Source organism: Acanthochromis polyacanthus, chromosome 5, assembly GCF_021347895.1.
Source record: "Acanthochromis polyacanthus isolate Apoly-LR-REF ecotype Palm Island chromosome 5, KAUST_Apoly_ChrSc, whole genome shotgun sequence".
In the NCBI taxonomy this organism is placed as follows: Eukaryota; Metazoa; Chordata; class Actinopteri; family Pomacentridae; genus Acanthochromis; species Acanthochromis polyacanthus.
In genome coordinates, this window is record NC_067117.1 from 16,646,854 (window position 1) to 16,717,934 (window position 71,081).

The 71,081-nt window shown below is 40.2% G+C and overlaps 5 protein-coding genes across 6 annotated transcripts in view; all 5 read left to right on the top strand.

Annotated features, from left to right (window-relative positions):
* The first annotated feature begins 2,023 nt into the window (after positions 1–2,023).
* Positions 2,024–15,075, top strand: LOC110953455 (E3 ubiquitin-protein ligase MARCHF9-like). Its single transcript, XM_022197456.2, has 4 exons — positions 2,024–3,709; positions 10,221–10,376; positions 12,782–12,974; positions 14,117–15,075. The coding sequence occupies exons 1-4, from the start codon at positions 3,335–3,337 to the stop codon at positions 14,434–14,436; spliced, it is 1,044 nt and encodes a 347-aa protein (XP_022053148.1). The 5' UTR covers positions 2,024–3,334; the 3' UTR covers positions 14,437–15,075.
* Positions 15,076–15,887: 812 nt separating this feature from the next.
* On the top strand, positions 15,888–27,138 carry mettl1 (methyltransferase 1, tRNA methylguanosine). 2 transcript variants are annotated; one of them, XM_022197455.2, is made up of 6 exons: positions 15,888–16,120; positions 16,452–16,579; positions 17,276–17,460; positions 24,052–24,165; positions 25,461–25,562; positions 26,660–27,138. In XM_022197455.2, exons 1-6 carry the CDS (start codon positions 16,041–16,043, stop codon positions 26,774–26,776), a joined length of 726 nt encoding a protein of 241 aa, XP_022053147.1. In that variant the 5' UTR covers positions 15,888–16,040; the 3' UTR covers positions 26,777–27,138. The 2 variants fall into 2 exon arrangements, with proteins under 2 accessions (XP_022053147.1, XP_051804735.1); XM_051948775.1 differs by lacking the exon at positions 25,461–25,562.
* Positions 27,139–42,772: 15,634 nt separating this feature from the next.
* On the top strand, positions 42,773–49,207 carry LOC110953453 (25-hydroxyvitamin D-1 alpha hydroxylase, mitochondrial). The gene is made up of 9 exons (XM_022197454.2): positions 42,773–43,559; positions 44,059–44,249; positions 44,612–44,802; positions 45,658–45,858; positions 46,617–46,780; positions 46,864–47,030; positions 47,116–47,197; positions 47,353–47,550; positions 48,028–49,207. The coding sequence occupies exons 1-9, from the start codon at positions 43,329–43,331 to the stop codon at positions 48,139–48,141; spliced, it is 1,539 nt and encodes a 512-aa protein (XP_022053146.2). The 5' UTR covers positions 42,773–43,328; the 3' UTR covers positions 48,142–49,207.
* A 1,007-nt stretch (positions 49,208–50,214) lies between these two features.
* Positions 50,215–58,350, top strand: mcrs1 (microspherule protein 1). The gene is made up of 14 exons (XM_022197453.2): positions 50,215–50,405; positions 52,242–52,399; positions 52,939–53,077; positions 53,161–53,325; positions 53,488–53,597; positions 53,707–53,815; positions 54,704–54,842; positions 55,112–55,187; positions 55,805–55,833; positions 56,747–56,839; positions 56,949–57,031; positions 57,168–57,255; positions 57,708–57,835; positions 57,944–58,350. Exons 2-14 carry the CDS (start codon positions 52,242–52,244, stop codon positions 58,028–58,030), a joined length of 1,404 nt encoding a protein of 467 aa, XP_022053145.1. The 5' UTR covers positions 50,215–50,405; the 3' UTR covers positions 58,031–58,350.
* Positions 58,351–66,197: 7,847 nt separating this feature from the next.
* suox (sulfite oxidase) overlaps positions 66,198–71,081 on the top strand; it is a 9,626-nt gene continuing 4,742 nt past the window's right edge. Inside the window, exons 1-3 of the mRNA XM_022197451.2 lie at positions 66,198–66,370; positions 70,351–70,421; positions 70,598–70,778. Of these exons, the coding sequence (XP_022053143.2) occupies positions 70,363–70,421; positions 70,598–70,778 (240 nt within the window). The 5' untranslated portion in view covers positions 66,198–66,370; positions 70,351–70,362. The remainder of the gene's footprint in view (positions 66,371–70,350; positions 70,422–70,597; positions 70,779–71,081) is intronic.

A 71,081-nucleotide genomic window follows, 5' to 3' on the forward strand; every position in this document is an offset into this window, starting at 1 on the left:
TAAATGTGCTACAAATAAAACTGAAGTACTTCAATGAAGGCTACATAAATGAGTGTGTTGTTTCAAGTGATACATTATATGTTGTTGATGTGTTTTTGTATGTGCAATATGAATGTAAAGCGTTTGAACTTAAATCAAAGTGCTGACTGGGGCTACCGACTTTCATGGTTGGAATAGCTGCAAGTGTGGCCATCACAGAACGTGACAACTTATCAGAAAAGCATGTCTAGATATTAATCACTGCCATTTCCACTGCATTACAACATGCTTCTGTCTCTAGCAAACCACAAGTAAATTGGACAGTCCTGGTGTTTCATTGTGCCTCATCGCACACCCATACTGTTGACTGTATCACCTGAGAGCCAGGCTGGTTTAAGATGATAAATCTGCAAATATTTTTGCAAAACTGCTACAAAAGCTGTTAATTTCCAAGAAATGATAGATAATCCGAGCATTTAAGAAACTACTTACTCAAAATCCACACTGATCCTCCTATTAGACTCAGATTCAGAATCCATTCTATTGCAGAGCAGGTTTTTACATATGAGGATTTGACTTTGTACTTTGGTGCATAACCGTAAACACTGAGATGTAGAAATATTTGAAGAAAGATAAGATTTTTAAAAAGGCAAGTGCTGCAAGTCATTCGAAAGCAAGTGTAGCAAATCAAAGCTATTCTAAAAATAAGCATGTTTAAATTGTTGTTAGGGAGACAGCTCCGTAGATTGTGCAAAATATTCACCTGGGAATATCACTCAAATGACTGTGCATATATTTATTAAGTTAGTTTTGACACATTGACAGTTCTGTTCTTATAGAAACTTTACTCGTGTAGCACATTTGATTAAAAAAAGTGAGAGCAAATCAAAGGGTTTTACAAATGACAAACAAGCTCAGTTCCAATATGTCAAAATAAAACAATCTTGCATGTGCTCTGGTGTATGACTATTTGCCGTTAATCAAGTTAATTTGTGCCCCACTGACTGCAGATTTGCATTTGGTGAGGCAAACACTGGCCTTTTACTATAAATCATTCACAAGAATCACACAGATCTCATAAATAAAACATCTCTCGTCAGCTAAATCACTGATATCCAAAGATATTTTTTCTCTGGTTCTTCAAAGTGCCTTCACCAACTGAAGAATCTATTTATTTAGGGGATGGTTCTTCATCTACTTCATGTTGTAGAAAAAAACTTTTAAAAAAATAACTTAAGCTTCTCAATTTTTATTGGAGTTGTTTAGTGCCAGCTAATAGTATACAAGTCGAGCTAATAGTTTACATTATCAAATGATCTGCAGCTTATTTTTTCTGTTAATGAATTCATCTTTTTGATATCTTGTGAAATGTTGCTCTCTCTGTCCAACAGTCCAAGAAACCAAAATGTTAAATATGTTTTAATGGCAAACCCAGAGGTGCTATTGATACTTAGACATTCTTAAATACACGTTGAAATAGAGACGGAACTTTTAAAACCTGAATCCCACATGAAGAATTTTATTAAGTTACCTTGACTTGAATTTAGTTTAAAATAAATGCAGAAAGCTTAGTTTACATGACAAACAATATCCAGCTGGTGTTAGCAACATTATTATATCAACCCAGCTTACTGAAATAATGTTTGCAACTTGAAAGGTTTATGTAAGTCAGTATAATTGAGTTTTTCATAGATTTACTTAAGATTAGATTGATAAGGGCTTTTGGGTTCCAGTTGGCACCTGTAATTTTCTGAGTGTAGAAACAAGCAGCACATGATATGCGTTCTAAAAAAGACTGTCTTTTGTATATCATACATCTATATTCATTATATCTGTCTATCTATATGAAACGGTCTCCTTCTCAACAATTATCTGACCGCTGTATTGTGCTGCTGGTGGCTCTATTGAGTCTGCACACTGTGTCTACATGTACCGAACCCTGGAGAGCTTTTGTTCTGTTTATTACAGTCTGATGACACACACACACTCCTGGCTGTATTACAATGGACTAATTGTTTCTTCTCTCGACCAGCAGATGAATATCAGCACGTGGCCGCCACGTCACTCGGATCTCAGCACCCTGGACAGCAGCCACAGTCCGTCAGCTCACCGCCCACCAGGATGGAGCTCATCTCTGCTCAGCTACACCCACCGATCAGGCTGCCTTCATGCAAAACTGTGGCTCACACATACACAGAAGTTTGTGTTTTGTAGCCGGAGAACCATTCTGGAAGGGGGTAAAAAAAAAACAACAACAAACATCCGGCATCCTGTAGGATTATGAGGAAGGAGATGAACCGATCCAGGCGCATCTCTCCAAGCTACCATGTGAAGTGGCACTTTATTGTCCCGGTGATTTCCGGAGGCCTTGATGTGATTCGGTGAGGAAGAGGATGAAGATGACGGCGTGCAGTTGTTTTTAGCAGCCTCCTGTCGGCTCTCGGTGTTTTTGGTGTATGTGTTCGCACGAATCCATATCTGGCATCCTCTCGCTCTTCCTGCTCTGTGGCGCAGAGATGGATGGAAAAAGAAGTGGCATTGCAAGTTGTCATGAGGTGGATTTTTATTGTGCGCCTGATCCGATGTTTTAGGATCTGACATAGCTGGACTGGAACTTTGTAAGGAGGTAAAGATGTGGGACGAAGCCTGCTCGATCTGTCAGAGGAATAAAGAACAAAACAAGCTCCGATGAAGATGAACTGATGGATGCCACTACGAGACAACAAAGGATACACGCTTGTCACCTCGGGTAATTTCACCTCCCTGTAGGTATAGGCTGAATGAGAAACTGGAATATAAATCGGATTTGACTTAGTTGTTAATAGGATTTGATACCAACCCCCCCATCAGATACCCTGGCTGTGTTTTTTATTTTTATTTTGTGCGCCTGGGAACATTTAGTGGCAAACACATTGGTCAATTAAAACCTCCAAACACTCTCCAAACTGAGGATGAAGGGTGATGGAGAGGATGCTGCTGCTGGACCACTCTGTGTTGGAGCCTTTAGAGTTCGTGGCTCTCAGCCTCCATTGAATCCTGAAAGAAAACGCCTCTATCCATGAAAAATAATCCTTCCCCATTGGCTGGATGGCGGTGCACATGCTATAACAACAGGATATGCAAAGAGCTATGGGCTGATCTAATAGCCTATCATGTTTTTCGTGTGCTTTCTCGAAGGAGATCAGTGTTTTATTCACTAGGAAGTGACCTGTCTGTTTGAATCACATGCCCACATAATAATAATAATAACAATAATAATAATAATAATAATGTGATGGACCTGCCACAGTCTCGCTGAAGGCTGCTTGCTTTCACAGAGCACTTGCTGCCTGTGTAGTAAAAGAGCTGCTCAAGAATGTTCAAGTATCGGATCCGCATGTTTTTCAATGAACTCAAAGTGTTGCTACTGATGCGCTCCGGATCCAGCAGGAGGACTGACACCGGCACCGACCCGGACACGCAGCCCCGGATGAGGGGACTCGCGATCGGAGGCTGCGGTTGGCCTCAGCTGAGCTGCTCTCACCGGGACGACGAGGAGGAATATTACGGCTCCGACCCGCGGCCCCGCAGCCTGGCGTTTGAGGAGAAAGAAGGAGCCAAACCGCAGGGAGGAGGAGGAGAAGAAGCGGGAGGAGCCGGAGGAGGCCTGGACGCTGCGTCCCTGCCGAGTCTCTCCGAGAGCGGGATGCGATCGCCGCAGTGCCGGATCTGCTTCCAGGGGCCGGAGAAGGTAAAGTTTGGAAATAAAGGTGCTGATGTGGTAAGTTAGGAAACATCACTCTAAAAAGTGATCAAAGGGACTTCTTCCTCGCAATAAATTAAATACATGGTTGCAAGATTTTAAAAAAAAAAAATCTAATTCATTCAAAGTAATATTGTGTGTAATATTTCTGCATTTGAAACTGAATTTGAGTTGAGGTAACTGATTCAAATCGGCTTGATGACTCCAGTTTTTTTCACATTAAGGTCAGGATTTCAAGTCCCCACTGGAGCAACTTAATTTTTGAAATTTACTCATTTGAAAACATGTTTCGAATAGTAAAATAAGTGCATGACACTTAAAAATACTGAAATACTACTAACTCTACATAGAAAATTAGACAAACTGCCCTACTTGAAGCAATGTCATTTTGTGAGTAAACTTTTGTTGATGCTACCAATCATAAGAGATTGGCAATACCAATATCTGATTGTAGGGTAAAGGCTAGTTCTCCTAACATATTGTGCTGGTGGAAGATATTTCCTTGGATGTTGTCCCAGCTCAAAAAGAGGGATGCAAACTGTTATATTTTTCACGTTGAACCAAAACTATTATTTTAAGAATGCAGTTACTTTGAACCCTAAATTGGTGCCTTGCACATGGGCACTTAAGCAGGACGCATGGTGCTCAGATGTCTTTCACAAAGTCATTCTGCCAAGCTCTCTGTTCCACTAATAAATGGCATCATCAGAATGAGAAACTTGAGATAAACAGCAGACAACTCACCCAGAACCCCACAAAACATCAGAACCAAATGTCGTGTAAGAAACTGACTCATTTAAGAATATTTTGTGCACCATTTTATCTGTAAATAAAGCCTGTGAGGCCAAATCTGCAGGGTTTACCACCAGCTGATCTGCTTCCAATTTCAGTTTAAATGTGGGCTCCAGCATTTCAGTTTGCACTTCAGTGAATTTGTGGGATTTTTTGAGAAAAACAGGTTAAAGAGCAGTGAAGTCTGAAGCAGCAGAGGCTGATACTGTTGGATAAAATCTCTTCAGATGGGCTAGTGAATCTTCAGATCCTCCACAATAGATTTTTTTTTTAGAAAAAGTTAGATGATTCAAGAATAAAGTAAGACAGCTGGGTGTAATTCTGAGGTTTTCTGTAAATTCAACACAGTACAACTAAGCACAGATGCAAAAACTGAATCAGAAAACCTCACTTTATATCCCCTTTTTTGAAAGTAATACCTCTTTCTGTTCATTTTAGGGAATTTTATACCATTAGATTCCAGTTTTTTAATACTCAATCATCACATGTATTTGCATCTTACACTTGCTAACAATCACCTATACATTAAACTGCAGCTCTCAGAGGCCACTCTTTTTGTCTTTCTTCCAGCCGCTCAGACTCTTCAGCCCCTCCAGTGGCAACATGCAATCTGCTAGTCTGCTATCTAAAAATACACCACAATATCCAGACTTTGACTTCCAGGAATGGGTCAAGCTCCAAAACGTTGCCCATTTCCTACAATGCAACTCACCTGCTGGTAGTTTGGGCTCAGATTTGAGCGTGTAACGTTGGCGAACGTCGCCCGGTGTTGCAGCGCCCTGAAGCAGAGCTGAGGAGTGGGCTGCAGGGAAGCCGAAGTCACATCACTTGACTCAACTTGAGTCACTCCAGTGACTTCACACGGCTCCCTCTGGGGCTGTGAGTCTTTTTAACAACTTTTTTACTCGCTGTGTCACAGTTCTCCTCAAGACCTGTAAACAGACTTTGATGTGTAAAATCAGTGAAGTTCCCTTTAAGCAAACACACGATGAAGATTTCAGTTACTTTAAATTAGCATCAAACTGATGCCAGTATCCGTGGAATGCAGCAAAGTAGAAATCCAGAGTGACGAAGGCTTTAAAAAAGAGAATTAATCCATCAGCAGTGATCTGAAAATAGCAGTGGGCAGACAAAGGGCATCAGTTAAGAATAGGCAGGAAGGAAGCAGGAGGAGCTTTAGATTTACTATGCGACCCAGTGAAGTCCTTGCAGTAAGAGATTCAGTGTCTGATGCACAAAATTAGACTGTTTTTAAAAAAGCGATGAAGAAAGCTTTCCAAGAATGATTCCTCGACATATAACTTCTAAGAGCTGCTTATTTATGCTCATTATTATTCAGAGGTATTTAAGTGAGGGACGCAGCATTCAATAAATTTGCTCAAGGACTCTTCAGTGAAATCCAATAATGGAGGGGTGAAGCAGAGGGGTTTTCTAGTCGCATGCAGGAGAACAAAAAAGTGAAGCAAAACATTTTTTAAAATGTCTGTGTCATCTTTGTCCAAGACATGAAGGTCTGAGGATGAAGTCAACCTTGAACAGATAGACTTTGCTGGAGGTCTTAGAAAGTTTTTGCTTCCCCTCCAGATATCCAACTAATTAAAGATCTAACACATAATCGAGAGTCAGACAGAAAATAAAGTGAGATGAGCGAGGGTGTTGTCAGTCCGACGGCCTCAGGGAGCCTCATACTGACAACAAAAACCTGCACCAGATGTCCCGCGATTTCTTTTGAGGCTACAGAAAACTGACATGAGAGGAGGAAACAGTCCTCCGATGAAGGTGTTAAGCAGCCAGATAGTCACATTAAGCAGGAATATCACATACTGTCACTTTATTATAAATGCATGCTTTGAGTGTCTGCAGCTGAGGATGTAAAGGCAGACGTGTCCTTTGATTGGTTATGCGGTCGAGAGGAGATAAGCACGGAAAAAAGATCAGCCAGTCATATTCTCCTTTCAAGTCAGCACACAGCTCTTCTCACATGTCGCTGGAAATATCTGGGTAATAATGAGGTGCACTCGCTTTATACACTAATTAGTCACAATTAAATAGGAATCAACTGCCAGAAAGATTTTCTCAGGAAGTCTGCAAGTGTGTCAAGTTGGGAGCTGATCATTGATTCAAAAATCTCATCCCAAAGATTCAGCTGGACCAAGGAGAGCCAGTGCCGTTCTGTTTCCACGCTTTTGGGACAATTTATATGGTTGAAAATGTCTTTATTGCTGCCCTGAGGCATCAGAGAAAATGTCTTTATTGCTGCCCTGAGGCATCAGAACAGACTAACTATGATGATTCTGACATTTAAATATGCTGCTGTAGGGAATGTCCCCAAAAAAGTGAATGGATTGCCCCCCAAAAAGTCAAAGCACATGGCTTTGTTATTGTAGAAATGTTATAATCCTTTGTTAGAGTGGCCGCAAGATTTAAAAAAAACAAACATAAAATTCTAAAACACGAGTGAGAACTTTAACACGTTTAGCTCTTATCTTATCGCACATTAACTTCAATACAATGTGATGTCACAAATACTATTTAGAAAAAATGTGTGTACAACAGTAGTTAAAAAGAAAATATATATGTAATAGATCACAGTCAAAAAAGCGAAGTATATACAACCAATACCAGTTTATAATATCGCATATAGGCAATGCCAGAAAGATACCACAACCCATCAACAACAAGCAAAAACAGAGGAGAAAACGCTAAAATATACATCTGAGTAAATAAGAGAAACAAAGACGCATCTCTATAATGGGCAACTATCACTTATCAAAATACAAAACAGGCCATGAAGGTGAAAGAATACTGGCTGTCCTTAGTGCTGGTCTGCAGTCTAAAGAGAAACTGTGGCAGTCTACTTTTAAATAGAAAAGTCTTTTATTAATACATGAAAAGCCGGCGCATTTCAACTTCAGAGTGTGCAGTGCAATGGGAGCAGGTGCTGCATTTAAAATTCATTAAACTGTCATGTGACACAAGTCAGCTGATATGTGAGAAAAACACATCCAGGACTCGAGAAAATTCAAGTGGAACATCTACAAAAGAAAACATGTTTCACTCCGGTGCATTCAAACCTGTACATTAGCAGCATTTTTTTTTCATCTTTAGTATAATATCTATTTATTCTACATATAGAATAATTTGTGTGATACCATTATAATCTGTGCAATTTCAGTATTTTAACATCACTATTTTTCTACTCATGTGAAGCACTTGGAATGGAATGGTGGGCTAAGGGCTAGGCTATGGAAAGGGTTCGGCTCTGGGAGCTGAGTGAAAATTAACGAACACAAGACTCAGAAATTAGATTACCGGTAATGTATTAAAAAATAATCAACAAAAAATACTTGAATACATCAAGCCAAAACAATGAGCAAAATAATTTAACAAAACAATAACAGAAAATCGGAGTGAGAATAAATCAAACATTCACCTGTAATTCAATAGCTTCACTTTTAACAATCAAAAGCAACAGTGCTATGTTCAGTTTGACAATTCAATGACAAATTCAGGTGAGCGTGGTTCCACTGTTGCCAGTGGTGTTAATCAAAATAATTAATTCATAAGACAAGTCCATAAACCAGACAAAACAAATCCAAACAGGGTGAATCTATCTATCTAAGCAAGTAAGCAAGTCCTACCACACCAGTGGGGAAGGGATGAACCTGTGAGGCTTGAGGCCTGCCAACAGTGGGGTGGGTGAAGAAGAATCTAGCCAGCTGTTTCCAGTTCATTCCAGGGTAGCTCGCCATCAAATCAAATCCTCCATAGAAGCCTAACCAACATTCAGCACTGTATGTGCTCAGGTGGGTGACATCCAGAAATCTAAAAGCATGGTTCCAGTGGTGAAGGCCTGTTGGCATTGGTATGAGCATTAGCATGATGCTAAAAAGCTTTTAACATGCTTAGCAAAAGTTTGAACTCACTTCCTCCTTAATGGTGTGATTTCCAGGTGTCCAGGCTTGTGAAAAGTGAACAGTTTTCCAGAGATGTGTGGGGTGATCCTGTTGTTCAAATTACTGCTGTGTGTGACTGAATGAAGCGGATATGCTTCAAACAAAGGAATTGAGTGGGTTCCAGGTGAGAGAGAGACTGCTGGTGATTGGTTCAGGTGTTGTGACTGACAGTGAGGAGGTCCAGTAATATGGAAGTGGCTGACTGACTGCTTGTGACTGATTGTGACTGGCAAGTGTCTTGTTCATGTTGGAATCTTGATGGCCAACAATGAACTATTACAGAGTGACGACAGACTATTGCGGAGTGAGTGCTACACATGGAAGAATCTGTCCATTTAAAGTAATCCTGTGCAATATCTGAATATTAAAATATAGAAGAATCTTTACAACATCAGCAGTACTTGCATGTATTTCTTGCCTACTTCAGATTTTTCATTCTTATGTCTCTACAGTTCTGCACTATCTGCATTCTGCTGCTGAACGCTGCACATTTGCCCGCTGTGGGATTAATAAAGGCTTTTCGTACCTCTTAATATCCTACTATAAAGACATTACCACCAAAATAACAAAACAACAAAACAAATCATAAAACAGCGAGCTAAAAATAACCAGTGAAATCAACACAGTCACACAACTGTGTTTATATTGGACGGAAATTCTAATGTTGGCATGTAAACACAGAAATAGTCATTTCAAGAAACATATTGTGATGAAGTTATAAAACAGAATTATACTGAGACGTGCTGAGAAGTGTAGATTTAATTGATTTGATTTCCTTATTTATTCAAAGCTTGCTCTTTTTCAGGAAATTAGATTATTTCACCTCTGAAATACAGTGACAAAGCTTCAGCAGTACAGCCCAGCGGCACAAAGTAACTGCTCAAAAAGCCAAATAAAGTTCAAAGTAGTATGAAGTGACAATGAAGCTGGTGAAGCAGTAAGTGCTAGAAAGAAGCTGTCAGATGAAGATGAGGAGTCAGCAGGACCAGGATGGCTCAGGACAGAGTTACAGGAGCCTCTTCACCGCTGATGGAGACGATTCAGCACTGTGGGAATAATACATATTTATGAAAGAGTGATTCATCATTGTTCAGAAGAGGTTCCTTATTAGTGCACAAAGCGGTTGTATGAGAGCGCCAGAGAGAGTTACTTACATACATAATTCTCACTTCACTGAACATCTCTGTCTCAGAAAACTGTCGCCACAGTTTCTCAAGTGAACCTGGGACAATAAATCTAAAAAGCGTGACCTATGAATTGTAAACATGATAGGAGTGAAAATGAATGTTATTATGTAATAAAACTACTGTAAAATGCTTTTTAATTTGTGATGTATCTAACAGTATTCCCAGTTTTGCATTCTGTTTTATATTTAGATATGATTTAATATCTATTTTTCTCTCTGAATATTACTAATCAACAACACAGACAGTATTACATATAAAGTCTGTCAATAATTCAAACATATATAATATCTGATATTATACATATTAGTGCTTGCTCCAAGCTGTTGTATTTCTTTATATCCATGATCACTAATAATAGCCTCAGACAATGACTTCAGTAGATAAAATGTGACGGTAGCATTGCTGAGATTTTAAAATTCATGATGAAGTTTTTCTATTTTGGCTGTCTCCATTCCATCCTTCCATACATTCTCTATACACCGCTTTATCCTCACTAGGGGGTCCAGTCCATTCCATTTCAGCACTGTAAACGTGCCTCATGCAGCTCTGTTTTGTGTTCTGCAGGGGGAGTTATTGAGCCCTTGTCGCTGTGATGGCTCCGTTCGCTGCACTCACCAGTCCTGCCTTATCCGCTGGATCAGTGAGAGAGGCTCCTGGAGCTGTGAGCTCTGCTACTTCAAGTACCAGGTTCTGGCCATTAGCACCAAAAACCCTCTGCAGGTACAGTCCGAGTGCTCTGTGTGACTCTGTCTTCAGTGTTCGCTGTGGAAAACTGCAGCTGTGCGGAAAATGTCCTCGACTTTAGACAGTCAGGCTCTGTGGTGGGAAGTCCAAACTTTACTTTGCCAGATTTAAGTGGCTGATTGACAGAAAAGCTTGGTAATCGCATTCAGGGTCATCGATCATAAACCATGATGTGGTACAGTAGAGGCCATGCAGAGTTTACATTAGCACCAGCAGCAGTACAAAGGAACTCAGTGAATTTACTCAAATGCTGCACTTCAGTACAGCTTCAAAGTACTTCATGTATTTTCATGTTGTGCTACTTTATGCTTCTATTTCACAACACTCCAGAGGGAAATATTGGACTTTCTGTTCCACCATATTTGTTTGACAGCTTTAAGTTATGCATAAAATGAGGATTTTACACAACAGGTTACATAACAAGCTTTTACAATACAACACATTGCAGAAGATTAAACCACTGCTGTGTAATCTGAATTGCGTTACAGATGTCCATGAGTTGTAAACAGCTCCACTAAACAGGGAAATTCTCCTCTAAACTCATATGGTTTCATTTCAATAAATGGGACAGAGGATCCAATATCAAAGACTAAAGAAAAAGTTTAACAACTGGAAAAAAAAAAAAGGTTTGTGTATCAGATGTTTGTTTTGTCTTCTTTTCTGTACCATTAATCATCTGATGAGTCCTCAGATTTATCTACTCTCTATACAAAACTGGGTATGAAGAAGTTTAAACATGCAGCAGCTTGATATCATATTTAAGAATGACTAAAACAAATATCTTTATGTTAATACTTTAACTTCATTCTGCTGGTAACACGTGTACTTTCACATAAGAAGGGTTTTGCTTTTTAAAGGAGAGCTTTTACATTTATGTATTGGAAGGATCTGAATAAATTTTCCACAACACTGACCACCAGCACAGACGCATTTCAGACTGACTTCGTCCAACATTCACCGATTCCCAGCAGAAAGCTCAGAAGCTCCACTTTGCTGTCCAGAGATATTTATGCAGTTTTTATGAACAAACGCAGAAGAATAAAGCCATGAGGGCTTACTGGAAGATGCCAGGAACACATTTATGAGACAGTGCACATTTCAAAGACTTGGCAGCAGTGTGTGGCAGCGACAGGGACGGTAGACGAACAGACGGTATCACCAAATGATTCCACTCAGAGTGCTGGAAAACAGATCTTATCAGACACAAAGCACCTTCAGATGCCCTTCTGTCTGACTGATGCTGCAGCCGTAACCTGCAGAATCAGTCAGCAGACATCTACATGAAGAATAAAATGTCACATAACACTTTTCAAAAGCAGCAATTATTAAAAGAAAGACTGTCTGACTGTTTGTGAAAAATAAAAATACTTTTTGGAATCTTTAATTCAAAATATTCAAAAAAGTATCTACAATTTAGAGTTTATAGTCATTTTAGTGCACTATACTGACCAGCAGAGGCTCAATGAGGCTCATTCAGAATGGAGAACAGAGACGTTTCAAGTCCTGACATGTTTAAGTCAAACTGAAATCTACACACTGTACAAAAAAAAATCTCTAATTTTACAGAACTTTTCCATTTTATTGTACAGGTATCTTCAACAATTTTGAAATACATGAAAATATAAAATTACAAAAGTGATTTGAATTTACAATTATAGTGTAAAACAACAAATACCATCTGTGACATATATAAATATAAAGGTTTTAAGTAATATACATAAAATAATCACACATGCACACGTGTGTGTGTGTATTATAGCAATATTTGACCATATTTATTGCTGTTTTCATTGTTTTCACACACATAAATATCCTCCATTAAAAATTAAAAAGCAAAAAAATACACTTTTAACAAAGCCTAGAAACTGCGTTTTAAGTACGGAAAATTAATGAGTTATTTTTCATTACTTTGCAGTATTTTTGGTGCCTTGGCTGCAGGAAAATTATCACTTTTTTTTAAACAGCGTAGAATTCTGTCAAACACAGCAGAAGTCTTTAATTATCCGAAAAGTAAGATTCTGAGACAGTTCGTGATAAACGGATGAAGGATATATGGAGATTATATGAATCTGCACTGTATCCAGCGACAGAAAAGCAAGAAAAAGAGAAGAGTGTTTGTGAAATTAGGCCTGTCCTCTACTTCACTGCAACCAGATACTGTTTTTTAACCGTCAGCTGAACTGAAGATTCTCCGAACACATCTGGGAAATAAATGCCAACTTGAAACATGCTGCTCTTCAGACATACAACAGTTTGATTTACAAAGACTTTGTCAGGGATTGAGACCAATCCTGTACTCTTGTCTCACATCATCAAGAGGCAGTTTGCAATTTCTACCCGAGAGACCATTTCAGTCTATTTTTGTCTCTGTCTGTGTTCAGTGGCAGGCCATCTCTCTGACTGTGATTGAGAAGGTGCAGATTGCAGCCATTATCCTGGGCTCTTTGTTCCTCATTGCAAGTATTTCCTGGTTGGTGTGGTCGTCTCTCAGCCCCTCAGCCAAATGGCAGCGACAGGACCTTCTCTTCCAGATCTGCTACGGCATGTACGGCTTCATGGACATAGTTTGTATAGGTAAGACACAGATGTCCTACTGTTACCCTGAGTTATCTCACATTTTGGTTTGAATATATCGACCAATTGACTGTCAGCTTCGCTTTTACCTTTTATTTTACAGACCTGTAATTTTTTAATAATTTCTCAGAAATCTGAAGTATGAAATGTGTAATGTGGTGGTTCTAACAGGGAATTTAATAGTAAAACCTAATTACTGCAAATATACACACACACACTTCTAAAGGAGAAGTCTTCTGTCTCTTCATTTATTCCCAGACAGACTGCATGATGCAGAGCGCTTCTTTCTGACATTCAGATCATCACTTTCGTTTCCTTGTCATTTTTATGGCTGAAGACATTTCTTTAGGATTCTGCTGCAAATTTTTGGTTGTTTTCCTGCTGCAGAATGAATTTGTCACCCATTGATATCTCTGTGATGGTTCTGATGGGTTATCTATCTTAAGTGGCTAGAACTTTTACCCAGTTTTTGCGTGTGAAGAATCATTTAGTTACCATAATAAATTACTGAAACTAGTTTGGTTTAGGGTTTGGGGAGGTAAAAATAATGCTCCCTGTAATTAAAAGTAATTTGCTGAGCATTTATCAAGAACCTTTGAAGTAAACAATTAAAAAATTCCAGACCAGTAAAATAAAGGATTACTATTTGGTTTTGAAACGAACACACCCTTAACCACCCTGAGTTTTTTTTTTTTTTGCTGTCATTTAATTTGATCTCCTAGTTTTATATGAACTCATTTTTGAAGGCCACACCTCTTAAATACTGAGACAGTTTCTCTTTACATCTTCAAAGTATCTTTACAGCAACTTCTCTTAAAAATACATTAAAGTGCATATTTATATACTGTATATGCACAGACATAAAATTAGTTCATGCTGCATGTTTACTGCTTACTGTCTTTTCTTGTGTTTTATTTTGTAAAGAGATTTTCATGAACACGTTTCTCACTAAACCTAATTCCAAAACAGCCACCAACAGGCATGGTACATTTAATCGTTTTATTTTTGAGAACATATAGTTTCTACTAACTCTGCACCGTCTGTACCTTTCAGTTCTTTCTGATTCTTTTAGAACTGTGTGTCTATATGTAAACCCTGTTTCCTGCCTCCACCTCCCCGACCCCTATGTCCTTTACACCCAGGCCTTATAATCCATGAAGGGTCATCTGTTTACCGGATCTTTAAGCGCTGGCAGGCCGTCAACCAGCAGTGGAAAGTATTGAATTATGAGAAAGCGAAGGACTTGGGTGACCCCATCAGTTCCAACAGTAAAGGTGTTGGTCGTGTTGAGAGGAACTCTTCTCACAGCGGCACAGACGGCAGCCGGAGGGCGAGTCGCCACGTCAGGACTATTCTCCACCACCACTGTGGCTATACTATTTTGCACATCCTCAGCCAGCTGAGACCCAACAACCTGCACAGCAACAACCATGAGGTGGTCATGAGAGTGACGACCGTATGAGGCCGACTAAAGCAGACAAAAGTGCTGCAATGTTTGAAGAAAAGTGTTGACTGAAGTTTAGTACAAAAAGAATTGTAATCTGCCATATAAACACTGCCGTGAACTTGTAGTCTTGTATTTTGCTCTCAGATTCTCCCTGAGCTAAGAACAATTATGTATTTCTAAGATTTGGGAAAAAGAGAACATTACAGTTTTATCTTCAAATAAAAAGACTGTGAAACATTAAGAAAAAAATACATTTTGAAAAAGACAAAGCTTTGATTCTTAAAGCTAATTGCCTTTTTTTTTTTTGAACCACCGTGACCAATGTTTTGAAATGTAACTGAAAAGACTTTTGTTTTACTTTCTGAAGAAAAAAAAATTATCGTTGTTTGATCTGGATTTGACTTTATGAGAGACAGTTTGATGGTGATAATGACTGTGCTCCTGTGTGACCATCATAACAAAGGTCCCCCCAATTTTCCCACGTATTCCTGAGGGTTCGTCATGATCTGATTCATCTGAGCTGTTGTCACTTGAAGCAGCACTGTTGGGTCAGATATTAAAAAGTCCTATTTAAAGTTTGAGATGTGACACAATTGCTGAAAATGTATATCATTCATGTTTTGTAATAAAGATTTGGTTGATCTGAGTAGAAAATTTTGTGTTTTGTTTTGTCTCATTTTAGGCCACAAGATGAATTGAACGTGACTTTAAAACAAATGTGAAACTCTTGATATTTACAGATTGAGGTTTAGAATCTTAAAATGTAAGTCAAAGAAATGATTGTGTCCAAGCAGTTTTAAAATATCTGCTATAAAATAAAATAAAATACATCCCTTTATATCACCTGATCAAACGGAGAACAGCAAAAAACATCATTGCTACTCAAAGCCCAAGAGGATGTCTTCAAATGGTCTGTTTTGTCCATAAATGAATGATATTCAGTTTACTGTCATATGGGAAGATATTAAGCAACAAATATTAAAACTGAAGAAGCTGGAGTATGAGGGTATAGAGTTTTTTTCTTGAAAAATTACCCAAACCAATTGATCAATTATCAAAATGGTTTCAGATCAGTTCAATAGTTGACAACTAATTGATTCTTCAGTTGTTGCTGCATCTCATCTACAGTAAATAAGTAAGCTTGCATGCCTTGCCTTACAGTTCTACACAACGTTAATGAGCTCGAAATGCTATACTTTTTCATTTTAAAGACAAACTGTGTACTTTTTTCCACACAAATTTACAATATTTGTTTAAATTTCTATTTAGATTTCAGTCTTATGACAATAAATGAACGCACAGCAAAATAAGAAAAGTATCCTCTACCATCTTTATTAAAGGCGAAATTTATAGCTTTTGTATGACGTTACTGAACTAAATGTGAGCATATTTTCCTGAATTAAACCATCTTACGTTTAATGTTTCAAACGGTTTCAACAAATCTGGCAACCCTGAGAAGTCGCGTGATGATGACGTAAGAACACCGCGACGCTCAAGCCGTGGTAAACTAACTAGAAACAAACGTGACTCTGGGAAAGTCGCCGTTCAGAAGTGGACAACTGTCTTTATCTGATTATTATCTGGCAGAGTGAACGTCGGTTTTATTTTTTCAGTCCAAAATGAGTTCGTCAATGCCGCAGAAGCGCTACTACAGACAGAGAGCCCATTCAAACCCGATGGCTCACCACACGTTTGATTAGTGAGTGATGTCCATGTGTCTCACTTTAACACACCTCACAATGTTTTCTCTACTCTTGACAGTCATATCCGGAGTCTTGCATGTGCATTTATACATATACAAGTTTACACAAAAGCAAGTTCTGACAGGGAAACCTATAAGCTCACTTCCTCTGGCTGGTAAAGTTAAAAGTTTCAATTTTCGAAACCTCCGATCATAGATAGTTCTGTAAGATTTTTTTCTTCAGTTTTATACAGCCAGTAAGCTGTAGCAATAAAAAAAAAAGCATTTTTAGACTTCCTTCAATTGAAAAATCTCAATTTATTACCTTCACCTTCTCCTTCCCCCTCAGTCCTGTGTGTCCGGAGGAGATGGACTGGTCCACGCTGTATCCAGACTTTTTCAGTGGAAGCCAGCCTGAGGAGCAGACCCACAGAGTGGAGTTTGCAGACATCGGATGTGGATACGGAGGACTTTTAGGTAGTTATATCACAGATCTATCCACCTGTAGCAGAGCTCCACGGTTTATCATTTCAGCAGCGAAACTGTGGTGTTTGAAATAGTCGAATCCTAAGACGTTAAGTAAATTAACTCATCATGCTACAGTTTTGTTACTGCTTGATACAAAAAGAAAACTGTCAGGGTCCTCACTTTCTGTGTTTAAGCTACAAGAGAAGTTTTTTCTGGTAAAATATAATTTACTCAGATTTACTCAGTCGCTCAGTGGTTAGCACTGTCACCTTGCAGCTAGAAGATTCCTGCTTCACATCCCAGCCTGGACCTCAGATGGAGTTTGCATGTTCTCCTTGTGTATGTGGGTTTTCTCCTGCTTCCTCCCACAGTCCAATAACATGCTAAGGTTAAATGATAATTCTAAATTGTCTGTAGGTGTGAATGTGAGTGTGATTGTTTGTCTTATATGTAGCCCTGTGACAGACTGGCGACCTGTCCAGGGTGTCCCCTGTCTTCGCCCGAGTCAGCTGGGATAGACTCCAGCACCCCCCACGACCCTAGTGAGGATAAAGCGGTGTATAGAGAATGGATGGATGGACAATTCATATTGCAGAAAAACAGTACATTTTCCCAGTATCATGCAGCTCCAGCTACAGTTTTGACAGGCCATAATTTTGCTCTCATATTTGTGTCTTTCTGCTTATTTATTTGTCTCCATTCCAGTGGAGTTATCTCCACTTTTCCCAGATAAGCTCATGCTGGGTTTGGAGATCCGGGTGAAGGTGTCAGATTATGTTCAGGATCGCATCAAGTCGCTGCGTGCTTCTGAACCAGGCAACTACCAGAACATCGCCTGCCTTCGCAGCAATGCGATGAAGTATCTGCCCAACTTCTTCTCCAAAGGACAGGTAGGCCCACGTGTGTGTGTTTGCTGCTGGTTAATGAAATAACGAATCAGGGATGTTTCTTGGACTCGATGAGCAAATCCCTCAAAGAATGTTTGGTCTCCAGATCTTACAAAAGGTTTCATTAACAGAAGTACTTGTCCTCTTCTCACATAACATGATTCTGTCTTTAAAGGCTGTTATGAGTGTAGAGGTCCACCAGTTCATTTTTTTAAATCAAGTAGATCTAAAGCAGGCTGCACAGTGGGCTACTGGTTAGCACTTTCGCCTTGCAGCAAGAAGATCGCTGGTTCAAATCCCGGGGTGGACCTGGGATCTTTCTGCATGGAGTCTGCATGTTCTCCCTGTGCATGCGTGGGTTTTGTCCGGGTACTCCGACTTCCTCCCACAGTCCAAAAATATGCTGAGGTTAATTGATTACTCTAAATTGTCCGTAGGTGTGACTGTGAGTGTGATTGTTTGTCTGTATATGTAGCCCTGTGACAGACTGGCGACCTGTCCAGGGTGTCCCCTGCCTTTGCCCGAGTCAGCTGGGATAGGCTCCAGCACCCCGCGTGACCCTAGTGAGGATAAAACAGTGTATAGAGAATGGATGGATGGAAGTAGATCTAAAGCTGATATTTGGAACTGATATACAATTGCAGTAAAAATGAAAATCTTGGTGACAAAATTTAGAATTCAACAAACATCAAAAGAAATCTTTGCTAAAATATTCTGATGTATTTATGTTCTCCTTATGTCTAATTGAAGATAAAAGTTTCAGCATTTATCCTGAAGTGTTGCTTGACTATTATTTGTGAGGTGTAACCAATCAGATAGTGTTGTGGGCAGGACGTTGCCCTGGTGGAAACTGTAGACGGAGAGTCAAATAAGCACAATTTTAAATTAGCTTGTTTTTATTAGGAATCAGTTTTAAAAAAATAATGTGAAAGTGCTGAATATTGGATTTGAGGTAAGAAACTAAATAAGTAACATCAATGTAGTTATTTTTTCAGATTTTTGTTTGCATTCAAATTATATCTGTGAAATATTTGCATCAAAGGCTGTTTTATCATGATTTCTTTCAAAAAATGGGTCGGGCGCCGGGGTCGTGGGGGTTGGTGGCGTTGTGCGGGGTGACTGCTTCCGTGGGGGGGCGTGGTGGGCGGTTCGGCTGGGTCGGGCGCTCGGTTTGGGCGGTCGCCGGGTCGCCATTTGCGACTAAAAACGTCGCGGGTGGCGGCCTGGCGGCCGTCTGGGTCGGGCGCCCGGTCGGGCTGGGCCGCATGTCTTGCTTTCTCTGTGGGGGCGGCCGCTTTGTGTGGTGTCGTCGGCCTCCCGTGGTTCCCGGCGCTCGCGGCGGCCTGGCGGCCGTCTGGATCGGGCGCTGCCCCCCGGGTCTCTGCTGAGTCGCGTATGCGTCTCGGCCGTCTCCCGGTGCCCGCGGGGGTGTTGCCCGGGGGGCTCGGGGCGGCACTGTTCGGGCATGGCCTGTTGCTCTTCGGCTAACGGTTGCGGTTCCGGTCTGGTGGGCCTCTGGGTGCCCCGTGGTACCCTCTCCTCTCCCCCTCCTCCTCCTCGCCTTCTTCCCCCTCCCCGCCTCCCCCCTCCCGTCTTCCTCCGCCTCCCTGTCCCCTCTCCCTCGCCCCCTCCCTCCTCCTTCCCCCTCGTCCTCCCGCTCTGCTGCCTGTCCTCTCCTTTCTTGTCGTCTCCTCCTCCCCTTCCTTCTCCTGCCTTCTGCCCTTCCCCCGGGGGTGGGTGGGGGATGGGAGGGCCTGTGTGGGGCGGGGCGGGGGGCTTGGGAGGGTGGGGAGGGGGGAGGGGAGAGGGACCGGGTACGGTGCGTGGGGGTATTCTGGCCTAGCCCATTCCATCCGCCTGACTGGGTGGGGCCCCGTTGGTCGCTCCTCTTAACTCACTTCACTTGCTTGGCACAATACACCTTGTAAATAGACACATAGGGCACACAACACATCCCTTGGGGTGGGGGTGGAAATGTACTACTCTTGCTCCACAATTCCCCTCCAATTTTAATGCACCACACTACCTGGGGAGTGGGTGGTTATGGGGTGGGGTGTCATTAGACGGGATAGGCCCCAGTGCAATGCTGTGCTGTGGTCCCCTGTCTATGCCCCCACCCTGTCACTATTTCCCCCAATTTTAACGCACTACATACACATTCACATTTTGGGCTTGCGGGGAGACTGAAGGGGGAGGGTTCGTTACCCTCTGCTCTGCCTCACCGACCCCCAATTTTTAAGGCACCACACACACTTGTATATACACTTGGGTGGGTCACATTCACGGTGCAGGGCTAGTGTTCACCAGTCGGGGAGCTGGTGAACTCAGTAACAGGGTAAATCACAATAGGTTTACTGGCGTGGCCTCCGGGGCTTCACTCAGCCGGGCTCGGGGGCCTGGGTTGTTGTGCCTCCCCTGGTGCTCCGTCCTCTGCCTCCCTGCCTCCCTCCTTCCCTCCCTCCCTCGGTATCATGGGGGAATTGGGGCTGTGGGCCGGTGGGGCGCCGTGGGGGTCTGCTATTGCCCGTTCTGCTGCGCGGGCCTTCAGGCTCTGGCTGTGTCGGCGGGGGTCGCTCCGGGCTCCTGGGCTGGCTCTCTGCGGGTGGCTCCTGCGGGGGGGCTGTGTGGACCTCCTTGGGCTGGAGGGGACAGCTCCCTCCTTTTGGTGGAGGTTTTCATGCATGCCAGACCCACCACACCGGCACCTACCAAAATTCAATAGAGTGTGTTCCTCCAGTCGCTGAGTCAGTGGAGGTTGCTGGGTTAGTGTCTGTGGATCTCACTCTGCTCTATCTATCCTTCTTGTGGTCTCCTGACATCTTCATGATTGATCCAGTTGGGATTCTGTCGTATCTGGTGTTTGTGAAGGGTCTTAGATTTGTAACTGGTTTTAAGGTGTGAATTAAAGAGCACAAATAAATAAAATGCACCTTTTCTCTTAGAACACTGTCTATGCCTCACCTTTCTGTCTGTCCTGTGTTTGTTTTATGTTTCACCAGGGTGTGCACAGCCCTCAATGGCATAATGTAGGAAACAGCTTGAAATAAACATGATAGGTTAATTTGCCATGAGGGCAGGTGATGTTCACAGTCACAAAGAAGAAAAAAATTGCATGAAGCTTAAGTAATGACGCCATGGGTGGTTGGTGTCATTTTTGAGCGGATTTGCAGACAAAAAAAAAGAAAGAAAAAAAAAAAGGAGAGTTTTTTTTCACTTTGAAGGAGATTAAAGAAAATGAAACACATCTGACATTTTCACTAGATTACGTTTTTACGATTCTCGTTTGCATTAAATAGTGTGAGTATTTTTACTCTTCTACGCTTAACTACTCCTCTTTAGTTTTGCTTTTGCTTCGGTACCCGTATTTCAGATTCAGATATTTGCTGCCTGAGGCTGAACAAGTTATCGAAAAATGCCTAATGGGGGGTTTTACTGGCAGATATTGCGATCTGATTTGTGTTGTAATTTTTAAAGAGCTTTAGTTCAGGTTTCACTGTGTAAAAAGTGTAAAGCATGCGATGGAGCAGTGAGCACATGAAGCACCACTAAAAGCATGATCACCACACAAGCAGGACAGCAGGATTTTGTAAAACCATGGACACTACGATTTAACCTCTGAGTCAGATGAGCAGTAAAATGTGCGAGGTCTCGCTCATGAACAGTTTGAATCTTCTCATGTCAGTCTAATCACAGCACCGATGGCAGAACCACATAGAATAGGCTGATCAAAGACAAGAGAAAGAGAAAGAAACCCTGAAAATTTTAGTCTGCTTTAAATAAATAGCACTGAATTATAATATAATTTCATTATTTAATAGTCACAACTTCATCCATCCATCCATCCATCCATTCTCTACACAACACTTTATCCTCACTAGGGTCGTGGGGGGTGCTGGAGTCTATCCCAGCTGACTCGGGCAAAGGCAGGGGACACCCTGGACAGGTCGCCAGTCTGTCACAGGGCTACATATACAGACACACAATCACTCTCACATTCACACCTATGGACAATTTAGAGTAACCAATTAACCTCAGCATATTTTTGGACTGTGGGAGGAAGCTGGAGTACCCGGAGAAAACCTACGCATGCCCAGAGAGAACATGCAAACTCCGTGGAGAAAGATCCCAGGCCCACCCCAGGATTTGACCGGGGATCTTCTTGCTGCAAGGCGAAAGTGCTAACCAGTACACCACTGTGGAAAATGGTAACTGTGTGTGTAAACAGCGATAGATCGTTTGTCCAAATAATCTCTGAGATTAAATTTCTTCTGCTATTGATTAATTGTCGCGTGATGTAATTTCATACAGTCCATGGTGTTTATACAGTCTTCAGAAAATGTGTAAACACACTTTTCTTAGTCTGACTCCTGATCAAAGCTGATTCTTGTGCTGACTTTCTGAAGAAGTTTCTCTTTTGAAGCTGATTCAGTGCAAAACATGAATCATCAGCACAGACCGAACGACCCACATGTACTAATTATTATCAAACAGGATCGCTTCTTCCAAACTGTTAAACCACAATCGGTGACCTTGTTTCTTTCTAACAAGTTTTTTGCAATTTTTCTACTAAAAAAATCCTAATATCCATCCTAATGTACACCCATCTATATGCCTTTAGGCTCTATTTATCATTCTGCATGAGAGTCCACCACTGCTATGACACTCATCACTGTGAGCTGTAAGGCATGATAGACACTCTGTTTATCTATTTATGAGGCTCGTTCTGGTTTTTCACCCCTTCACATTACCTCAGTACCGTCCTTTAATGCGGGCCTTCATCATACAGCCACAAATGATCAGATCACACTGCAGGTGCTGACTGTTTTCACTCAGCTTGTTCCGCTCACTGTGCACCTGCAGAACAGTCTGAAGCTGAGCTCATTTTTATTGTTTGGACAATTCAGGTTCTTAATTTCCTTGTATTTTACTTCCAGCTGTTCTTGATTTAAGGGATTTGCTTTCTGTGAAACCTCGAGTGCTCTAACTTTTTTCATTATTTTACTAATTTTGTTGTTTAATATGTTTGTTTGGTTTTTTGCTATTGTTAGTTATTTTATTTTCTCACTTGGCTACATTATAAATGAAGCCTCTGAAGCTGAATGTCCTTCAAGTTTAAGTGCAGGCTGAATGAAATCAATGAATATATATTCCTCATACTGGCCCTTATGATGTGCATTTGTCCATTATTGCGATATATCGGATGTAGCCTGTAATAACCTTAAAATAGGGCTTACAGTCTGTCCTGGCACTGCCAAGGCAATAAGAGCGCACAGGCCAAATGTTCCCGACTAAAAATAATTACTTTCCACATGTTCGACATATGGACTGAATTAATTGATACAGATTGCTCAATAAATCCAGGGATTTCGCAACAATGGGGTCATTAACTAACACGCAAGACATCACATCAGCTGAGCAGAGAACAGTGCAAGATGGCATTTATCCGTGCCAATTAGCTGCAGTAATCTATGACTCGTTGAAACTCGCTTTAGATTACACAGTGGACTTAGTGTACCAGGGTTAATGTAGGTACCCTGGATCAAAACCTTCACCTCAAATGTCTGGAGCGGGTATAAACCGAGAAACAAACGGTGGAGAGTAATTGCTGTAACGGTGGCACATTTATGGAACAACCCGATAGGTGTTTCATATAGAAACACATGGATTCACTTCATCCAGATATACTTTAGGGCTATTTCAGGTAGTTTAATAAAATAATTTGACTGCTATTTGTGCATGCTGAGTTGAGTCTTTGTGAGATTTGGAGCGTTTAGAGGACATCTGCATGGTTTGGACAGAGACGTTTTCGCTTTACGGCGCCCTTAAATACACTACATCTCAGGTTAATTTACCAACAATAATCATTGCAGCTGCATCTTACGTTAATGTTAGTCGTCTACTTTGCACATGATCGACACACAAACTGTCCAGACTTTCAAAATGGAGAACGAGGAGAAGACCACCCAGAGTAGTGTTTAAAATCTCACCCCAATCCTTCTCACATGCATGACATGTGAAACAAGTGTTGAAGCAGCATATTCCGAAAGACCCGAAACGTTTTCTTTTTTCTTCGTCTTCTTAGTGTGTTTTGTAACCCAAAAATAATTCAAAGTGTTGAGGTTTTTTTCCATCTTCCATCAGCACTCAAGGAGCCCCTGAGGCTGCAGCCGTCCCCAGCGATTATCCCCACATCTCTGTCTGTACCTGACGTTATTTATTTTCAGTAATAAAAAATGACTGGAAAGATTTTTAATATAACAGCCAGACTAATATCAATGGAGCCTGCACTTGCACACTTGTCAAAGACAGACACATAGGGAACTTTATGGGGGGGAAAATTCAAGGAGGGAAATTCCAGTTTTGCGATCCACAGTGTTTAATAACCAACCACAGAATAACATGGGGACCACAGTTACAATGGGATTCAGAAAGTATTCAGACCTCTTTCCTTTTTGACCTTTAATGGTGTCGTAGATTGGACAAAATTGCCCATTTTTTGCCTGTCAGTCCTTACTCAGTGACCAATTATGACAAAATTAAAACACCCTTTCAAATCTGACGCACTATTAAGCTTTTTTTTTTTGTGTCTTTTAGCTCAGTAAGATGTTCTTCCTCTTCCCTGACCCTCACTTTAAGAAGACCAAGCACAAATGGAGGATCATCAGTTCCACTTTGCTGGCAGAGTACGCCTACACGCTGAGAGTTGGGGTACGTACATGAGGAGTGCTTGTCCAGCTAGCGATGAAGCAATTAGCCGATCTACAAAATGTGATTTAAAAAGCAAACAATTCAGCAGCTTCTTATTGTTCAGATTTGCCTTTAAAGGGTAAGAGCAGCCAAAATTCAAAACAAAATCATACATTCTGTGCCTCTTTTTCAGGATCTTTGTTATTCTGTTATTATCTTTGAGTCCAGTAAAAATTATTGTTAAAAAAAATTGTTTGCTGCTGACAAACGCATTTTCGGTGTTTCAGCAAATGGTCACAACTGCATTAAAGTGCACCCTTTGTAATACTGTACTTCTGATTGTGTATCATCAGAGGGATTTAAGTATATAAGGCTTTTGTGTCAGCTGCAAGACAGTTAAAGTAAACTAAATTTTACTTCTTGATTTCAAAGACATGAACACAAAGCTGACATTTCCTCATCACTTCATCTGTTGCACTGCGCAGAAGTCCGTGCATTCACTGGAATAAAATTGAGCAACCAGTGTGGCCTGCAGCTGGTTGACGTCTGAACACACCCGACTCCTGCCTGTCAGAGCTGTCAGAGCAGCAGTGGGACACTTGAACAGAGTGTAAACGCTGATGGAGGTTCTCGGGAACAATGGAAGGCTTGTGTCTAAATTTGACTTTAGTGTTTTTCCTCCGGTGTGTGCATCTATGTGTGTGTGTACACGGACCCTCAGCAACCACAACTGTGCTGGTGGTTTGGAAAGCTGTCAAGAATACGCTCATTCATAGTGGCAGCTCCTCAGCATGATCAACCAGAGTCTATGAGCCCAAACTAAATTGTTTTCAGGCTAGCACCTGCAGCATTAAATGGCAGTGATTAACGGGAATTTTGTGCTGATAACACACCTGCCTGTTCTGGAAAAAAAAAAACACCCATACGTGCCGTCACGCACCGGTGTGGAAATCTATGCCACTGCTAAGTTTCTAAGAAATCCCTGTTCTAGTAATTTTATCAGTCCAGACTCCAAAGTAAACTACATCGACACAGGTGATTCACCTCTGTGCCGTCTGTTGGTTATTTTTATCTTTTCAGTTAAACGGCTCCCTGGAGGTGATGAAACAGCTTCAACTCTGCGTCTGAAATGTGCTTAAAAAGACACATAACTGAGAAAAGATGAAAAAGTTTGCATTTGGGGTCTTGATGCGGTGCATTGCGTTTCCTTTTTGATTTGATAAATGGATCCATGTTTGGCCACCACTAAAGGTTCATTAGTGAACTTTTCCCAGAACCATGTTAATAACCTCCATGTGTCTGTCTGCTCATGTCAGGGCTTGGTGTATACCATCACAGATGTGGAGGAAGTCCACCTCTGGATGGTGAAGCACTTCACTGAACATCCTCTGTTTGCACGTGTCCCAGACGAAGAGCTGGTATGTTGATGTGGAGCTTTTCTTCGCTGTGTTTACGGGTCACAGCATTTGTTGCTCATTGGAGGAAAACAGGTCAAATGGGGGTATGGCATAGGACTAGTTTTCTGGTTTACTTTCTTAGATAGAGGAAATCATTCCTCTGACTAAAATAGTTGTACAGGAGCAGGTTGGAGTTATTGATTGATTGACTACAAGCTCTGGAAGCATTTGCAGAGATTTCCTGCATTTTGCTGACTCTTCTGTGTTTTTTATTTATCTTTTTGGCAAATAGCAGATATCTTATCAAAGATTCTCAGTATCTCCAGATTGACTTGAGAGCTGTGTTATTTAGGTCAGGACAACATGAAGTGAAGCTTATATAGCCTATTGTTTTTGCGTTTATGTTTGTATGCAGATTAATCTTAATCTGTTAATGAATAACAGATTAATGAGTAAGAATTAGACATGTTTCCTCCTACTTCTGGTCCGTATGCTGCTCTAAGCTAGTCACCTCCTACTGTAACTTTAACTACATACCTGCATACAGACATGAAATGGTATTAATGTATCTCAATTAATGTCCTACCCAAATGACCTCCAGGTTCTAGTCCATGTAAAGGCAAATATGAATCATAATTAAATGTAGTTTCTTTTGTTTTACAGTTAGCATTCTTTAAAAGGAATAGCATGTAGGATGTCATCTGGTTTTTAGATTGCAGGAAGCTGAGCACTGCTTGGCTCACCTTCCTAATCCAAGTGTTTAGGAAAACCTACAGTGATCACTAAAATCCTGAAGGAGCAACAATTTGTTTAAAAAAATAGTGATGAAAAATGCCAGAACTGCTACTTTTGTAGATACAAAGGACTCAATTTGGGGGTAACCACAAAACAAAATGATCCTTATTTTGAGGTAATTAGACTCTACAGAAAACAGTTCTGAATATTATGCTCCATTTCGATTACTCGAAATCCTACACACTAGTCTTTTAACTACAACAATGACTACTGTTGATGATTTAAAGGCAATGAAAAAAACGGTGAGAATAAACTGTCACAAATCCTAATTTAGGTGCACTAAATTCTGACGTGTGACTCAGTCTTCTGTCTTCTACTGGCAGGTGGACGATATCATTGTGGGTCGTTTGGGTACGTGTACAGAGGAAGGAAAGAAAGTTCAGAGAAATGGAGGGAAGAACTTCCTTGCAGTTTTCCGCAGGACTGAGGACTCACATTGAGATCGTCATCACACATGGAGGATAACGGATTCTGGGGTTTGTTCTCCCAGCAGATGTACAGCCACGTTTTGTCTTTCTTGCATTTCCAGACAAGCGTTTAGATTATCACCAGAAAAAAGATTTTTTTGGTTCTTTTTTGTTTTGTTTTTTTAAAGCTTTTTCCACATAATTTATATATTTCATTCCTCACCTCACAAGAAAGAATCCAAGAGTAGTAAATCATAAATGGATTCTGGATTGACTTGTGTAATTATTGCCTTTTTAATGATGTTCTTTGGTTTCTTTTGCCAAACTGTAATATGTTGTTTTACATTTCTTGTGAAGCTGGAAAAGATCTTAAAGTAAAACATCTACTCAAAACATCTAATGTCTATATTTTGTATTCAGAATCACACATCTCACATTACCGGGTTACAAAGTTAGCAGGATAACAGCACTGAGGAAAACCCAGAGCGGCACTTTCTGACTGCAGTCCAAGAGTTAAAGTTTGAAGAGGAGTTCAGGTGTTAATCAGCAAACTATGCAGCTATTTCTTTGAATCCCACCTCATGAGATAGAACCTCAATGTTCTGTTTTCATTCAAAAAACCTTTTTTTATGTGATGATATAACTTTGTTGGTGCCTTTATGGTGTCAATACACAGCATGAATTGGAGTCAGAAAACAATTAGACAGTTTCCCATCTGCATCCTGCTTGTTTGATTTGGGTCACTGTCTGGCTTAAAAATAAAAAGAGATTTTGAACTAAGAACCTGTTTCGTCAAGAAAATATAAAAAATTGCTTAATTATGATCTTTTAAGTATAGTATTTTAGATATTAGGTAATCTAATTAAACATAATTGTTTAAAACCAAAGTGACCATAATTGGTGTAGCCTCGACATGCCGTGATATCCAAAAAGATAATTCATGATTTCTGCTAGACGTCTACTGGGGGAATCTTTGTGAAGTTTAAATCAAAGTGTGTAACAGAAACATTAGCTTTCTGTGTTCATTTTGTGATTATAGTTGCATATTACAGGTTTGGTATTTCAGTCTGTCAGGGGTGTGGAAACGGGACAGTGCAGGTTTGAAGTCCTGCTGCAGGCTGTGGTGAACAGGTTAGTACCTGCCTTCATGACTGGAGCCCAGGCACTGGAAAACTTTAGATGAGAACAGTAATGGAAGCACTCAAACTAAAAGTCATAATAATGATTAGAAACCGTTACATTTTTGTGTCCTTTCCTCACCATCATTGAAAATATTCAAGGTTTAGGACTCCAGGTTTTCTGTTACATAATTCACCTCTGCTCCGTGGTTTTCATGTTGTGGGTGATGACACACAGCACTATTTAATCAGGTCCTTGAAATTGAACATTTGAAGCTCTGGATTGTCATCTGTGTCCATGAAATACTTATTCACAGATCCATGAGCAGTAAAGTATTCCCAAAGATATTGATCTTCTTTTCGTTTTTGGATATCTAAAGTAAATCTCTCGGCCATGAGTGGAAAAAGTAATTACTCAGCTGATTTTTTTTTTTTTTTAGCATCGTCTGACATGGAATTTTGCAAGAAAAAAGTTAAAGTTTCATCTATGACAACTAAGCAACTCCATCTATTGAGAAAGGCCATGAGATGTGATTGAAAACTTTAACTTCAACTTAATGGACCTTGAGCACTTTTGGACGAAGCTTTGATGAACTAAGGACTGCAAATCATTTCCACAAGTCTACGTATGCTTCACTAAATACAGGAAGTATTCACAGGGTATTTTAATGGTGTGAACGTTAATCAGTCCATCAAATCTGTGATGTTGTTGAGGAGCCGCTCTTCTTTTATCACTTACTATTGCCATGTGGCAACAAAGCTGATCGAGCCAGCCAAAGTACATCATGCAGCATTTTAGTACCATCAGGTCATCAAACGAGTTTAATTAAATGCTCTGCAGGGGAATCAAAGAAGGAGAAACTTAATGATTAGCATTTGGCAGCACCAGTGAAGCGATGTGGATGTTGCCTTTGCTTCATACGCAAAGAATCTCTTACATCTGGACGTCAGAATGTTATTGAGGTCAGAGGTAATTCCCCTCTGAACGTGTTCACAAAGGCAGCTGCCTACTGCTGTTGTGTATACATCATCAAAATACCCCCATTGAACTATTTACTCTTTACATTTCAACGCACAACCATGTGTCCAACTTGAACCACTAATTACATCACACTAATAATTGGAGAATACTAATTGAAGTCCTGAAAAAGAAGCTATTACTGGTTCTAGTAGGCTACCAAAAATGGTGCATTGGGGACGGAGACATCATGGCAGTCTTGAATTTCCGGGGACTCCTATGACTGAATTTTCTATCATGGAATCATTGAAACACATGACAAAAAAATCATACATTTTGGTTTATATATTCTAGGAATTTTGAAAATACGACAAAATCTGCTGTCAAAAAATACACATACAGAAATGCTAATATTTAGTTTGATGTCCTTTGGCCATTTTGCCAACAAGACTGCCAAGCATACAAAAGTTCACAACTGTATTTGTAGACTGACAGTGAAGTGGAGTTATTCCTTGGCATAATTTGTAAGCATGTATAAAGTTCTCTTATCGAGGTTTGTACTTAGCACTATTGTGGCCACATCCACCAACGTGTAAAATGAAGAACGAAGATAACAGCACACAGACTGATGTCACAGGCCAAACACTTAGTTTATATCCCTCCAAACTGAGTTTCTGATTATATTTAAAAAGGTCCTTTTTTTCCTGTGGCCCAAAAGTGCATTTGCATTGAAATGTCTATACCGAGGCTGCACAGTGGCTCAGTATTGCCTTGCAGCTAGAAGATCCCAGGTTCGTGTCCCGGCCTGGGGTCTTTCTGCATGGAGTTTATGTGTTCTCCCCATGTAGGGTTTTCTCCAGGTACTCCAGCTTCCTCCCACAGTCTGAAAACATGCTGAGGTTATTTGGTAATTCTAAATTCTCAATAGGTGTGAATGTGAGTGTGGTTGTTTGTCTCTATATGTAGCCCTGTGATGGACTGGTGAGCTGTCCATGGTGTCCCCTGCCTTCACCTTGAGTCAGCTGGGATAGACTCCAGTGACCCTGATGAGGATGTATAGATAATGGATGGATGGATAGATGTCTGTACCAAATTGTCTCAGATGAGAAAGTGGACACTCAAGTTTGTATATTAAGTGTGAAACCACCTCCAGCAGCTGATCAGCATAGCTTAGCACAAAGATTGAAATGGCTAGCCTGACGTTTAGAGTCAGAGATAACAAAATCCATCCATTGGCAGCTTGCACTTTTGCAGGGGCCACATTTATTAAACCCCAATTTGGGTTTTGTGCAGCTAAAACAAAAAAATATATACATACCAATTCATGAATGTGAAGGTTCTGGTTTAGCCAGGGTAACCTTTATTATTCTCATATAATTCTGTAAGAAAGTGAATACTTATCAGCATGTATTAGGTCAACCTGTTATGTAGTTAATTAATTTAAACTAATTGAAACAAATGCCATTACAAGCTGACAACAGGATCTCTGGATGCGTTCGCTTATTGTTTACATCCGAAATGTATAACTGAACTGAACATTTTTATGAGGAACGTCTCTGCTGTGTTTCCGTTGAAGTTCCTGCTCCTCTTCTTTCTAATTTCATAATGATGTAACAGTATTTCCTACTTTTTCTGCCAAGTCACTGGCACTTTATTCTGTCTGTTTCCCTTCCTAACACTCAGGTCATGACATGTGCTTCTGCTGCCTGACGTCTCCAGCTGGATATCTACCCTGCCACCTCCAGCTCAGCCGAAACCGTACTGAGCTGATGCCCTTCCACAGCAAATCCAGACTCGCTCCTTCCCACAAGACTAACAATTCCGGTGGGAATTTACTCAGCCTCATCAGAGCGGCTCATCCTGCAGGTTCACATTCAGCATCAGATCCTTCCTCATTTGGGATTCTCAGGTCTCAGCTAATGAGGAACCTCTACTGACCCGAGTTTCCAATCTAATCTTTTCAGGGCCTCTAACAAAGAAAAGCTGTTCACTTTGTATTCCTCTTCCTTTGCTCATCTCATTCTGCACAGCTTCCTGTGGCTATTTATATCCAAGGGGGGAAAAAAGTCACTTTGTGGTTGAGTCTGTTTTTCTGTCCTGCCCTCTATCAGACTGAAATCGCTTTTCTTCTTCATTCTGTGTTTTGTTGCAGATTTATATATCTTCAAAAACAGGAAAAAATTGTAATACAATAGTTTTCTTGTATTCATTGTGCATTTTTATGCCTCCACACCAGCGACTGCCAAATCTTCATCCATTCATCCTATTCTCATACATGCGATATCTCAGATATACAAATTTAGTGGAAACACTGCCTTAGAATATCTTAGAAGAACTGATTAGATCTTGATGGTCAAAGGTGAAAAGTCACCGTGACCTGAAGTCCTTCCAATTCTGATGAACAGGATAAATCAAGAAGGCCTGGAGAGAAATTAATCACCTAAAACTGTATATATGTCTCTATATGCCTACTTAAAGGCTCAGTATACTTGGTCTCAAGAAGGAAGATTGAAATTTGGTGGTCAGAGGTCACGGTGACATAAAAAACACTTTTCTTTCCATATCTCGTGCTAATTGTGACAAAATTTCACACAAAAACTTAAAATGATGACATTTTTTATGCCAGAGTCTCAAAGCTGAAGTATGGACAGACATGGATGTAAACTGCATCTTGACTGACTGGCAGAGACATTCAGCCATAAGGCAGTTGTCGTGGTTTCTCTTAGATGTGCCAAGGTTGAATAACGCGTCCGGTGACACTGTTGCTTTTATATGATTTTATTATAAAAAGACAGCATCTGAACAGGCACCATGGTTTGCCTGTGGAGGTTCACAGCCAGTACGAACATCTCACCGAACAAAGAAGTCAGGTCACTTTTATGCCTTCAGTCGATCAGCCCACAGGCTCTGTGTGTCTCAAAGATCCCCCTCCTGGACATTTGACCTCCTTGGCTTTGTGCCATACCATATAAGGAAGCAGGGACCATCTTCAACCAACCCCCCAAAATCTACAGCTCCTGAAGAGGCCCTAAATCAATGTCTTGGACATAAGAACCCTTATAAGGACTCCTCCAACAAGAGACCACATTCCAATGGCATGGGCAGAATTAGTTACACATGTAATTCAGGTTCCATCTGTAGTCAGAGACAAGGAACCACACCAGAGCAGACACTACATGTAACAAGCAACTCATATCAGATACTAGAACAAACAATACAGATTCCATTCTACTAACTTATTAAGTGACATGTCTCATATCAGATACTACACAGTAATTCTAGTTCTTTCATTTTAGAGGCATCCAGTCAGTGTACTATGTGATGGTGACTCGTCTGTCAGTGTATTCTTTATTTTTTGGCCTTTTTATTTGACGGTCACAGTGAGAGGAAGACAGGAAAGTGGATAGAAAGATGGGCGAATGACCTGCAGCAAAGGGCTATGGGCAAGAATTGAAGCCATGACCGCTGCATGGGGACTATAGCCCCAATTTATGGGTCGTTGAGCTACCCGGCCGGGCCGTATAGGTGCATTCTAAAACTGTTTTCCAAGAACCACTCTGAATAATGTGTTTTAAAATGTGAATATCAAAAGCAGACATAAACAATGAAAGGTTTACAAATGAATCACACTCAGAATAAATGAATGCCTATGCAGTCCTCTACAAGTTAAGTCAACAATCAGCTCTTCAATTTAGTTTAAATGCCTTGTTAGAAATCAGTATTTCTAATTTGTTATTTCTCATTTAAAATGTTCAACTGTTTCATACAAGATTTCTTCTGTTTTACTAAAAAGTCCACTGGATGAACCCTGGAAACATCTGGCTTCTACATCATACTTGGCTTATTTTCATATATTTATGAATATTAATAACAATAATAAAATGTATTTTCCCAACTAAATTAAAAAGTGCTGACAAGAAAAAAAAGAAAAGAGAATTAGAAAACATCAATTAAAAGCAAAACAAAAATAGATCATAAAGTAGAGCGAAAGAAAATAGGACAGAAAAATATAACCTGTCAAAAGTTGGATAGTAAAACAACAACATATCAAATACTTATTGAAGCTTTGATGGACCATGACTTGCTTTTGAAGTGGCTGTGATGCCACAAAACATGCCCGTACATAAATGTCTTAAAGTGTGATTTAATCTGAATACACAGGAACTGATGTCAAACCTGATGTCAAACTGTGCAAACAGCATTCTGTCTGGTAAAGCTCAAACAACAGACCTAACAAAGGCAGAGCACATGTTTGAGTGTAAGGGACTTTTAGAAAATTAACTTTTTTTAAAGATCATATTCAGTTTGATGTTAAAAGTGAAAAGGCACAGATGTCAGGCTATTATTCAAAGGAAACATTTAAGGACAAGAGTATGTGGAACACTGATATTTAAAAAAATCAAAGATGAAAACTGCCCAAACCGCTCAATAAAACATTTCAAACATGACATACACAATGTAAATAGCTGTCACTATGGCTGTACCAAACAATGCAGTTCATAGCCGGTCCATTATGCTCCAGCCAACATATGTATGTGATAAACAGTGCGAAATGTGATCTGTTCAAACTTTCAAAAGTAAACTTTGCTGCTGATGGACACCAGTAATTATTTTGAAGTGGAGAGCAGCTGCAGCCTTCTCAGTAACTGTTTACACCTGCCGGTCATGACATCATGACTGTTTCATTATTTAAGTCGGCTTGCATCAGACGACCAAAATATATGTGCTAAGTGGTCATCATTCATGTCTGGAGTGCTGCAGGCTGGCAGGAGCTTCGGCTGAATCTGCACTTTGTCCTTGCGATGATGGATAAAAATGTCTCTGAGTTTGGAAAGTCTGTCTTGGGTGACACAGTTCTAGCATCCCTCTTTTCTTTGTTCCACCTACAGTTTCTTAGCCCATTTATTTTCTCTTGCTTGCAGCACAGCCAGGTTAGGGACTTTGTTCTATTCATCGATCAGTTTGACACTTTGGTCCAGAAGAATTATCAGTGTCCTCAAGAATGAACCCTAATCATTTGATTACCCCTCAGCCTTCTGATTAGTACAAGTATAACAGCACTGTCATGAGGATAAATCTTCTCCATTTTTGACACTCTGCTTGAAAAATCTATTTTGCACACAAGATATCAACTGATTTTCAATAGAGGTTGCAATCCAATTTACTGAGATCATTTACACTGATCTGACCAAACAAGCCACATACAAATGAAGTGAACAAAACTGATCATCTTGCTACAATGTAATGTTCCCCTGGGAAACCTTGGGTCTTGGCATTCATGTGGGTGATACTTTGTAGTGTAGGAGTCGAACTTTAATGCACACTGTTGGACACCAACTGGAACCCTTCCAGATGCCAGAGGGCAATGCTTCCTGCCACACCATAAATACTGTATAGGACTATTTGATGGAGATCCCTCACCTGGAGGACTGGTGCAGAGACAACAACAGTCTCCTCCTGAACATCAGCAAGACCATTGAGCTGATTGTGGACTACAGCAAGAAGCAGGAGAGGGATCCGCGGGACAGAGGCGGAGAGAGTGAAGAGCTTCAAGTACCTGGTTGTTAACATCATACAGGACCTGACGTGGTCCTGTCACATCAACACCCTGGTGAAGAAAGCTCCACAGCGTCTCTACCACCTCAGATGCCTGAGGGACTTCAAGCTCCCTGTCAAGGTGCTCAGGAACTTTTACACTTGCACCACTGAGAGTGTTTTGGCCGTGAGTATGACCACCTGGATGGGCAGCAGCACCCAGCAGGACATCTTCACCCTGAGGAGGGTGATCAGCTGGGCTGAGCGCACCATCAGAACCACCATCCCCAAACTGCAGGACATTTACAACAAATGCTGCAGGTTAAAGGCCAGGAAGATTGCTTGTGAGCCCACCCACCCCAGCCACAGACTGTTCTCTCTGCTGCCTACCCGGTGGCATTACCGCTGCCTGAAGGCAAACACAGAGAAGATGAGGAGGAGCTTCTTCCCACAGGCTGTCCGCCTGCTGAACCTGAAACAGTAGACTCAGTAGAGTCAACTTGCAAATCCTGTCCACCATACTGTTACACTCTGCCTTGTGTGTGTGTGTGTGTGTGTGTGTGTGTGTGTGTGTGTGTGTGTGTGTGTGTATATATATATATATATATATATATATATATATATATATATAGTAATATTCTTACGTATGTATTCTTGTATATCTTTATTCTTATTATTCTTATTGTTTCCATCTGGAACAGATACACAATACATCTTGACTCTTAAATAGCTAGAGAAACTCAACTAAGAGCCCAAAGTGTTGATCTGGCCTCACAATGTTAGGCAGGTGGTTTTGAAGTCAGTTTTCTCAAATTGCTTAGAATTTTATACACCTATGCTCCAAATAAATTTCCCATTTTACTCCCACTGCTGTTTAGACCATTCAAATGCAAAGCAGAATGATTAATGTTGTGTTTTCTGTCAGATATTTAATCATATTTGTGGTATAAGGAACTGTTTCCCACAACTTGGGGCTAACACCTAGTCTTGTTGAAAATAATTATTTGGAAAGTGAAAGTAGCTCTGGAACAATACTGTTAGGTCTGCTAAAGCAGACTCTAGATAGGCCCCTCCTTCCCTGTGTTTTTTTTTCTCCTTTTCCTTCAGGTGCACTGGGTGCTGCGGCGGCACGTGAGGCCAATCACTGATTGCAATCAACTGAAGCAGGAGCAGGTGCGCCAGTGCCACTCTACTCATCTTGCCTCACAGTATAACCAGGCTTCAGTCACCTCTCAGACGCCGGATTGTAAGCTTCCATTGTCAGTTCAGCTTTTCTCTATGGAACCTCAGTCAGTGTATTTTTTGCTTTTCCAGTTGCCCTTCCTCCTGCTCTGGCTCTGTCTACGGCCCAAATCCAATCCTCTCTCTGGAAACGTTGCCTGATTCATCTCCGTCATCTTCACGACTTCCAACCCCGTCAGTCTTCCCCTGCCGTCGCAGCCCCCTCCACAGCTCCTTGGACCCTAAGCCCCCCTCCAGCTTCCCTAAACTCTGGTCACAGTAAGCCATGCCTCAGTCAGGGCGGTTAATTGTTTATAGAAGCCCAGTTTAAGAGAAGTTGTAGAATTAAAGTTTTATAGAATTTTGAGAGTTGTCCTACAGTTATCGTCGCCCTGCGACTTACTGAGTTTAGCCCTGTACAATCTTGTGCTGTTTTTGCCTTGTTTTTGTGACCCTCCTATTGAGTGTTTTCCTCGCTTTGAGCAATTCTTTTGAGCTGCTCTCTAGCCTTATAGTTCCTTGTATAATTCTAGTAATCGCAATTAGCTCGTCCTTAATTTTAGTATTTTGCACTTAGCATTCCTTCCCAGGTTTTACCTGCTGAGGGTTTTTTGTTGTTTTTCGCCCAAAATCCCGTGCCTGGGATTTTCCTATTACTATTAATTGTAGCTTTGTATCCTAGCCTTTTGAGAATGAATCATTGTTAATACGTTACCTGTCTCTTTCGTTCTCTTTTCCTGCGCCTGAGCTCACTCTACAAATACAAATTAAGTTTTTGAAAAAGAAGTGTTTTTTTTTTTTTTAAGCCCATCCACTGATCTATACTGAGAGTTCAGTATTATCAGATGCACAAAGTACAACAAGGACATGACCTCCTTTGAAAATCTAGCCATACTGAATACCTCGCATTAATCTTATAAACGTGAGATACATTATGTAGCAAAAAGTAACCACAGAACATGAATACTGCTCTCTTATACACTGCTGATCAAATATACGGAGATGCTGCTGCTGTTTTAAAATGTATGTATGAGTTGAGGAGCTGTGGCAAAAATAAACAAAGAATGATACAGGCAGAGACAAAGGGTGTCAAAGTATTCAACTAGTTTTAAATGTGCTCATGGTAGTATATCTGCAAAATGTAAACATGATCTGTAGTTGTGTAGTACTTACTGAAGAGACTTTGGAAGACAAAAATCAATTTAACTATGTAAAGCTTCATCCAGCAGTTGTAATGTGACGCTATGGATGTCATCAAACCCCTACAAAAGGCTGCTTCACTCTATCATGTGTTCATTGTTTTTTTTTTTCTGTCCAAAGTTCTCATTATGAAAAATGATCAGGCACTCTGTTAATTATAGATTTTAGTGGAAAAATCATCTTGGAAAGTTAAGTTTGCTGTCTGATCATTCACTACACACAGTAGGTGTGCATTTTACATACAGTCCAGGGGCCTCCTTTATAAAGCTTGCATACGCGCAAAACAGGGCTAGAAAGTTATGTACGCCACTTTCTACGCAAAAGTTGTGATTCCTAAAAATAAACTTGAGAATATGCGCACTGGGGCGCCAACCTTGATGCTTGCTTATGCGCATTTTGGAGACAGAGGAACGGCAGTGCCAGAGGGTGAAGTGGTGAATTGAAACCAGATTGATCTCAAACCTTTGTCATCACATATTAGACTTGTAGAGCCAGATAATCATAAATCCTCATTGTTGTAGATGTTCATATAGTGTGCCATTCGGCCTACGACTGTATTTGCAGAACTATGTTCATATAGCAAACTTCCATCTTCAAATGATATAGAGCTGTGGATTGCACTGATTGATTACTAATCGGGACAAGGCATGTGACAATCAGTCCGATTGCTGGTCAAGTGGATAAATAGCGGCTGACAGCCGTGCGTAATGTGGCACAATGGATGCGCTGGCATTGCTGGAAGTCACATAAATGGTAGATAAGAATGGAGAGAGATTTTAGGGATCACGGGGATTTCCTGGCCCATGAAGATGACTGGCTAACAAGCCGATTTAGAGTCCCTAGAGCAGTGCTCTTGGATCTATGTGCTAAACTGGGCCCTGTCTTAGACCGACCCACCTGCCAAAACCACGCCATCCCAGTAAAGACACAGGAGCTGACGACTCGGGGGTTTCTGGCGACCGGCTCCTTCCAGTGGGGATTGGCCGACAGTTGTGTTTTATATGAAGAATATATGAGGTTACATTTGTTGTCTAAATCCCGTTTGGGTCTGATGTACAGTTAAATGATGTCCTTTAGGTCTGGGATATCACAACCGTCCCTCAGCGCAATAATGTCAGCTGTTTTGGATAACATTATAAACATGACCAGTCAATACATCAGGTTTCCTTACACTGTGGGTGAACAGGCCAACATTAAACGGCAATTTGCAGCAACGTCCGGTTTCCTAAATGTAATTGGCGTAACTGACTGCACTCATGTTGCTGTAAGGGCTCTGAGTGACAATGAATTTGTCTATGTGAACCGAAAAAATGTACATTCAATCAGTGTACAAATTATTTGTACATCGGACATGATCAGAACAAATTTAGTGGCAGGGTGGCCTGGGTCAACACATGATTCATTCATCCTGAGGCACAGCAGGGAAAAGACTGCCGGCTGGCGCTGCATAAAATGCCGTGGATCAGCAGCTTATTTATATGCAGATATATTCATGAGTTACTTTGCATTGACCATTCAGGGTAAAATGTGGGTGTGTTGTGGGCGGAATGTGAGGTGGATCCACCTGTGCAATCTTCCAGCTGGAGTGTGATTTATAAAGGGGAAATTGTGTGCTGCTGTGCGTATGCAGTTTTATAAATCAGAATTTTTTTTGGCGTACGCCTATTTCAGATTTTTGGTGTAGTCAAACTTTTAGTATGGATCCTATGCAATGTTTTATAAATGAGGCCCCAGGAATATAGACAGATCCTTATCCTTTGCATGTATGCAGCCACTGTGGTGGACATACATCATATATGGCCAGAAAGAAAAACTCTCCCTCATATATCAGGCACATCTGCTGTCCAGATGTGCCCTTTGTCTAACAGATGCCCTTTACCACACCTTACACACCTATTTTATATGCAAGACATGAAAGTGTACTTTAAAAACCTGTACACTCTTAATAAGTTACCGCATGTATGCCGATCAAAATCATTATTCAGTAATTTTATTGCTCTGTTTTTATTCTCCATTACCACATCGTCATATCCTGTGTGCTCTTAAGCAGCTGTTGGCATTCGGCAAATAATGTTAGTTGCTCCTTACACCTCAGCTCTTTAGTTTATTGTGTGTCAATAGCATTTTATGGCTGAACATGTGCCACAAATACATTCTGAATCTTAAATTATGCACACAGGATATCTTCCAACAAAATTAGAAGAAACTTAAAATAATTATTCATTAAAATAGAAGCAACAATAACCATTGACCAGGCAAAGATCGGCTCAGCCACTGAGATAGTGTTGCATAATTCATGAGTGACTTCTTAATGTAGCGATTTCTAAGGATTTCTGCGGTTTTCAGAGGAAAGCTTTACTAATAAACTAAAAAAAAAAGAACATGATTTTGGTACTGAGAAAGGTATATACAGTAGTACATAGTTTTGTGGTAAGGATGAAAATAAAGTTATACAAATTGAACAGATGAAACAGTTTTAGATCATTATAACAGAAAAAATGGCTGAAAAGCTAAAGGCAACAAACAGCTGACATGGTTAGCTAACAGTAATGGACAATTATAAATAGGTCAATGTAATGATACACAGTTGAAACGGTTAGCAAAATGCAACTGAAAACAGTTCTGAAATAGTTAGCTAAAGTATTAAACTGCTGAAACGAGTAAAATAAATCAAACAATTGGAAATCTAAAAGTAACAGATAAAGATAGATAAACAGAGGAAATAATTAGCTTAAATTATTAAAGAAATATTTAAAACTTGTCCATAGCAACACTGACAATTCAGTTGCATGACGAGATTGTTTTACTATTTATTTCTATATGTTTAACATCATTGAATACCATTTTGAAACGTTGTTCAGAAGGATGCTGTGTTTATCTGGTAGGACAGTGGATGTATGCATTGGACAAAAGAAAAAGATTCCTAGTTACTGACTTCTTGGCGACCATGTGACAAACTTGTCCATTGACATATCAGAAGTTCAAGGAGGTCCATCACCTCCCTAGACTCAGTCACCTTAACTACACCATCCTCAGTGGCCTGCTGAGGGAGGAAAAACAGTCGTGTGTGTGTGTGTGTGTGTGTGTGTGTGTGTGTACTCTTCTGATACCATCCAGATAGGCCAACTGCAGACATGAACTCTGACACACTAGCCTGGGAGTACAGGAGCCTCCCTTCTGGGCACTGTGCCAATACAGTAAAGGGAAATGCCTCTGAGGCTATCCCCACCACTCTATAGCACGATCTACATCCGGGCAACATCCTTCCTCACCATACAACAGCACAAAGAAGCCATTCTTTCTCAGGATTTGTTTTTATGTTATTCATAATCAATATTAATCCCTCATTTCTCAGGCAGTCACACATTAATTAAAATGTCTGTTTTTTAGGAGACTTCCTTTGTGGTCTTAAATTACCAGTCAGCTTTACAAGAAACTGAAGACGAGCATCTGAGCTGCACAGAAAAATGTGAGAATATGGGTGTCTTTATTAGAAGAATAATGGGAATAAGAAGTGGGAATGGCATTTTTATCATATGCAAAATTTCTCGTTTGATGCAATTAAACTTCAAATTTGACACCAGTGCGAAAACGGCACTTATGCAACACTAGGTTAACTTTACCTGCTGTTCATTGATAGTTGTGACCCCAGTTGGTGTCGCTTACATATATGTACTTATATATTGCTGCTGGTTCACTGGGTTTCTACCTATAGGACAAGGGGTCTTCTTCCTTCCAGAAAGAACTCTTACATTTGATTTGTTTACAGAGTGTTGTGTAATACCAAAACTCATCCAGGCACGCGTGTTAATAAAAATTTCAGAGGCTGCTGTTTATCTCTCAGCCTTCAAGATAACTATATACGTCTTTGACATGAAGTCTCGTGTATTTGTCTCGTGCAGAGATGTTTTCTGACCGAACAGATTTGATCTTTGTTCGATGTAGAACTTTCATCCTCATAACTCACCATCAGTTTGTTTGGAGCTCCTAAAACAGAATTCACATGTTCAGGTACTGTAAATAGTGAGGTCAGATTTGTAAGGACTGTTGCAGGACTTAGAATGATCTTCTGATATTCCCCCTTTCCTCTTGAGACTTTCTCTAATGCAGCTGGAGCTGTTGTCAAGTGTTTGCACTGACTGCATGTTCCCCAGCTTTAGTTTTTTTAACTAAACTTTGTTATGTCACAGTCCTGCTGCTGTTTTTACCATTCATGCTTCAGGTTTTCTTGCATCTGCACTGTCTCAGAAGAAATACAAAACTCCACACTGTAAGAAAACCCCTAATTAACAAACATCAGCTGTTATTGTGCTTTCATGGCCTGTCAAGAGCTTAACCTTAGAGACATCCGAACCATAGTGAATGTTATTTGGGTTATTTCTCCAAATTGAAAACAGGCCAAAAGCGCAGAAAATCATTCTCACGGGACTGAATCCTGCTCCAGCCTCCAGCCAAATAAAGCACATTTTATCTGACCTTTGTAGGGCACCGACACATGAAATTGAACCAGTAATTTCTCAGTAAGACAGTGTTTAAGTGGTCTGCATGTGATTGTTCACCATCAACTAACAGCCAAAAATCTAATTGTGTAATTTGGCCCATTAACCCTGCAGCTGAGCATGTGATGTTTCAGCAGCAAGAACTTGTCTGTCTGTTCATGAATGAGTCCGTCTACTGTAACACAGGACCAAACTACCACTACTATACTCCTGTATGAATAATATGCAAGTCACTGTTATTCTGCTCATTGTTGGATGAGGAAAAAAAGTGGAATATGTCATTTCAGTAATGAGCTTTAGCAAGCTGAGACTCTAACTTAGACACGGACCAATAGTTCTTCCTTCTTCAGGTTATTTGCACACTCTTAGGATTGTAGCATTTGGCTAGCATATAATGCTCATAACATGTGATTGAACATGGTTCAGGTCTGGGGATAGGTAGCTGAGAGGATGATTATTAATCATCACTATATTTCACAGTGATTGCACTAAAACATCACAGAGAAAGGAAAGAACAATCTTTTAGTCATATAGGAAGTGAGTGATGTGTTGCTGTTTTTTTTGTTTTTTTTTTACTGGGAGATGGTCTAAGGGGAGCAACCCAGAAGATTGATGTATTTTGGTCACTTTGCTAATAAGGGGGATGGCATTCCCTCTCATTCCACCTTAAATCCCATTAGAGTGTGCTTCTTGGCACTAAACAGCAACCCAGATGTACTTCTTTAGTACTTGCAGGGCTTGCTGGCTTAAAATATTAGACGAAAAACGGCTTTAATCCTCCAGTTTATTGGAGGCAGTTTTAAAGGATGATACCTAAATGTATTCATCAGACATTCTGATCAGCTTTTTCTCTCTGTTTACCTTTCCAGAAATTGATTTTTACAAGGGTCTTTTCTTAGGCTTCCTGTGTTTGCATAAATGAATTCTATGACCTCTTTTGGATTCGTCAGTTAGCCATTGTTCTCATTTATTTCTGTCTATATTTTTTCATGCAACACACATGCAAAAATCATAAAGCTGATAAAATATGATTTTTCCCAATCAAGAGGCTTATTCTGTGAGCATTAAACCTGATTTAATGTGCCTTGATGGATACAGTAAGTTAACTGTAAATTTCCTGCTGAGATGAGACACGTTGGTCCCACTGGGAGTCCATGCCTGTCTGGCCTCACTATTCTTTGCCAGTCGGTCTGCTGTGTTTCTCTGAATCTGGGTGATCTAAGTTTTCTAGTTAGAGCATACGAAATGTGGGAGCAAATGTCAGAACAGATTCTGAGTACAGCCTCGGGGCAGTTACTTCACAGTCCACACACATGGTGCTTTGGACAAATTCCAGTTCAAATGAAATCAGGTCAGGATTTTCTCTCTCGCTAGGAAACCCACCAAGTCAGCAAAAGAATTTGTCATAGCTGGGTAAACAAAGTGCCACCAGGTCTGGAAAAGACAGAGACCATCTCTGCCTAGTTTTCCAATTTGGTGTGAAATAATGCTGCAGTGTTTGAGTCAGTGTAGGCCTGCAGGAGGCCTGTTTGGGATGTCTTATAGTTTCTGGGTCAGTGGGTCCCCCCCCCTGTCTTTTTAGGATGACTCTAACCTCCAGCCTTCTAATCACTTGGATGTACCTGGCCTCGTCCTTTCAGATAAATGGAATCTATAACATTGGACTTGTAAGCAGGTCTAAGCACACATTCAGTTTAAATATGTCAATCTGCTGGACGATCAGAGAGCAAAGTGCTTTACAGGGCCAGCGATAAGCCTGAGCACTAACTCAGAAGTCATGTATTATTTATCCAGGACTTCCACGTGTGCTGTCTCTGGGATGGTCTGACTTCAGCCTTCTGATTGGACACACCTTCTTCCCGACTCACGCCCTCGCAGTCTCATCCCTGTGGGGCGGGGCCAGGCCCGGTATCACACCCATGATTGGCCCAGAAAAAAGAACTTCATAGCTTTTTGTTCTCAGGGTTCGAGGAGCAGGTTGCGCGTTATAAATAGAGGCTGCAGCCGGGAAAATAAAATGAGCACCGATATCCGAGGGATCCGGTCAGCGCTCCATGATCTTTGTGAGAAGGATGTTGCAGCAAGCGCTTAAAGTGTCCGCCCGGAGCTCCTTCCCTCTGGTCAAGTGGATGGAGAGATGGGCTGAAGGAACAGCAGCAGCAGCAGCCGGGCAGGAGGGCACAAAGGCGCTGAGGACTCTCGACGACATGCCCGGACCGTCGGTCGCCAGCTTCGCTTGGGACTTATTTGCCAAACGGGGACTGTCACGGCTACACGAGATGCAGGTAAGACAATAAAGAGGCGCATAACACTGGAAAACGCAATGGAAATTCATAGGATGCATCACAGGGGAGTAAAAATATGTTTTCTTTGCATGTGTGTGGTTGCAGAGAAAAATCTTGAAAACACTGAAACTGCTCACTGATAAGTTTCCACACATTCAGAAATACTCACAATTTGTGTTTGAGATTTAGTTGTTTTAAAAAACTCTTCCCCTGTAAAATTTTTTTTTTTAAATATATAGAAAAAAATCAGCATTTCTAATAATTTGCTGGTCACAGTTTGTCTCTGTGTATATGCACTTTGAACTTCACACTTTAATATGTTAATTTAACCATCTGCCATAATTCCATGCATCTTCAGCGAAAATGAGCTGATATTTGTGCATTTCAAACGATTGCAGGCTTCTTATTTCTGCGAACTAAGTGCATCTAAAGATGATGCCAGACGTCTTGCAGCCTGCAGGGTTTCTAACCAGGTCAAGCCTTTTGTCTCATGTCCCAGCTGGAAGGAGTGAGGCGGTATGGCCCCATGTGGAAGGCCAGCTTTGGTCCCATCCTCACGGTTCATGTGGCAGACCCGGCGCTCATCGAGCAGGTCCTAAGGCAGGAGGGCCAGCACCCCATGCGCTCTAATCTCTCCTCCTGGAAGGACTACAGGAAGCTCAGAGGACATCACTATGGACTTCTGACATCGTGAGTGTCATTTTATCAACTCAAATTACATTTCTTCCATACTGTGTTTCAATTACCACCAGAAGCCTCCAAGACAATGTTAAACTGAATGTAAAATGCAGCAGTCACAGATCATTCTTTCAGCTTTGCTTGACTGATAGTAGAAATAGGAAAGACCAGAGCTGGAAGGTACTCAGTTGAACTAAAGTCTAAGATTTCACAAAGTGTAGCAGTGAGAAGGAAAACTTGCAAGAATTTAAATTATTTACTCTCTTCCTGAAAAATGTCTGCTGCCAACTTAGTTCCTAAATGCAAACGGTCTTGAGATGTTAGAGGAGCTGAACTGTATGTGCAGCTTTTTAATTGAATCTGTGTGTCTGTAGTGAAGGGGAGGAGTGGCAGAGGGTGAGGAGTCTCCTGGGGAAGCACATGCTGCGGCCCAAAGCGGTGGAAGCTTACGACAAAATGATGAACAGCGTCATCAGTGACCTCATTGCCAAACTTCGCCTCAGCAGACGTCCTCAAGGCCTCGTCACTGACATCGCCAGCGAGTTCTATCTCTTCGGCCTCGAGGGTGAGGTTTCATGCTGTTTGAGGTTGCAGCGATACCATGCATCACTACAACCATGTAAACAGCGGTAATTGGGGCCAGATGCATGCAGGGATATTGTGTGATATCACTGACTTTTTAAGCACACATGCTTGTCAAAGCCCGGCCTGTCTTAATAGCTTCAACATTTCCATCATAGATCAACGAGTAACCTTCATCTCACCTTTGCGGTCCTTTGCTAAAGTTTGAAATACTCCAATATAGAAATACAAGTAAAGTCATATTTAATCATAAATAAAGAAGTATTACCGGATAAACTGAGATATCAGACTTTCACATCATTTTGTGCACAGCGTTTTCCTGTTAGAGCTGGTTTACATGGAGATACATCTACTGAAATTCCTCTGCCAGATTTTCTCAGACTAAACACGGCTTTAATCAAATGACTGCGTTCGGATGCGTAACTCTCAAACGTTTACTTTACTGTCGTCACTGTTTTCATACTATTGAATGAAAGTAGCATATAGACACGAACACTGATGAGAAATGGCTCATCCTGCCAAAATTCCCATTTCTAATGACTTCTTATGCAATATTATAAAAAGCCATCAGTGAGACCCTTTTGTCTTAGTCATTTCTGCAAGAGCCAGATATAAATATTGAAAAGTTTGTGTACATCAAGCATATAGTCGTTACTGAAAAGTGTTTTTTCCCCCCCCCCGGCTCTTAAATTTTAGTTGTATCAAGTGTCCAAGACAGCAATAGAGCCTCTTGACCATATTGTTAGCAGTCAGTGCTAAGAACTTTTAAGTACAATTTTATCAAAACATGCTTTTCTTCTTCTTCTAATGTACTTTGTGTTTTCTGTGTTTTTAACAGGGATTTCATCAGTGTTGTTTGAATCCAGAATCGGTTGCCTTGATGAGGTTGTTCCTGAAGAGACGGAGCGCTTCATTCAGTCGATTAGGACCATGTTTGTGATGACGCTTCTCACCATGGCCATGCCCAGCTGGATGCACCAGGTGTTCCCTAAACCCTGGAACGTCTTTTGTCAGTGCTGGGACTACATGTTTGAATTTGGTAGGTTATTTCTCCTCATACAACATTTGAATTTGGCAGTAAAATATGTCCCCACTTGGAAAGAATTTTAGTGAAAATGTAAAATAAAATAGCGCTGTGTCGAACAATCATTCTTTTCGAGTACAAAAAAAGGAGGATATGATGAAAAAAGACGTTAAAGTGCACAAACATCAACGGAATATCAAACATATTTTGTAAAAACGTGCACCAGCGGGGAGATTCAGCAGATTCTAGCGGATATTATAAAGAAGCTGTGGCTATACTCAAGGCTTGGAGATGCATTACACTAGCTAGCACTACAACATGTACTCAAATAAACACGGAGGCAGAACGTACTGTTTTTCTTTCCACACTTGATGTAATTAGATTTTCACTCTCCTCACTTAGCATTGGCTGCTGCTGGTTTCCACTCAGCACTGGGTTCCTACTCATTCTTACGGTACATTCAGACTTATGCCGATCCGAGACATCAAACATGTTTAAAATATTCATGCAGGTCCAAGCTAGATCAGAAGGTTGGAGATTAAAGTCTTTAACCCTCACGCATGACAAGATCATCTGCAACGAGCGTGAAGCATTCAACTGCAATTAATGCGTGGTTTTAGGCACTTTTTAAGAAGGATGACTTGATCAAAAATTGCGGCCAGAAAGCTTTAGGACTTACCCCTGTGTGTCAGGATGCTTTAGCGAATCTTTGCGTTTATTTGTACTTGCACATCGTAGCTTGTATGCAATAATGACATCTGATCTCTCTGCAGCGAAAGGCCACATTGACCAAAGTCTGACGGCCGAAGAGGAGAAGGTCATCCGAGGAGAGAAGGTGGAGGGCCGATATCTCACCTATTTCTTGTCGCAGACCGGGATGCCCATGAAGACCGTCTACAGCAACATCACAGAGCTGCTTCTTGCAGGCGTTGACACAGTAAGGATGACTGCTCTGCCATCTTTTTATACCGCTTTTAGTCCAACCGGAAGTTAAAACTGGCCGCCCCTGTGTCGTTTCAGATCTCCAGCACTATGTCCTGGTCGTTGTACGAACTATCCAGACACCCAGAAGTGCAGAAGAAGCTCCGGGAGGAGGTGTTAACTGTACTGGAGGGTCGAAGAATGCCAGAGGCTGCAGATGTGGCCCGCATGCCTCTCCTGAAGGCCACAGTCAAAGAAGTTCTCAGGTATAGTTCTAAAGGGTCGGATATTTGAAGACACTTTCAATCTTCAAATTTAATTTTGCTAAAAATGTTTAAAAAAAAATTTCAGGTTGTATCCTGTTATTCCTGCTAATGCAAGAGTCATTACAGAAAGAGACATCCAAGTTGGAGGCTACCTCATCCCTAAAAATGTGAGTCTTAGCAGCATTTGTTTGAATTAAGGATAGAGATATATGTAACTAGTTCACTATCGAGATCAAAGTTCATGTCATCACTCTAGCAGGAGCTTTTAGTTTGGTCTGAATGCATGAATGAAAGAACGTGACCATGAAATCTTCCCATCTAGACTCTGATCACGCTGTGCCACTTTGCAACATCACGGGATCCAGCAGTGTTTCCGAATCCAGATGATTTCCAGCCCTGTCGATGGCTGAACAAGGACCAGACTCACCACCCGTATGCCTCCGTGCCCTTCGGTGTGGGAAAACGCAGCTGCATCGGACGCCGCATCGCCGAGCTGGAGCTCTATCTTGCAATAGCCAGGGTGAGTTGGCTTGACTTGATCTTTTTTTTTTTTTTAAAGGTTTTAAAAGGAGATCATTTGTGATATGACTCTTGTAATTGTTACAGTTACGGTGTACCATCTTCAGCAGGAACTGAATGTTTGATTATCTTTTGAGATAAAAACAGTTACATATGTATGTATAATAGAAATATCACATTTTAGGATATACTGTGATTGTTTGAATTATTTAACAAGTAGTTTAAATAGTGTTTGGTTTAATACAGTTTGTCACAAACTGCAGTATTTCTAGCAAATCCTCTTGCCACACTTGGTCTTGGAATAATGCAAGAAAGTAAAAGAAGGAGCTTTAAACAGTTGTGCAAATCCAGCTCCTAATTAATTAATTTGATTAGTTAATCCAGAGATTTCCCAGTCACTACCCAGCACTTGATTTTTTTTTTCTTCATTTCAATCACCCAGCTCTTAATCTGTTCTCTCTGTTTCTGGTCTCATTAGATCCTTATAGAGTTTGATGTGAATCCAGACCCAGAGGTAGTTTCTGTGAAACCCATGACAAGGACGCTTCTAGTTCCTGAAAATGTCATCAGCCTCCAGTTTAGTGAACGATGACCCACTCTCCTGAGCTGATCAGTTACGTGAATGTGAACGTGAGTCCCTCGGCAGTAGGAAGGACTAGCGGACGCCGTTATCACAGGAACCGTGAGCTTGTTGCACGCAGCCGTTCATGTCAGAGCGGACCTTCAACCTTCAACACAACGAATCCCAAACCTCTCCACACCTGCAGTCTATCTTGTCCAGGTCGATATGTGGAGAAGGACAAGTCAAAAAAGGATGAAGAGGGGCATACAGCTCATCAGTCAGAGATTTCACAGGGAGAGGTGTTGCAACCAATTTAACACTGTTTTTACTAAAGATGATCACCGCTGATTGCTTATTTGCACACAGGCCAAGAGCAAACAAGTGATCTCCTTGTGCACTGTTCAACAAATGGTCCTCATTTTGAGTCAGACCATGTTACATTTCATGGAATCTGACACAACGTGACAGTTTTCAAAACAGATTTTCCCTGAATCTGGTATCCCCTTCCTGAATCTGATTATGAACCATGATCTTGTGCACTCTTAAAAAAAACATAGAATCAGCAATCTCCTGCGTGTCCTGATCGTGCAAACATTTTATTTCAAGAGCGCTTCTGTATTTGTTCAGTATATTGAGAGGCACAGAGTATTAGAGGAGCTTCAGAGTGGCACATGGAGCAACTGTTTCTCATATTTTCAGCTCTGACTGAGCTGCTGTGAGGGTGCTGTGTAGATATGATGTCCTCTATAGTGTGTTTTAAAAGGGGGGACAGACTTCTAGTTACGGGTTCCTTAAAGAAAAGGCAGCTGTTGAAATTATTACTGTATACCAAGATGTAGTGCCAATGAAATCCCAAACATAGGCTACTCCGCACTGAGGCTTTGTAAATCTGTATATATTGGCTTCAGTTCAGCAGTGCTACACAATGTGAGTTCATCTGTCTTTAGTTTGTTTTTTTTATTTACATCTAAACCCACTATGAGTGATTTGACATAAATTTGTAAATAATAGGCTTCAGGATCTGAATTTTATTTATTCTAATTTAGCTCATTTTGAAACAGTTACTGTAAGTGTCAATAAAAAGTTTCATGCTGGATCTCTGCCTGTTTGTTGATTTAATTTCCCCTTACTAATGAGAATCCTGTTTATAGCAGTAATATCACCTGTTTCTGTGATACCCCTCTGTCACGACTTAGCATTTAAGGCGGCTTTACCATCAGCTGCATCAGATTAGGTATTAAACCGATCAAACATGTTTCCAATTGGCGTTGGTTTGATACCGGTAAGCAACCCCTTGGCATGTATGCAACAGCTTTTTCAAACGTTTACAAGAAATGCAATGCTGAGTATCAAAGTTCCTGTGTGATATGACCATGTGAACTGGCGCAGAGTAAGCCGTGCTGCAGCAGCTGTGGGTCGATAAGTTGGACCAAGTTACTGCTTCGCACGTTGCGTCAACCAGATCATGGTAATCCTCGGAACTTCAGTAGAAATCAACTGGACATAGGCAAGAAATTGAAGAGAAATCAATATTTTACTGTAAAATAAAATGCAAATTGCAGAAACGACACTGGATCTGAGAGAAATTTTGCTTTTGTTACCCTGTATTTTGAGATCCCTCTTGGAAAACAAACCAGTGAGGTGTGGTCTGTTAGGAGAAAAATGCAAATAATTCTCATATTAAGGCTGCTTATCTTTAATGGTCTCTTGGACTCTTGGATAATAATTATTAGTATTAACAATAATAGTAGTAGTAGTAGTAGTCGTAACATTATTATAGCGTTATTGATGTAGATGCGTTATAGAGACAGAGTTAACTTTAAACCAATAAAGTCAATAAATGTTATTTATAATGTAAACCTCTATGGTTGTGTAAATATCACCGGTCTGTAACACATCTACAGAAAAGAACTGGCTTTAACCTTGTCAAAAAAAATTAAGTAGCCTACCACTGGAAAAAGAAGCAACAGCAATAACAAAAAACAAAACACCCAAACACCACCAAAACAAAAACGTATAAATTCAACTCATATTCAGAAACACCGGGTCTGTGTCATTCCAGTCCAGCAGGGGGCGGTAATCAACCGTTGGGCTGTTTGGTGAAACCACACAGGAAGAAAACAACAGTTTAGCTGAGCGGCTAATGCTAACAAGGCGGAACACCACAGCATGGAACACAGTAGTTCGAGTTAGCCATGTAGCCGAAACAGCGTATTAATACAAACACATAAACATAATATACAGGCTCAGTTCAACGGATTAAATTCCACAGCTACGGAAAATACCCAGGAAAGGTGAGTCTTAAGACAGAGTAGCTGGTTGTATTAGCTCGTTGATCAACCGAAGGCCGCTAACAGAAGAGCACTATGCTGGCTAAGCTAATATCAGCCAGCCAGCAAAAACGAACGTTATTTGGATTAAATCATTCTGTTGAGCCAAACAGAAGGAAGTGAAACATTGTTTAAACTATCGATATTGACTGCCAGTTACATATATATTACTTAATATGGTATTTTGAAGGCAGCAGGACAGGCCCTGTGGCTCACATGACATGTAAACAAAGGTATCGGAAAGCTAACTTGGCTCCCGACTCTCATAACATTAACAGTAACACAACTGTTGGGAAATGCATTTAATACAGTATGTTAAAGTAAAATTGTGCGTAACGTAGTTAAATCCGGATCACAGTCCGTTTGTCTGATTTTAACTTCGTTTTCAATAGATCTGAACGAATTTTGGGAACATTTCCAATAGTTATGTTGCTGACAGATATTGTGATTTGTGATTTATTTATTAGAGCTTCAGCTCAGTAAATCTTTGTAATGGATTTTAAGCATGTGATGGGTCATTACCACACGAGACACCTTGCTCTGTATTCTCTCAGAACATAAACACATAAAATGCTTCAGACATGTATTTATTTTTGCTTTATCAATGACATAGGAGATAAACCAATAATCACAAAAGCTGTGATTGTGTTAAGATAAATACATACATTACCAATGAAGTAATTCCAACAACAAAATAATAGGACCTTTCTGTAAATTGTCATTGAAACGGATGGGTCGTTCATGGATCAGGAGCAGCATCTTAAGTATTGCACATTTCAAACTGTGATTTCAAATTGAGGAAAATATGTAGGCTTAGCTTTCAGTTTAATTAACATACAAGTATAACATTAGTGTTTCCACAGTGTTATTTCAATATTTACTTGTCATATGAAGCTAAGCTAATCATGAGACATAAATTCATTTATTGTTCATTGATATTTTCAGCTAATTTCAAAATATGTTGCAATAAATAGTGTTGAGATTCTGAATCTTAGGGGGGTTTGTTGTTTTGTTTTGTTTTTTTATTATCGAATTATATAATATTACCCAAAGTAAATTTAGAAGTCAAACAAAACAAAATCAACGACAACTAAACTTAAATTGTGCTTCACTGTTGAATTGAAAGCAATACGTACAGATTGGTACCATGTTTTCCTTCTGACTCAGCCCATAATTACACAAACCTGTGATGCCACCTGCTCTTTCAAAAAAAGGTAAAGCTGCTCTTGGATTGAAATTGTGGGCAGCCACAAGTACTGTCAGAGTGTAGCTCCGCTGAGAGCTCCCACATATCAAATGAAGATATTCACCGAACCAGAAAGACACGGAGACTGTAACTTTTTACTTGCAAGGGTAACAGCACAGTGTAACAAGACACATTAGTGCGAGCTACAAAGACTGCTCCCATACGAAGTTTATTTTATACACAAGCAGAAACGAAAACATAGCATAAGATAAGAAATAGCTCGAGTTACACAAGGGGGTGTGCTAAGCTGTAAGAGTGGAAATATACTGACTAGAGGAGCAAGATGTGTGTGTGTGGGTATGTAATGAAGATTATTCTATAAAGACACTATATACAATCAGTTAATGCCCTAGGGCTTGATTATGATAAATATATTCTCAAATTCAACTCTAACAAGTACAGAGTGATGAACAGGGCTGCACTGTGAAGCTAAGTTTAAGGTTCATAGTGTGAGGCACAGAAAGGCTGTCAAGTTTTACCATCTCTGGAGTCTTGATGCTCTGAGAAATGCTTCAGCTATTCCCTAATGTGCTTCCTGATCCTGATGTGAACAGATGCAGGCCGGTGATCCTGTGGTCGGTGCGGCAATGGGAGTAGCTGGTGCTCAGAGTCGATCAGAGGATGAGGAGTCTCTTGGAGTAAAAGACGTGAAAAGGACGGCAACACAAGCGTTTGGCAGCGGTGTTGTTCCCAAACGCAGAAGTTCATCCAGGTTTGAGTCATACTCTACTACACTGAATTAGTCTAGCAGTAAATAGGCGTGTGGTTTGTTGGAAGTAAAAGGAAATACATCTGTTGTGCTGCTTGATGCTGTTTTAAATACCTAATGTTGTATCGAGGAGTGCAATAAAAAGCAACTGGACTTTAAGGTTGTTGCTGATGTTTTGTTTCTCATCCAAGAGGCGTCTTTTTAACTGAAGAACCAGATACAATGCAGCCTAATTTTTTTGATGCAGCTTCGTCATGAAAGAGCTTCCTTCTTTTTCAGTGTTACATTCATAATATTACTTCCAGACATCACTGTGACAGTGCCTAGTACCTTGTTGTTGTGTTCAATTGGCTGCCAGACCTGAAAATTCAGCAAGAACCTAAAAGAAAAGTCGTTTTTTTTTTTGTTTTTTTTTTACTGAAGCTCCTAGGATTACAATGATCTGGATGACTGAGAATCTACATGTCAATTTGTTTCTCAGTTGTAAACCTGTAAATATTTAATAAGTTATTGTATACATTTCTACACTATCATATCCTTAGGTCTATAAAGAGAAAGAAGTTTGACGATGAGCTGGTGGAGAGCAGTCTTGTGAAGTCGTCCAGCAGAGTGAAAGGCCCTCCCGTCATAGAACCTGTCCGCTGTTCAGGGAGTGAACCTTCATCCAGTGAGAAAAAGAAGGTATGAAGGACAAAAAAAGACAAAGTTTTGGAGAATCTCTTGACCAAGATTTGATGAATATTGTTTGTTTCTTTACGCGACAGGTGACAAAATCAGGAACCGCTCTCACACCACCTCTCACAATGGTAATAAATCCTGCACCTATGACCAAAAGAGTGAAGAAAAGCAAGCAGCCTTTACATATCACTAAAGACTTGGGACGATGGAAACCTACAGATGACCTGCTGCTAATAAATGCAGTGTTGCAGGTAAGCAGTACAAAAAATGAAGATCATTGGCAAACAGTCATCATCAGTGTTCTGGGTTAATGTGATTTCTTTATTGCTTCTGTCAGTTGATGATTTAAGACGTCAGTGTGGGTTGTACACACCATCAACCTTGTGTGTTTGATTTTCTGTGTTTGTCTCCAGACCACTGATCTAACTTCTGTTCATCTGGGGGTCAAGTTCAGCTGTCGTTTCACTTTGCGGGAAATTAAAGAGAGGTGGTACGCTTTGCTGTACGATCCTGTCATCTCAAAGTAAGAAACACAGAGTAACTTTGCACTGTTTGTCCTGTTCACTTCTTGTTGACACTACTATTATTGAATTTTCTCTTAAGCGCGCTCTTGCTTTTGTCTGTCTGCGCAGGCTGGCGTGGCAGGCCATGCGGCAGCTTCACCCAGAGGCAATAGCAGCGATCCAAAGCAAAGCTCTCTTCAGTCAGGCTGAGGAGACACTGCTGGCAAAGATTGGTTCAGTGAGTGACATTAATACTATATCAGCAGTTCAGGTCAGTTTTTAATGCTGACAGAGAGACACATTGTGGGTAAAGAAAGTGAGGAAAGAGAATTTACCCAGCACTACTGACTTGTTTTAAGATAATATAAGATAGATAATCCATTATTACTCCCCCGTCAGAGGACATTTTCAGTGTTACAACAGCAAACGTCTTTCAGAGCAGCTCTAACCATATGTAAAGTAATGTCAATAATTATAATAACAATAATATGTACAATATACAAGAATGAAAAATGAATAAATATAGTACTATTACACAATAAGGGACATCAGCATAAAGTGGCTTGTGGAATAAATGTAACTGTAAAAGTGCAAAAAATGACAGCAGTGCAAGAATGTAAGATTTTACCATGATTTAAGATGCTATGATATAGTCCAGTTTATGTTAGCATCAGCCAGTGATGTAATGTTGTACAGTCTTACAGCAGATGGGATGAAGGTCCTGCGATAGCGCTTCCTCTTGCAGGGTGTTTGTCTCAGTCTGCTGCTGAAAGAGCTGCTTAAAGACCCCACAGTGTCCTGCAGTGGGTGGGTGGGATTGTCCATGATGGATGTGAGCTTTGCCAACATCCTCCTCTCACCCACCTCCTCTGTGGAGTCCAGGGAGCAGTCCAGGACAGAACCGGCTCTCCAGACCAGTCTGTTCAGTCTCTTTCTGTCCCTTTCAGTGCTCCCCGCTCCCCAGCAGACCACTGCATAGAAAGGAAAAGATTTTTCTAGATGTTGAGCAATTGGTCTTTAGAAGATTTGTGTTGTTTACCAACTCTAGGCACACAGATTTCCTTTAGAATAGACACGTGACCATTACATTCACAAGACGGATTGTGTTATGTTTCCCTCTATACAGACTAGTCAGCCCAAACTGGATGTTTTCCAGGAGCTTCTGAGCAAACATCCCGGTGTCTTTCACCCATCTCGCACTCCCAAGAGCTTGCTGGTCCACTGGCAGCTGCTAAAACAGTACTACTTACTGGATGACCAGAGTGGTGAGTTACATTACCCACACATTTTAACCAAGCGAAAGCCATTTGTTAACACAGTTTGATTTAATGGGCACCTAAAAACAATACAGCTTTGACCTTTCAAGTGGAAAATAGGGTAGCTAACGTGACACTCAGAATGGATGAACATTTTTCGTTTTGGCATGTCTATTGTTGGAAATGAAGAATATCTCTGTAAAATATATCACTATAAAATGATGAGTGTAACATGAGTTGTAATTGATGACATTGTTGGCTGTGATTGTGCGTTGCAGTGCAGCCCCTTCCTAAAGGTGACCAAGTCCTCAACTTCTCTGATGCTGAGCAGATGGTTGATGATGTAAAGTTAAAGTAAGCTTGCCTTTTATTTTGTAACATTCAAGTTTTAACTGCTCGTGACATTTCAGGATACAGCGGTCCCTCGCCATATCGTGGTTCAGTTTTCATGGTCTAACTGTGTTGTGCATTTTTAAATTGTATTTAGAATAGAGGGATTATGCCATATATCAGTATTTTTGTATATTTATTATTATTTATTATTATATTTCTTATATTAGAGTAGTAGATCGAAATAAAATGCGTAGCCTACAGCGCTGGGTGCTGATTGGATCAGCGACCGTAGCATCATCATCATCATCATCATCATCAGTACTGCACAGCTAATCCATCATCATCTTCATTTATGTTGTAGTATATTCACTGGGAAGTACCAGTATAGAAGGTTTAAGAGTGTAGGAAGTGTTTCTAAGAGTGTGGGAAGGGTTCATAAAACCTTAAAATATATATAAATAATAAAATAAATATGGTCGTGGATTTTGGCCTATCACGGGAGGGATTGGAACGTCGCCCCCGCCATAGACCAGGGACCACTGTACAGTAAATAACCTGATTTTTCCATCCTCTGACTAAGTATTGTGTGACCAATGACTTAAAAGCCCTAACCAAGTTTACTGTGTCTTTTCATACAGGGAGAGCAGAGATGAGGTGTTGGAACATGGTGAGAAATCTGATTGTGAAGACGCACATGTATTGCAATTCATTTTACATCAATGTGTGACTGAAGAATTAACTTCAGATGCTTCATGATGATTTTGATTTCATAGTTTGACCTGGTAGTGATGGTTTTGGTGATTTTCAGCTCACGAGTCTAAATTTCCATCTTCAAATTTACATCTTGTTCAACAGCATTTAAAGAGTTCTCTAGTAAATTAAAGTATAGCATGATTTTTAAAACAAGTTCAGCCTGTGTCCTCCATTTCAAAAGTTAGTTTTAAATTACATTTAGTATTGTTTTTGGTTGCACGAACAATCTTCATTCCCTGCTCTGTCCTGTTCACACAGTCTCAGTGACACTAAGATAGTCATAGTCAATCAGTTTGAGCAGTCAAAACATGATAAATAGTTATGAATTAAATCACAATCCTGCATATTCCTACTTTTTTATTTACAGTAATGTACAGTAAATATTTTCATTAAGGGAAACAAATTGATAACCTGGCTGTTGTCTGCATGTCTTTAGAGTCACAGTGTCGTAAAGTCAGGCAGAGAATAGATTTTATTCTGAGTGACGATGAATGTGCCTTATGTAACATTTAAATGTGAAGACAAAGATCAGCATTTTAGTTCTTCCATTGATGAGTGATGGATCGTGAAAGTGGCAATATTACTAAAAAAAAAGTGCTGTAGTAACAAACTATTATCCCACCAGGATTTTGAATCAGATATTATTGTGCTTTGATATTCTCTTTGTTGTCACCTGAAAGGAAACTGCATGTTAGATTTTTTCCTTCAGGCTTAGCATTAGGAGAGAAACTCTGCAAGTTAGGTTCAGTCAGTTAGCGTGGAGACTGTCTCATCACTAATGTACTTCCTGAAATAAACCCTCGGTTTACATCTTTGTCCCCTTTCAGAGCTGATGATTTCTGATCGTCATCAGAAAAGGGAGATCAGACAGTTGGAGCAGGAGTTGCCTCGATGGCAGGTTCTTGTGGATAGTATCACAGGTATGTAAACTTCTACGCATCAAGAACAAGCAGCTGTTCTATCTATATTTGTTTTGAGGATTTTTGATTCGTAAAGCTCAGTTGTGTTCATGTGTTTCTGCTGCACCAGGGATGAGCATGCCCGACTTCGACAACCAGACGCTGGCAGCGCTACGAGGGAGAATGGTGCGCTACCTCATGAGATCGCGGGAGGTAAGCAGTTTTTCAGTGTGATTACAGAGCAGCAATGTTGAGGTATCAAAAAAAACTTCTCAATGGAAGCAGTGAACTGAATTTCTATTTGTGAAGATGTTTGATGTTAGTCTTCTTTTCGTTTATGTTCACACAGATTACATTGGGACGAGCAACCAAGGACAAACAGATAGATGTCGATCTTTCACTAGAGGGACCAGCCTGGAAAATATCAAGAAAACAAGGTGACTGAACTCATATATTCTCCCAAAACAATGTTCTTAAATGATTAACTGTTTCTGAGAGAATGTAAACGGCAGAACAGAAACCAGTGAAACTTTTCCACAGTTGTTTTTGCAGCATTTGAGCATATATATTTATACTTATTTATACTTATATATTTAAATGTGTTTATAGGTATAAGGAAAACTCAGATAAAAGGGTAGCAGTGTCTTTTATATTTTTTAAAGTGTTTGCTCACAATTCTGTCAGTCAACTCATGAGCATTTCATTAAAATACAGACACATATATGTGAGGTTTGAATTATCCAGGCTTGTATAAAGAGTGTAACCATTTATTTCTTTCATGGATCGTATTGTCATTTTGAATTTTATTGTGCATCCCTTTGATGCTGCTGGCTACCAATACTGAGTCAATCATTTTGATTTACATGACCTTTACTGTTTGTGTTGACAGGAATTATTAAATTGAAAAATAATGGTGATTTCTTCATCGCCAACGAGGGCAGACGGCCCATCTACATAGATGGCAGACCAGTCTTGTCGGGAAATAAATGGAAATTAAACAACAACTCTGTGGTGGAGGTGTGTATGCGTGTTAACACACAAGTTGTGTGTCACTCAAACAACTGTGACATATTTCAGTGATACTGGGTGAGAAATGTCCCTCAAAGCTTGTATCTGTCTCTTCAGATTGCAGGTCTTCGCTTTGTGTTTCTAATTAACCTGGAACTCATCTCACTAATAAAAGCTGAAGCAGCCAAGATGACGCAGCAGTGAATGTCAGCCATCCAGCAGGAGAACCGGTCTGTAGCAGGCAGTATGTGTAGAACAGCGGATACAAATGCTCTGGTGAGGCACAGCAGTGCTCCAGAGAACTGGACCGACAACGGTGGTGTTACCCATAAACGCGAAATGTGAAGGTTAAACAGACTACAGCTGAATTCTGGAGCAGAATAGTTTTACTCAGTGTGTGGATATTTCATGTTATAACACAGACACTCTCATGGTAGAGCCTTGTTTTTTTTCCAGTTTTTCAGAACATTATATTTAAATCCTGTAGCAAAGCTTTTTTCACAATATTAAACTTGTATACACAATGTCCTGATGCTTCGTTCAGTTCACTTGAGGTCTGATGTACTGGGAAAAAAACACTTCAATGGGAAGAACAGCACATAAAGTTTTCCAAATGAATTCAGTAATTTGTCTAGTTGGATACAAGAAGGGAACAAAAATGAATTATCAACACTTGTGGAGATTCCACAAAAGGACTTTAGGCATCATTTGACTTTTTGGTATATGTTTGGTTTGTTTGGTTCGATATGTTATGACTCTTACTCATTTAGAACTAAGACAAAAGTAAAGTTGAAGTGTAGTCTGAACTGCAGCAGATTTTAGATAAGGAGATAGTTTATTAATCCCGAGGGAAATTCAAGTGTTCAGCAGCTTACATACAGCAACAAAAATAATAAAAAGGCAGGACAGACATTAACATTGAGGTTTAGTATATACTCTAAAAACCATGGTGTACAATACTATAATAAAATCTATAGAGTACTAAATGTAATTAAAATTCACTATATAATATTTACACATTTCAAGGCATGGTGATTTAAAGTGACTTAACAGGTAGTAGGAAAGCAGTTTTATCAAACTAGCTAAGGTGCATGGACATTCTACAATCAATTATACCACAAAGCAGAAGTGAGTACCAGCACCCACACCCAAGATAAGCAGTAAGTCATGTCTTGAATATACTCATTTTGTATAAGAACAGGCTGAGGTTAAGACAAAAATGAAACTGAGAGCATTAAGTTTGAATGAATCTTGTTATTGGAAATTAATTTAAGCACACTGAACCACTGTCAAACCTAATAAATATTATTTTCACCTCTAGAATATTTATAAAACTTGCATTAAACCAGAGAAGCCTGAATTCCCATGGAACAGACAAGTTTCTTGACAAGCTAAGGATGAGAAAATCATGGTGCAGAACATATTAACTTTCTATGTATTTTGTTGTTGTACCTCACGATACAGCAAGCCTCCTGTTAAAGTCAGACAGAACAACCTGCTGTTGCAGTTCTGAACTGTTCAGTTGTTGAATGAGTTGAGCCTCTGCAGTCCTGAACTCTGGTCCCTGTTATTCAACGTTGTGTATCTAATTCAGGTTAACATGCTGCTATCAGGCTACAATAATTCTGTTTATTCTGGCACAGTTAATGTGGTTCTTTGAAATCAGTCTGGTGGTTAATTTATCAGTCCTGGACAGTGTTATCTTGCATAACAGAGGGAATGAGCCAGTGATCGCAGTTTGAACAGGAGCAATAATAAATCCACAGACAGCAAGTCTGTGGCTAATTGTTTTCCTGCATTGTGACTGGTGCCATTTGTCATTCAATGAGCTCCACACTGTTTCCACACTTTTTAAACAGTTAAACATCATCAGTGACTGCGGTTACACAATCAGTAAAGCTTGATACATGACCGCTGGATTTCTCTCAGTGGATAAAAATACGACCCAACAGACTGTAAGTAAGCCTGCACAGGTTTGGTTCAGGAATGTTGCTCTGATTTGGTTCACATTCATTTTCAACAAACTTCAAAGAACCAGAAAATACAGACCTGTACCAAACTGTCCTCATTTCAATGATCAGTTTGAACAATGGGGCCCTGGAGGTGTGGTGCCAGTAGGTAGTGCTAGAGAGCCAAACACTAATAGACAGCAGGGTAGATAGTCCCAAGTTTCACTGTGCACAGAAGTGACAAAAATGTCTCTGTATAGATGTAAAAGCATTACACAATGTGTAAAATAAACCTCTCTGTCACTTCACAGTGAAAATGAAAAGCCATACAAATTCTATATAAAATGCACAAGCTATTGTATCTAGTAATATTGTGTAAAACAGCATTAAATTGATGTGTCCTCTAATCAGAACTCTGCATCAAATATCTTTACAACTCCAGTGGATTAATCTATCACTCCCAACTGGACAAACTACACACTGGGCACACCATTACTGTTAAACCAATATTAGTTTAAGGTGTGCGTAAAGTGTGAGTGCGTTCTGATTGTTGGCTCTCTTTATATAAAACGTCGCATATCTGACCTTTATCTGGGAGGATTTTTTTTCTCCGTTAAAAGAAGTTTCGGTGAACAACAGGATGTTCTGGTTCATTCATAAAATGCACTCTGCTAACCTGAATGTGTCAGAGGACAAAACACCTCAGCGTCCAGACCAAAGACGTGCATTACTTGGAAAACTCTACCGACTGCATGTGCTGCTACTCCCAATACAAAACATACTTTTCCCACAAGGAGGGCCTGTGTAAAAATGCACCAGGGCAGTTCATTTGAAATAGTCACCAAAACACAGACGGTGCAGTCGAGTGGATCTGCTGTTGCCATAGCAACTCAGTCCTGTGTCCTGCTTGGACTGGATTCCTCAAACATGGCACGACCGCAATGGCGAAGTTTAAACAAGGGAAACACACAACGCTCAGACGCAACAGTGGTTTGACTTAGACACACACTCATGTCGTATTCTTACAGTGTCTCATTTTAAGTTTGCTGCACTGAAAGAGAAGAAACTGATTTAGAGAGCAGCTGTACCTGTTGCTTTAGAATTAGAAAATAAAGCATTACACTACTTTTACATTATGCTGTATTTATATCTTATATCTACACTATATACACCAGTCTGTTGCAATAATAAAACCACTGACAGATGAAGTGATCATCTTGTTATTATACAATGCTAAGCAGGAGAACATTGTGTCCTGGCATTCATGTGGGTGCTACTATGATGTGTACCACCCACCTAAACATTGGTGCAGACTGTTCATGGCTACAGCACACCCTGATGACAGAGGCTTCCCCCAGCAGGAGAGTGTACTCTGCCACACCCCAAAAAAACTGCTCAGAAATGATTCAAGGAACGTGACAAAGAGCCCGAGGTGTTGATGCTGCCTCCAAACTCCCCAGACACCAATCTGACCAATCATCTGTGGGAAGCATCGCAACAAATTCCGATCCACAGAGGCCTCGCTGTGCAACCAACAAGACAGAGACGTCACTACAGGACGCCCCAGAGAGACATACACAATAGGAGGAGGATGGTTTTCATACTTTTGCTGAGGGTGCAGATTTTAATATAGTCTTTTAAAGAATATTGTTGGTTTGATGACTTTATGGAAAAGAAAATGCTGCTGATAAAAAGCTGAACTTTCTCTCAAAAACGCAGCTGGGAACAGAACGGAGGGGTCTGTGTAATGAACAAGAGACCTGACCTGCGGGGATGAATAATACCAAACAAATGTAGTCTGTTCTAATGTCTCATGACAAACAGCAGTTTCATTTTTGCTACTACTGACCTGTGTCGGCGTATTTGTTTATTTGAGATAGAAGACAAACTACTTCTCTTCAGTCAAGATGTTTATTCTGTTGACAGAATCACAAACTTGACTAAGGGCCATTTCTGTTTGTAAGTCACAGTCAGCAAGCTGTTAATCTGTAGCCAGCCAGCCAGAAATGAATGATTTCTTACTGACACAAATGTTTTACAACATAAGGCAAGATTTGATCACCAAACAGTTGGAGGGAAAAGCTGTGGCTTAGACTTAGCTCTCCTGTGATTGATGCCCAGACATGTCCATGTCCCTTAGCATGTGATCCATCCAATCCCAGGTGACAGCGCCCTGAAAAAGAAACATTTTCTACGTTCTCCATGTCCCTCCTCTATCGCATCCCCAGCTTGCATGCTGTGTCCAGCTGCCCCCAAGGCTTACACACGTGGACAAAATTGTTGGTACCCCTCAGTTAAAGAAGGAAAAACCCACAATTCTCACTGAAATCACTTGAAACTCACAAAAGTAACAATAAATAAAAATTTATTGAAAATTAAATAATCAAAAACAGCCATTACTTTTGAATTGTTGATTAACATAATTATTTTAAAAAACAAACTAATGAAACAGGCCTGGACAAAAATGATGGTACCTCTATAAAAGATTGAAAACTATTTGACCAGAGTGACATGATTAACTCAGGTGTGTCATTTAATTGACATCACAGGTGTTTCCAAACTCATAATCAGTCAGTCTGCCTATTTAAAGGGAGACAAGTAGTCACCCTGCTGTTTGGTGAAAAGGTGTGTACCACACTGAACATGGACAACAGAAAGCGAAGGAGAGAATTGTCCCAGGACATCCGAAAAAAAATGATAGACAAACATCTTAAAGGTAAAGGCTATAAGACCATCTCTAAACAGCTTGAAGTTCCTGTGACAACAGTGGCTCATATTATTCAGAAGTTCAAGACCCACGGGACAGTAGCCAGCCTCCCTGGACGTGGCCGCAAGAGGAAAATTGATGACAAATTGAAGAGACGGATCGTTGGAATTGTATCCAAAGAGCCCAGAGCAACCTCCAAAGAAATTAAAGGTGAACTCCAAGGCCAAGGTACATCAGTGTCAGATCGCACCATTCGTCGTTGTTTGAGCCAAAGTGGACTTCATGGGAGACGACCAAGGAGGACACCACTGCTGAAAAAAACTCATAAAAAAGCCAGACTGGAATTTGCAAAAATGCATGTTGACAAGCCACAAAGCTTCTGGGAGAATGTCCTTTGGACAGATGAGACCAAACTGGAGCTTTTTGGTAAGGCACATCAACTCTATGTTCATAGACTCAAAAACCAAGCATACGAAGAAAAGAACACTGTCCCTACGGTGAAACATGGAGGAGGCTCAGTAATGTTTTGGGGCTGCTTTGCTGCATCTGGCACAGGGTGTCTTGAAAGTGTGCAAGGTACGATGAAATCTGAAGACTATCAAGGCATTCTGGAGAGAAATGTGCTGCCTAGTGTCAGAAAGCTTGGTCTCAGTCGCAGGTCATGGGTCTTCCAACAGGACAACGATCCAAAACACACAGCCAAAAACACCCAAGAATGGCTGAGAGAAAAGCGTTGGACTATTCTAAAGTGGCCTTCTATGAGCCCAGATCTGAATCCCATTGAACATATGTGGAAGGAGCTGAAACATGCCATTTGGAGAAGACACCCATCAAACCTGAGACAACTGGAGCTGTTTGCTCATGAGGAGTGGGCCAAAATACCTGTTGACAGCTGCAGAACGCTCATTGACAAATACAGAAATCGTTTAATTGCAGTGATTGCCTCAAAAGGTTGTGCAACAAAATATTAAGTTATGGGTACCATCATTTTTGTCCAGCCCTGTTTCATTAGTTTGTTTTTTTAAATAATTATGTTAATCAACAATTCAAAAGTGATGGCTGATTTTGATTATTTAATTTTCAATAAATTTTTATTTATTGTTACTTTTGTGAGTTTCAAGTGATTTCAGTGAGAATTGTGGGTTTTTCCTTCTTTAACTGAGGGGTACCAACAATTTTGTCCACGTGTGTATCTCTCTGTTGTATTTATCTTTCGCTCATTTCTCAACAGATCACTATAAATCTTATGAGCATGATTGACACATGTTATTAATTCTTAAACTTAATCAATCAATATGAAAGTGAGTAGAGAAACATAATTAATCAATATAAAAGTGAAATACAGTAACATAATACCTTACAGTTGTTCTTGTCATTGTTCAACACATTTTCAGCACTGTGCAGCACTGCATGATGGGAGGACATTTTTGAAAATTATGGTGTTCATTTTTAGCTTCTTGACAGGAAAGAAAAGTAGATCAAGTAATTATTTGGTGTGAGCTTTTAAAACAGTACACGTTCTCCTTCTTTCAAGGTACTGAGCAGCTCGATCCCTCCAAGCATCTTGAAAAATGTGCCACAGCTTGTTTGTTTTTTAGATTTCCTTCTTACGACTTTGACTGCATGTTTGGGATCATTGTCACGCTGCAGAAGAAGTTTGGGAGCCATCAGACGTCTCCCTAATGGCAGTGCATGATGGGTCTAAATGTCTGAAGTATTGAAAACCTCTGCACAGTACAGTTTCCTGCATAGTCAGAGTAATTCTGGCTCCGTTTACTGAATTTTTAGCAGGCAGCAAAAGAAAATCAAGAGCACCAACCAATTTTGTTGATAGGATTTTGATTTCTTCCAGCAGAATTGTCGGTTGTGTTTATTGCTGGTCAGAAATGGCAGGAAAATGCACAGATTTCTGACAAAAATGGGAACACATACTCATAACTTTTACTGTTCGCAGATCAGTAATTCTTACTGTTGTGCAAAGCCCATTCTGAGCCAGGAGACTCCTGACTTATCTCCTACCTGCACTTGAGTGGAGCAATAAAGTTTCCTGATAAAAGCATTTTTATTGACTCTAGATAACTATCTCAAAGTAGGTTTCATCCCTGCAGTCTGTAAGAATCTGTACAAGAGCTTCAACTAAATCCACAGCTAAAACCCACTATAAATCATACACACTTTAACAAATGAAAATGTACCGATGCATTCTTTATTTACACATAACAAACATATATACATTTTCTATACATGGTTGTGAAAATTGTATGAAATCATTAAATTGCTACAAAATCAGTGTGAACATTTTCTGGTTGTTCACTTGGCTGGCTCCCTTGTTAAAATGCATCCGTACAGAAACAAGAGCTGTAGAGAAAGGGTTCTGCAAAAAATATCCTGCAAGAAAACAAGTAGTTACTGGAAGAGAATCCAATTCAAAGAGCATGTCTGTGGCCCTCAAACAAGTTTCACTGTTGGTCTGTGGTTGGCTGTGCCTGTGGCCCAGATGTTGACGATATGCTTCTGCTCCTTTTAGAGGATAAACAATATAAAATCCCCTCAGCTGCTTACATTTTTTTTATTTTGTTCAAACCCTGCATACCACTCAGTGTTTAACCTGTAATTTAGCTGTCTGTTTGGAAAGATTGATTACTGGAAGACAAAGAGCTTGTGAAGCCAGTGTGTTGTGTTTATTATTTGTATCAAGTAAAATGCAGCTTAAAATGTCAATAATACACTCATGACTAAGGGATATTTGTTAATAAATGGATTGTATTCATAATACATTGCAATCGGTTTTTTTTAAAATTGGGAGTTAATGGAAAATTATTTAAAGGGAATTTTTGCAACCTGGCAATCTATGATTTGCAATTAGAGGCTTATAACTGATTTATAAAGTTTTAGACAACCATTTATTAACAATAGTAAAGGCATTAAATCCAAATCCTTAATAAAGGGCACCTTAATAGAAGAAAATCCTGGATCCTGTCTGTACATATATTGCACACATAATATGGTTCTTATTCTAGCGCATTGCTCAATTGAACTCAGCCAATTACCTCATGTATGTAACTGGTCAAAAATATTATATTCATTTTTAAAAAACTATATTTTTTCCTGTATCATCAAAATCTCCACAATTTGTAACACACTTCTGGTTCAGTTTAAGTTTAGGTTTTTAATTTATTTTGTTTATTTTTACAGGTACAATTCACAATTAAAAGGTTAGCTAAGGTTAGCTACAAGCTCATTTGCATTGGTTGTCCCTGGGCTGCAATAAATACATTTCATAAAACAATACAAAGCTTAAAAAGTCCATCAGTGTGAGATAATAAATAAAACAAATCAGTAAAAACAATAAATAAAATTATTAAAAACAATACACCAATAAATAAATTTGCTTTTCTAAACTGAGGTACACAGTCACCTCTAGTAGATGCTAAACCATATGTGCTAAACAGGCCTCTTACAAATATCTGTTGAAGTACATAGAGTAAAACATTTTCCTTTCTGTTAAACTGTTTCTCTTAAGAGAAAATTGCAGAAAATGTTCTTGTTTGTGCACACAGAAGAGGCCAGTAAAGGTGATTCATTTGTTAGCTAGATATGTGCATTGGCCAGTACTGTTACTCCCAGCAATTTTTCATTCATTTCTAAGGAAACACTGAAGCACAGTCAGACTCTTTTTTTCCAGCTGGGTTTGGGCGGTTCTCCTGCCCTGTACACAGTCAGTAAGTGCCACATGCCTCTATAGACTGAGATCAGCAGCGTGTTGCTCTTGAACACAGCCTGCTCGGCGTTTTCAGTGTTTTTGCAGCGTTCAGAGCTGAACGACTTCGCTATTTATTTCATCGGTGCATCTCGAAGAACATCAAGTCGGAGACTGACACACCAGAAGTGAGTACTGTGATTTTAATGAATAAAAGGCAACTAAAATGTCATTTTCCACCCTGCTTGTGTATATAAATGAAAGCCGGGGGAATCGGAGTGGCACGACTGCCACCTTGAATGTTAGCCAAGTTAGGCTAAATTAATGATGCTGCTAGCTTGTATCTGCTCTTTAAACGTTAGCCAAACGTTTGTGTAAAAAAATATAACTGGTTGTTGATGTTAAATGTGTTTGTAGTGATGTTGAATCAATCGGGCAGGAATTTGTAAGTGTTTTATTTCTTTACTGCTGTCAGGTGGTATCTGACGTTTAGCTAATGTTTACAGATCCTGCAAAGATAAAACACAGAGGGAACACTTCGAACTAACAAGAGCATAAAAACAGGGTTTTTTTTCCGAGACACTATGTTCAAATAATTCTTCAGCTTAGCTTTTCAGAAATACATCCAGTGTCACCGGAGAAAAAATAGCAGGTAGTGAAAGGAGATTTTTCATAAGCCTTTGAATATTATAGTGAAGAAAAGATTATTTTACATGTAGAAAATCACTTCATATACACTGAGCAAAAATGTAAACACAGCATGCAGATGATTCTCTAGTCTCACTTCCCATTAAATAAATAAATGTAATTTTTATTAAATTAATCCAGCTGTGCACCAAGATTTTTGAGCTGTCCAATTCAGTGGTCTCACATTCTGGACCATTAAGTTAATCCACACACCTTGTACATGTGTGACTTAAAAGCATACTGACCAGTGAGTATAAACAGACGCATTAAATTGTTGCTTTATTCAAATGACGCCATGCCACAAATGACGAGAGAGAGAATGGGTTGTTGACGTGCTGGATGCTGGCATGTCAGAGCCATAGTCCTGTACTTCAGTGTCCACAGCTCCGTTATTTCTCAGCTAAGAAATGATGATCCATGATCCCAAAAATGTTCTCCAACTTCTTCAATCCCTTTAGGAACATTGGGATCAGACTTCAGAAGCAACATCAACAACCTCAATAACTCTAACAGATGTGTGACTCGTTACTACTAACTCGTTCTCATCTGTAACCCCCTCTTTATCATTTCCAGTTCAGTACATACTTGTTTTTCTCATCACATCCATTGTATGTTGAACACATATTTAATTCCCTATTTTTAAAGGAATGGATTCAGATTCAGAAAACCTTATTTGTTTCCAGGGGACAATTTATAAAAAAAATAGATAGAATTTACTAAAATATCGCATGCTGTGTTTATATTTTTGGTAGCTTGAAGTGGGCTTTACCACAAACAACAGGTTGTACATCTCTTAGTTTGTAAAATTCATGATTGAAATGAACAAAGGTGAAGTAAATGTGAGTGAGTCGTAATATGAGTTCACGGTGGGGGTCTTCTAGTGTTCCCTGTTATCACTGTGAACAGTTAGTGTGTCTGTCATGTTATCATACGCTGACAGTTTAAAGAAATGTTCTGTACATCGAAACGATGATGTGACCCTTTATAGGAAGCGTTCATTCGTTCATTGCTTCTTTCATCAAGCAGAGCCGCCACAGTCACACAGAGTCTGACTGTGAATCTACTGTGTTGAATCTGTGACGCTATAAATGCGTCTAACTGAACTATTTCGACCCACTGTGCTTTTATCAGACCCCACAGATGTGTTTCCATCACACCGCAGGAGCTGCATGTTCGTGGTCGGCTGATATGTTTTTGTCTGGGTCGACTCAGATGCTGATTTTTAGCAACACAGAGGCTGATAACCAATATGTTGCAGTTTAAATAAAAACCTCAGAGTCAAAATTTAGAAAAACTCAAAGTTGGTTGAAATGTCCTTGTTTGCGTATGCTTTACGTATTTTTACTAAAAGACAACTTCTCAGCATCTACCCTTCAGTGATAACAAGTTGTCAGAAAGTGCTGTTGGCAAGAAATTGCTCAAAACCACAGGAGGACTGCAGATAGAGAGAGGCACTGCAATAGAGCCAAAGGAGCACATTTTAGAAGCTTACAGATAAAACAATGCTGAATATCAGCTCTGATAATCAGTTAACCTCTACCGCATTCAGCTCGTAGCGTTACATTTTTAAAATGACGTGCCAGGCTTGGACACCTTGACATGTGCCATTATTTGTCTTGCTTTGTATACTTTCTTCACATAATATGTTTTGTTACTATTGTGAGCTGGTAAAGCACTTTGGTCAACCTTGGTTGTTTTTAAATGCGCTGTAGATAAAGTTAACCTGAATTGATTTAGCATGAATCATAACAGCGACAAACAAAGTGAGCACTGAGAGATCCTGTTGAACCAGCTCCTCTAGTTTTCTAGCTATTGTAATGTTGCAGACATGCCAGATCCGCTGTGACTGACAGGGCATCCACCCAGCTAACTATTTCCAATCCAGATTATATGATCACACCGCCTGTCGCTGGAGATCAGAGGGAAAGCAAACATTTGAAAAGCTGTTGCCAGATAATGTCAAAGTGTTCTATTAACCCAACATTATCTAATGAAATCAAAAGTCCTTACTGTGGTTGTGTGGCAGCACATGGGATTTTGTCCTAAATGACAACTTTGCCCATTCCTTTGATTGCTGTGCAGTTGTTTTATGGGTCTATGATCAGTTGTAATATCTGGTGTTAACTGGGTTTAAAATGATAAAGTTGAACACAAATCATTACAAGTGAGACTTTTTTTTCCAGCATAAATGTTCCTGAAGCAGACTGAGGTCATCGCATTGTTTTGAATTTAGCTGTTGGAACATATGACTCAGCTGCTGCACATTATGACTCTAAAAAAGGAAAGTTGTTCCTCATTGTGGTCCGATTCAGCAGCAGAAACGATGAGAGATTATTGCTGTCTTTCTTTAAAGTCTTTGAGTTTTGGTAATGTTCTTCTAGCTGCTGGCAGTGAAAGATAACACTGAGTAATCTTAATGGTCCCTGCAGACGGTGATAAGACACATAATCAACTGATAAACCAGAGCTACTTGTCATTTTATGGCAGGAAATGCCTTTTTTGTTTGTTTGTGCTTCTGGTTTTGATCTGATGTCACAATTAGCCGATAGGATCTGTGATTGTTTTATTCATCCAGTCAGTCAGTCTCTGATGTTTCCTCAAGAAGCAGCGCTACGCAAACAGACTGGAGTCACTACAGGAGGCGTTATAGAAGGAACTGGTCATTACTGAGTCACAAGTTGTGTTTTTACTGTTTAAATGTCAAAGAAGATAAGAAGAAGATAAAGTCCTGCTCTTTTCTTTTTTCTGTTGAGTGGTACTATAGTTAAATGTTCTCTCCATACTGAACGCTGGACAACTTATCTCTATTTACTGAAATGGACTTGCATATCACTCACAGGAGGGAGCTGAAAGTGTGGTGTCCTCCTCTTCCCTGTTCACTCCCCCTCTGCTGGTTGGCTCCTTTTAGACTGTGAAGTCACAGCTGGTTGGCCAGTTGAGGTGGAGCTGAAGAGTTTCAAGGTTCAGTCAGTCAACAAACAAGAACTCATTTTCTGTAAAGGTCGAGAAAGTTTGATGAGCAGCGTGACAGCAACACGTCACGTAAACTTTGAAACATGTTCAATCTGTTTCAACCAGGCATCACATGTTTCACATCGCTAACATTTAATAGGGCTGTTACAGGTCTTTGCAAGCTCATCTTAACCTCTAAAGTTCACGTATTTCTTACATTTTAAATACTGCTGAAAGCCTTAACATTTAACCTGGATGGAAAGCTACCAGAAAAAAATATTGTCAGTGTTTTCTGTGACGCGTTGGCTGCTCCAGATAAACTGACACTTGTCAAGCAGACTAATTTTAGAAGGATGAATAATCTACTAGCTTCTGTGGCCTGCTAATATAGATCTGTATTGTGTCACTGTGGGCAATGTTGCAAATCACTTTGAGTTCAGCAGGGTGTATTTTTATGGTGTTTGTGTAATATTTTAAATCTAAACATGCTTTTTGTGCTTTTTTTCCCCTCAATTTAATTTCTTGCCAGTACATCAATGCAATGCTGCTTCTCAGACGCTGCCACAGCCTGACTCGATTTGGCCCTCTCAACACTCAAAGGTATGTAACTGCAATAAAGGCGGTTTATTGCAGTGAAGCCTGAGCTCCACCTTTGCGGACATCATATTTTACATATTGTAAATACACCATAATTTTACAGCTACTCATGCACTTGTACTCAATACTCAGTGAGATGAACTGTTTAAAGTTACATTTCTAGTTTCTTCTTGTCTCAGGCATCAGGTGACGCCTGCTGTGGCATCGTGTGCAGCTCGTCTCTGCAGCAGCAGCAGCAGCAGCAGTGAGGACCACAGATCGCACCAGCGAGTCCACAGTCTCAGCTGGAAACATGCTCTGGCAGGACTGCTGGCTGGTACAGGAGCTGTACTGGCTTACGGCCTGCACCACCAGCACAAGGTTAGGAAGACATCCATCCATCCATTCTCTATACACCGCTTTATCCTCACTAGGGTCACTGGAGCCTATCCCAGCTGACTTGGACGAAGGCAGGGGACACCCTGGACAGGTCACCAGTCTGTCACAGGGCTACATATACAGAGAGACAATCACACTCACATTCACACCTACGGGCAATTTAGAGTAATCAATTAACCTCAGCATATTTTTGGACTGTGGGAGGAAGCTGGAGTGCCCGGAGAAAACCCACGCATGCACAGGGAGAACATGCAAACTCCATGCAGAAAGATCTCAGGCCGGGAT

Excerpts from the sequence above, each read along its gene's own strand:
- LOC110953455 (XM_022197456.2), top strand. The coding sequence starts at position 3,335 with ATGTTCAAGTATCGGATCCGCATGTTTTTCAATGAACTCAAAGTGTTG. Across the intron at positions 3,710-10,220 it reads GCTTCCAGGGGCCGGAGAAG|GGGGAGTTATTGAGCCCTTG; the intron begins GTAAAGTTTGGA and ends TGTGTTCTGCAG. Across the intron at positions 10,377-12,781 it reads GCACCAAAAACCCTCTGCAG|TGGCAGGCCATCTCTCTGAC; the intron begins GTACAGTCCGAG and ends GTCTGTGTTCAG.
- mettl1 (XM_022197455.2), top strand. The coding sequence starts at position 16,041 with ATGAGTTCGTCAATGCCGCAGAAGCGCTACTACAGACAGAGAGCCCAT. Across the intron at positions 16,121-16,451 it reads GCTCACCACACGTTTGATTA|TCCTGTGTGTCCGGAGGAGA; the intron begins GTGAGTGATGTC and ends CTTCCCCCTCAG. Across the intron at positions 25,563-26,659 it reads GTGTCCCAGACGAAGAGCTG|GTGGACGATATCATTGTGGG; the intron begins GTATGTTGATGT and ends TTCTACTGGCAG.
- LOC110953453 (XM_022197454.2), top strand. The coding sequence starts at position 43,329 with ATGATCTTTGTGAGAAGGATGTTGCAGCAAGCGCTTAAAGTGTCCGCC. Across the intron at positions 47,031-47,115 it reads ACAGTCAAAGAAGTTCTCAG|GTTGTATCCTGTTATTCCTG; the intron begins GTATAGTTCTAA and ends AAAAAATTTCAG. Across the intron at positions 47,551-48,027 it reads TCTATCTTGCAATAGCCAGG|ATCCTTATAGAGTTTGATGT; the intron begins GTGAGTTGGCTT and ends TGGTCTCATTAG.
- mcrs1 (XM_022197453.2), top strand. The coding sequence starts at position 52,242 with ATGCAGGCCGGTGATCCTGTGGTCGGTGCGGCAATGGGAGTAGCTGGT. Across the intron at positions 53,816-54,703 it reads TGCTGGCAAAGATTGGTTCA|ACTAGTCAGCCCAAACTGGA; the intron begins GTGAGTGACATT and ends CCCTCTATACAG. Across the intron at positions 57,836-57,943 it reads ACAACAACTCTGTGGTGGAG|ATTGCAGGTCTTCGCTTTGT; the intron begins GTGTGTATGCGT and ends CTGTCTCTTCAG.